This window comes from Patella vulgata, chromosome 7 (assembly GCF_932274485.2).
Source record: "Patella vulgata chromosome 7, xgPatVulg1.2, whole genome shotgun sequence".
Taxonomy (NCBI): Eukaryota; Metazoa; Mollusca; class Gastropoda; family Patellidae; genus Patella; species Patella vulgata.
In genome coordinates this window covers 24,181,050-24,240,805 of record NC_065885.2, presented here as the reverse complement: position 1 = coordinate 24,240,805, position 59,756 = coordinate 24,181,050, and the positions used below count along the sequence as shown (strand labels likewise).

At 36.2% G+C, this 59,756-nt stretch overlaps 1 protein-coding gene and 2 long non-coding RNA genes across 3 annotated transcripts; 2 read left to right on the top strand and 1 right to left on the bottom strand.

Moving 5' to 3' along the window:
* Window positions 1–3,715: 3,715 nt before the first annotated feature.
* Window positions 3,716–7,594, top strand: LOC126830090 (uncharacterized). Its single transcript, XR_007683706.2, has 3 exons — window positions 3,716–3,808; window positions 4,266–4,334; window positions 5,635–7,594. It is a non-coding gene; the product is annotated as an uncharacterized LOC126830090 (long non-coding RNA).
* Window positions 7,595–12,836: 5,242 nt separating this feature from the next.
* On the bottom strand, window positions 12,837–43,374 carry LOC126827198 (protocadherin Fat 4). The gene is made up of 20 exons (XM_056102264.1): window positions 43,338–43,374; window positions 41,148–41,372; window positions 37,045–37,172; window positions 36,242–36,359; window positions 33,851–33,996; window positions 32,950–33,187; window positions 27,400–27,619; window positions 24,850–25,065; window positions 23,099–23,193; window positions 22,889–23,011; window positions 20,171–22,796; window positions 19,776–20,052; window positions 18,441–19,389; window positions 17,965–18,295; window positions 17,438–17,589; window positions 17,012–17,189; window positions 16,430–16,515; window positions 15,666–15,748; window positions 14,962–15,244; window positions 12,837–14,185 (listed from the first exon to the last, which is right to left on the bottom strand). Exons 1-20 carry the CDS (start codon window positions 43,372–43,374, stop codon window positions 14,091–14,093), a joined length of 6,606 nt encoding a protein of 2,201 aa, XP_055958239.1. The 3' UTR covers window positions 12,837–14,090.
* An 11,029-nt stretch (window positions 43,375–54,403) lies between these two features.
* Window positions 54,404–55,722, top strand: LOC126827201 (uncharacterized). The gene is made up of 3 exons (XR_007682604.2): window positions 54,404–55,130; window positions 55,260–55,421; window positions 55,541–55,722. It is a non-coding gene; the product is annotated as an uncharacterized LOC126827201 (long non-coding RNA).
* Window positions 55,723–59,756: the final 4,034 nt, after the last annotated feature.

The following is a 59,756-nucleotide window of genomic DNA, read 5'->3' as shown; positions in this document are numbered from 1 at the left end:
ATGGATTAAGATTAAGCCATAAAATAAAACGTAAATTTGTTACATTTTGTTTCAAACAAAAACCTACAATGTTTTAATATATCTGCTGTACTGGTGATTGGTGCTATAGTCTTGAACATAGAAAAATGTGACGTTAAACCCTATTTCATTCATTCATTTATTTTAATTAATTTGTTGAAATTTGATTGGATTAAACCAAATTATTGTAGTAGTCGTTTGATTGAGTACGCGCTGGTCTGTCACTATAGTGTGTTCAAGTCCCAATCTGATAATAAGCTTCTTTGTTGTCTAAAATATCAACAGAGGCAGATAAAACCTTGATTGGTGATTGACAAAATTCCTAATTACAATAATGTTCAAATATAGTTTTTCTTTCTATAATAATATTGTTTCCACGTGCATTCGATTAGATTTTTTCTTAAACCCAATTAATGTCCCTTGCCAGTGGTGCAGGCAAGGGACAACGTATAGTCGTCGTTCGGATGAGACGAAAAACCGAGTTCCATTGTACACATTGGTGTGTACGTAAAAGACCCCTCGGCGGTTCGAATTCGATATAAGAGTAGGCCGTAGTCAGAGCAGAACAATAGGACGTTAAACCCAATTTCATTCATTCCTTATTCTCTAATGAATATTCCTTTTAATTTTTTAAAGATTGCAAAGTGGTCTCTTTCCTGTAGTGTGTTCACAAGCGTTTAAAGCTAAATGTAAACGGAAATACAGTCGAAAAATTTTGAAAGTATATATGATCACTTCTTGAATAATTTCCATCTGTTCGTTTTCGCATTAAATATGTATATGTAATGGTGATTATTCTGAAATTTCAATTGGCAGAGCGCCGGTTTTTTTCGTTATACACCGCACCCTGTCCTTCGGTCCATCGGTCAATAATTGGCATGTGAACAAGATAGACACAACAGTTTTTGCCGATTCTTTCAAATTCAGTGTGAAGCATTGCAAATATGGTGGGAAGCATTGGGATCAAGAGAGAACGAAACCTATCGGTAATCAACGTTTCGCGAACTTCCGTTCCAGAATTAACACAAATATACTATAAATAACAGAAAATGAATGCATAATCATATTATTAATCATATCATTTGTGAAGCATTGGGCTCATGAGATACCCACCTATTCCCAAAACCCTTTGAACACGATATAGGTTTCTGTGTGTTACATGTTTTCTTTCAAATTTAATGTGAAGCATTGGGTTCGTGAGAGGACGAACCATAGTGATATTCAGCCTTCTGCAATCTTCGTTACGAAGTTACCTCCACCCTATCCTTTGTCGAAAACCTTGTAAACACGATAGGGGCTATAGATTTTTTAACGTGACCGCGTCTTTTCCGGAGGTACCTCTCCCCTTTGCCGAAACCCTTACGAACGCGGCGAAAGAGTCCATAGTTTCTAACAGATCTTCAAATTGGGGAAGCGGGTGTATGTGTGTGTGTGTGGGGGGGGGGGTGCGGCCATGCGAAAAAACCCTTATCTATATTCATCGTTCGGCGACCTTCTTTTGTGACATACATGTCGGCCATAGTCTTTTTTTGGGTTATGAGAGGACGAATTTATCGATATCCAGCGTTCCGTAATTATTACCCCCCCCCCCCGCCCCACCCCCATCGATAGAGACTGCAATATTTAACATTTTTTTTTATAAAAAAATTGGTGTGAAGCATTATGGTCAATGAGCGGACGAACATTATGAATATTCAACGATCCGCGAACTTGAACGTATAATCATATTGTTAATCATGTCATCGCCTTTGATTTTCGGATTTATGAATACATGTATCATTCTTAATCTTGCACAAAAACATCTTTAAACGTTTCCAGAATTATAATCAAATAAGGTACATGTATCATTAAACGAAGAAATTGTCAAAATCTCCAATCAAAAAGCATTTAGATAGGTCTGCTTACGTCAGAAAATGAGTTCAAGGTAAATCTTTTCTAGTAAGTAAAACTAACTATTTATATTGGCACGGTAAGAGTGCTTAATGAAGTCTGTTTCTAGTGTTTGACGGGTCAAACAAGAGTCATCGTGATGCCAAACAGATGTGTATTATATAATGTTAATTAGCAGTCATATTACTCTATGTTCGTCTTTATTAGATTTTCTACAAACGTACAAATGACCAGTAATACTATTACAATTAACGAAAGAGATACACCGCATAATGGCACACGCTTCTATAATGGCGTTATCGTTTCATGTGACTCTATTGAATTTAGTTTAAAATCTATAACAGTACTATCATGCGTTGATCAAAGAGAAAGTTTTCAAAATTTCCCGTGTATGAATAAAGTAAACACCATGAAATCATATTAAATAATCAACAGAAAGGAAGTAATAATCCAATTACCTTTTAAAAAGTATAATAAATGGTTATACTTTTCAAGAAAAAGTTAAACAAAATATAATAAAAAAAAACAGAAAAAAATGTAATAATAACCGCGGCAAATTTTAATAAAAAAGGAAACATGTAATAACTACCGAGACAAAGTAATAACTACCGAGACAAAGTAATAATCACCGAGAAAATGTAATAACTACCGAGACAAAGTAATAATCACCGAGAAATTTTAAACTCCTAGACAAAATAATAATCACCGAGAAATATTAAACTCCTAGACAAAATAATAATCACCGAGAAATATTAAACTCCTAGACAAAGTAATAATTACTGGGAAATATTAAACTCCTAGACAAGGTAATAATCACGTACTAGAAAAATGTATTCAGCTTAACGATAGGTATAATGCAATCTAAGGAAAATAAAAGTGAGGTAAGTCTGAACAATGCAGTAGAGGGAGAACTCAACATTCTAAAGGAAGTATTTGTTGAGCTTTCGAAATACAGTAGAATCTGTATTAACCTGCCACTGACGGGAATTTGCATGACTGGCCGCTTAACGAGAGTGACAAATTGAATCGTTTTCTCGAGATCCTAAATACTTTGAGACAAATGTGTTTTTGGTGCTTACAAAAATATAAAATGATAAAATGAATCGCACGAGATACATCACGCGACACATATATATTTTAAAATCTAAGTATTTAAAAAGAAATGAAATTGTCATTATGTCATTAGGGGAGGTAATTGTGTTGTTATTTCCTGTGTCATAGATTTTTAAGGTTGGGAAATAATGCCCATGATCGTATAATAGTGATTTGATAAAAGACATAGAAATAATTATGTTTTGACTTTCTTAGAAAATTTGAAATTCTCGCTTTAAGAATAAGATTCAAATAAATCAACAAAATTAGAATTTATTGAATGAAATCATGATCAGTTTTATTTGTAAAAAATTGCAATAAAAAGATATTGACATGAGCTTCAGATCTGTTGAGCGGTCAGATTTTTTAAAAGGATACACAAATTTCTGAATTCTAGCAAGTTAATTAGAAAATTTAGTTAATTAAGAACATTTTAAGAACTGGTATTATATATTCTAAAGATATATTCGACTGATCTCCAGACTATTTGTCTTTAATTACTTACTAGCATTAAGAACCTTGGACAGTATACACTGTAAGCCTTTTCTGTAATTTTTACAGACTTGTTTCTGTAAAACGCCTACAGCGCAGGTCTGTTATCCTGATTACAGACACGAGTCTGTTAATATTTAAGAAATACAGAATTTCGTCCGTAAATATGACATACGGGTGTTTAAATTAAAGTGACGTCATCGGTCTTCCTGGGCGCCATTATTGCGAAGACCGTTAGTTAGCGGCAAAGAGGAATCCCTCAACATCGAGCACAATAGTTGAACACTACAGTCAATACCAAACATTGCAGTTTTAGGTAAGTATACAGTAGGGACACATCTTTGTTTGACATAGATTGATTCTTAGCATTCGTAAAAATGTACGGTAACTGATTTATGAAATAGTAGGAATAGATCGACTCTTCTACTTCTAGACAAATGGACATACATGATACTCACATACACTGTCACAGTGTTAGTGTTAGCACAGAGTAAAAATACACTCTGGTGTTAGTGCTAGGCCTAATATTTTTTCGCATTGTTTTTGGAGGCTTCAGTTCTAGTTGAGGCTACTCGGATGACATAATAATAACATTGATATAGAAAAAAAATATATGAACTATGAAGGGCTAACATTTCTGGGCTTCATTAAGTTCATAGTCTCAGGTCTGTAGGCTAGGCCTACCACTGAAAACCATTATTAAGAATTTATTGAATTGTCAATGCATTGTCTGGATAATGATCTTTAATTTTTTATTTTACTAATTTTTTTAGGCACAGCTTATTGCATCCTTGAGTGTCATTCCTGTCATCTATAGAGTGGGCTACCCAGCCTTTCTCTGGGTTAGTAAAATTTTTTCAAAGGTAGGCCCTACCGGTAAAGAAAAATTATAAGATTGAACTTACTGAAGATAATAATTTTGGGAGTTGAGCGCATTGTTAATGAAAACCAACACTTCCTGCCCACTGCTTGGACCTTGAAATTTGAGGGGTGGTTGGACGAATGGTCTAACCATGGAGCTTATATAAGATCCATGGTCTAACATGGGCCTTAGTTAGGTCAGAATGAAGCCTATGTCTTTGAGTCAAGTGGCGTTGAAAGGAGTAAGATTGCCTGACTAACCGTGTTCATTTTTTCTGGGTCGTTCGTTTTCCTCCCACTGTTTATAAAAGACCTACGGTTAAAGCGATTATTGAAATAAAATTCTATGTTTATTAGTCCAAAAATGACCTAGTTCGTGTTGTGTGTGGATGTTAAATCCCATTTCTCTCTCCCAGCTTGAACCTTGGGGTAGGTCTTATTAGCAACAGGTGAATCCTATTTTAGTCTGCTTTTAGATTTACCTGTCATAGGTGCAGAGTCGCCACTGGTTAGTCCAAAAATCTGATCAGAAACCCAAGATGCGGTAACGATATAGAAGAAAGCATGGGTTTTAACCCGGAAAGCAATGGGTGTTACGTTAGTTACAGCTACTACCAATATGAATCATGATCAGAAAAGTTCAACCTAACTTAAAGGAGCTAAATCTGTATTCTTTGGCCCCGAGAAATGAACACAATGGGTCGCAACGATAATAATCTATTATGAATGTCTATAAACTGATTTACATTCAGTCGTTTCTGTTTTTAGTGTAATTTGTAATCAGTTATGCTCGGCGAAATATGTCCAAATTGAATGGCAGTCTGGTTATTCCAGTATACACTGATAGTATTTGTGATATGTTTAGTCTGCTGGGGGGGTTGGATGGCTGAATGGTTAGCACGTGCGCGCTGTACCATAAAGTCTGTCATTGAGTCAACTGGCATGGTTTCGAATCCCCGGTTGTACGTGGCAAGGAGTAGGGTCGCCTGTCCAACCTCGTGGGTTTTTCTCCGGGTCCTCCGGTTTCCTCCCACTGCTAAAGACCCCTACGCGCAAGCGAATTATTGAAATAAAATTAAAACCATAGGTTAGTCCTGAAATGACCTAGTTTGTGTCGAGTGGACGTTAAACCCCATTTCTCTCTCTCTCTCTTTAGTCTCCTGTTTGTGGACATGAAACTTCATTTTCTCGCACATTTAGCTCCCTTTTCCTTAATTAAAATGTGTTCTTTTGAAATGGATGTCATAAGAAACAACCTGATTGAGAATATTTGTTTTGCAGGTGCATTTTTGAAATTAACCCAGATAACGCACAGAAATCATGAAAAAGAGGAAGACTCGAGTGTGCCAAAAAGTGGTATAACTAATCACTAAACTGTCAAACTTTAAATGGACGAAGTACAGTTACAACAATAGCAACAATATACCGGTACTGTGAGAAGGTATACGACGGTATAGATGCCACATTTTGGTTCAAGGTGCTTTAAATTCTGGACCACGGTTTGGTTAACATGGTACAGATATTTTAACTGTCCATTTTCATCCGATGCAGAATACTCCCCTGTAGTTCATGTGACAAGAAGGAGAAAAGATGGCTTTCGGCAATGAAACATGTGTCCCGCTGAAAGTACATTCCCCTCCGGCGAACCACAAATCACGGATATAGGAACATTTTGAATCAAAAACGTCAGATGGAAAAGCAGTGGCTAGGGAGCTGGAAACACGTCCAAGAAGAAATACTGTGATATGTATCGTTGCAACCTATGATGCAATAATGTTCATGCATGCAAACTTTAGGGATAGGCCTATTGAGTTTATGGTTAGTTTTTATACACCAGCACATAGTGTGTATAAAATAGGTGATAAGGGACCGAGCCACAACCCTTTTATGAGTGATACTTTGTAAATGAGACTTTAAACGCACTGCAAGAAATCTTTTTAATGAATCTTCTTAATTAAACTTGATCTTCTTATTGTACTTTTGATAAGATGTCCGTTTACTTTAATGGAAAAATCTTTTGGTCATTTAATTTGTCCATCAACAATTTGGTACATTTGTAAAATTATCCTCAGTTCATTTTGTCTCTAAATATGCGGCCGTGTTGCATAAACATTAAAATTGTGTAACTCTCATCTACACATTTCATTTTGGGACTGGTTCATTAACTTTGTCAGTAGTCGAGTTCCATCTAAATTTTTATCTACGAGACTGAATCAATTTATGCCATTCTCACTAAGGAATGTACATGCTTAGGCAGAGTTATTGTGGAAAATTTAATGATATACATTTTCAAACAGAGATTAAGCTAATCATTGAAACAAGCTGTACATTTAAGGTGGAATAATAGGAATTCTGCATTGATGCTGTTCTTGTTTTAAAGTCATGATACTTTTGGGGTTCAATAATTGTTAGATTTTAAATTGTTCATTTAAACATTTAGAATGCAAATTCATTAATTCCCAAAATTTGAATGATTTCATTATTTCATTAGATCATGTTTTACTGTTATAATTTACTTTCATGTTGTTGATGTTTTAAATAATAGATTTGAGGTAAATATTACAACACCTTGGTTAAGATTTTAGAAAAAGATTTGAGGATAATTCTATTGTAACACACTGATTATATATTTGTAGAATAGATTCAGAATGTTGTTGTTCTACTATAAAAAAAATTCATTTGAATATTATAATGTAAATGTTACATGTACAAGAATTTGAATGGATAATTTCATTATTGTTAAATTTATATTTTGTTGCTACCCATTATTTGATACATCCATGTCAATTTTCACATACATTTTTTAATTGCTGGGAATTTTTGTTTGCTTGTCTTGTGAGAACTTGATAAATATTTTGGAGAGTTATTTCCCTTGTTAATAGGGCAACAAATTCTCTTTTTTTTTTTAAAGTCGTCACTATTCCATGTACAAATGTTCATTATTATTAATGAAGAATTATGAAAGGAGCTTTGTTTTTGTTGAAGTATACCACCAAATTGCTTGACAGCCAAAGAATATGTTAGATCTCTAAACATTCTCCATATTGTAATATCAAATCTGCTCTTGATCAAATGTGTTAAAAATATGAATTTGTGGTTGACAGGTTTTTTTTTTTTTAAGGCAGTTGTTAGCTTTACTTACTGACAGTAATCTCCAATTTCCAGTATTTTCAGGTCTTTTATTATATCTTAAACTATCATGTAAAAGCATTTTTGAGGAATTAATTGTATCTTAAATTGTTTTGAATAATTAAATTCTGTTTTAAATCTTAAGTAAATGTCTTTTTGATGCTTATCATACCATAAGTTTTTTACAGCTGTAAAACATTTTCCGTAAAATTTACGAACAAATGGCTGGCAGCTAGGTTGCCAATCTTTGGACGTAATTTTTACGACATGTTCGTAAAAATATATTTACGGTGTGTCGTAATTTTTACGTACATTGGTTGGCAACCTAGCTGCCAGCCATTTGTCCGTAAATTTTACGGAAAAAGTTTTACAGTGTAGATATGGTAGTATACACGTATAGTTAACGTTTAACAGAACAATACTCTGTCTTATATAAATAACTTTCGTGTTAAAATTAAATTATCTGCCACCAAAACCCCGCTCGTATTCTGAGTGACTTCAAATTAATTTACTCTATTTTCAGATCGTTAAAAGGTTTTCAAATTTGACAGTTAAACATTCTTTCTGTAATTTTAATAGTTAAATTTACGTTCTGTAGTTTGAATAGTTAGATTATAGGTTCTGTCTCTAATTTTAATTAGGGGTTCTTTGTTTACTTTTAATAGGGAAAGAATCTTTCTGTAATTATGACAGGGAATATTTTTTTCTGTAATTTTTAATAGAGAGTTATTTTATCTAATTTTAATAGAGAGTTTTTTTCTCAAATATTAATGGAGAGTTCCTATCTTTAATTTGAATAGTGAAATGTTCTTTCTGTAATTTAAACAGTGAAGGGTTATTTCTGTCATTAACAGTGAAATGTCCTTTCTGTCATTTTTATACTGAAATGTACTTCTCCAAATTTAACATTGGAAGTTTGATTTTAAAAGTGAAAGGTTATTTCTCTAATTATAACAGTGAAAGGTTATTTTTTCTAATTTTAATAGTGAAATGCGTTTCTTTAATTTTAATAGTGAAAGGTTACTTCTCTAATTTTAACAGTGAAATATTATTTCTCTAATTTTAACAGTGTTATTTCTCTAATTTTAACAGTGAAAGGTTATTTCTTTATCTTTAATAGTGAAATGTTATTTCTCTAATTTTAATAATGAAAGGTCCCTTCTGTAACTTTAATAGCGAAAGGATCTTTCTCTATTTTTAATAGTTAGAGGTTATGTCTTTAATTTTTATTGTGAAAGTTTTTTTGTCTCTAGTTTTAGTAGCTAGAGGTTCTGTCTTTAAAGTGAAATATTGTTTCTGTAATTATTTCTGTGAAAGATCCTTTCTGTAATTTTAATAGTGAAGTTTCTGTGATTAGAACAGTGGAAAGTTCTTTCTCTAATTTTAATAGTAAAATGGCCTTTCTCTAATTTTTACAGGGAAAGAAATGAAGGAAATGAAAATAATGGAGTTTACTGTTTTGTACCGACTGGGATAATGAAGACGCGCATATGCCATACAGTGTGCTATAAGGGAATTCTGCGTTGACAGCGGCGCTATTCGGCCTACTCATATATAGAGATCCAACTTTCAGGGATCCTTTACGTTCTCGTCAATGTGTACACGTGACCTCGGTTTTTCGTCCCATCCGAACCACTATACGCTGTCCTGCAACACTGACAAAGACGGACCACGTCGGACAATTCTGTTAAACTTTCTCGGCCAACGCAGGGTCGAACACGTGACCTGCAGGTTAGCGAGCCACATCTTTCTCGTTGAGCCACCGTGGCTCCTAACTGTTAAAAGTTCTTTCTCTAATTTTAACAGTGGAAAATCCCCCCCCCCTTTCTCTGTTATTAATAGTTAGAGGCTCGTTCTTTAATTTTAATAGCGAAATGTCCTTTCTCTAAGTTTAGCAGTAAAAGGTTCTTTCTCTAATTTTAACAATGAAATTATGTTCACTTTCTAATTTTAAATAGAAAATGGTTATTTTGTTTTAATAGTTTTTTTTTTCTCTGATCTTAATAGAGAAAAATTCTTTCCTTAATTTTAATATATTTTCTTTCCATAATTAATTTTGTTCAATTTTATTGACATATCTCCGTTCATTTTTATTTAAATTGCATTATACCATTTTATCATTACGTTATAAAATAAGCAATGCAGAAATATTGTAATGTAGTTATTAAGTTTACCGCTGTGAACTACTTTATGAATATTATTAATAATATCATATTAGCTATCAATAACAACACGTGGTAAAGATATAGATAAAACGCCCCACATACACACCCACACACACACACTGTATATGTTATCTACCTTTTTAAGGGAGTACACCGTCTTTTAAAAAGATCAGTCAATATTTTGCTACGGTGAAGATTATATTTTTCAGCTAAAACGTTTAGATCACAACTAATGAATTATAAGCCCGAACTAATTGCACACTTAATTGATGTAATTCGATTGTTTTTACCAAGCGAAAGAGTCGCCAAACTCAGAGTGCCAAAGTTAAAGGCACATCAAGCCATGGGGTTCACATATATTCGAGAAGTCAAAAACTATGCACTGTACAATGCCAATGTAAAGACTTCACGTTTTTGTTATATAATTAAAAGAGCCAAACCATAATATTCGAAATTAAAAACACGAATTAGAATTCAATAATGATGTATAATGAATAAAGAAAAACATATCCTAGAGGACACTGCGGAAGGAATTAGTAATGGCTGATTCACAAACGACAAAATAATCATAATAATAAAAAAAAACGTGTAGAAGTACGGATGAAGCAGGCGTAAACGACTGTCGTTCAATTTGGGCTGTTCACGTATTTCACCGAACATAATTGATTAAAAATTGCAATAATTCTTTTAAAATGGAATATAAAGCAGTTTATATACATTCATATTACATTAACATGAGCGTTTACATTAATTTTCGTCTCTATTTGAATGTTCCAAAGAATAGAACCATACGACCTTTAAGCGTCCCAGAGGATACAAGAAGCCTTCATGATGAATAGACTGGTTGGTATGAAAATAAAACAGAATTATTATTACAAATATTATTTGTCCAAGACACATAACTCCGGCGCCATGAAAGTTAAGATTGACCGATTTAAATACATATTTGGACCAGAATTTCTTAAAATAAAAGTTCTTTGGATTGCGTATATTATCATAATCCGGAGATTTTATTTTTTATTCTTGCGTTCAAGTGCCATAGCCGTACAGCTTCGATAGTCGTTTTGTTGGCTCTTTTAAATCTGACTGTTTATGGTTCTTATGATATTAATTAATATAACATAATATAGTGAAAATAAACGATATCGGGCAATTTTTATTCAAATAATTCCATGCAAATATTTTTCTGTCCTTCCAGTCATTAAAAATGATACTTATTTGTTAGTTAAAGTCCCTGGACGTGATTTGAGCGGTATATGAATCCCTCACAAACTATAATATTGTAAAAATTGAATCTTTCATGGGAGTATCAGTCCAAACATTTTTCAATACAGTTTAGTATTTACAAAGATATGATGAACTGAAAAATCCATCGATCTATGTAAACAAGCCTACCACCATCTTTATGTTTTTCCAAATCTAATTGATGGGCCTGTTTTTAATCCGACTGAGAGCTTTGATATTTCGATTTTGTTTTTTTAATTAAATAATAAATTTGGGTGTATGTTAGCATAGATTATTTCGTGAGAAATTAAATTGATATTTTCCGAAAAATGCATGTCACCCACAGTTACTTTAAACTAAACTTTGTGATGGTCTAAGTTTTCTTAAACAAGACTGTGGGTGGCTTCTGTAAGGGAAACAATAGGGTTTTTTGTAGGTTAGAAATGTTAATCGCACAATAATCGATATTATTACAAATCATTTTGATAGTCTGCCAAATCTCTTGTTTGTCTTAAGCCTCGATAAATAATTCATTATTTCCACGGCTATTGCCCTTTTGTTGTCCAGTATATAAAAATAAGAAGTGACCATATTTTTAACAATAGATCCAAGTATAATTGACATTTCATGAAAGTTCATCGACAAGCCATTAGCCATGTTTACATGCGTCATGATTTTGCAGGTGTGAGTGACGTATGTATCACAAACCAGTGATGGAGCCGTGCCAATCTCCTAATGAGAACAATCACTGACAAAGCGAACAGCCATCAATCATTACATCATATAGCATAGAAAATTTATACGGCGTAGAAACATCGATTCAAAATTATTCAAGGTTTACTAAGAATTTGAAGAAATACCGAATCTCATCATTAAATTCACGGCGGTGTCCTGGCGCGGATTTAACGAACAACGGTGTAACGAACAACGTCTATTCGTTCGGATGAGACAAAACATACAGGACCCGACCCGTGTACACATTGGTCTGGAAGCAAACGAACCCGTTGCAGTTGAAAACACCGTTATTTGGGCAAAACTTTCCTCATAGAACATTCCATAGCATATATCAGTCTTCATTATCCAGCACATAAGGACGTTAAAACCCTTTTCATTTTAGTATGGGAGCTACAAAGGCTCAGCGAATAAGACGTCGGCTCGCTAAACTGGAGGTCCCGTGTTCGGTTACGGTGTTTGCCGAGAAAGTTCATCGGGGTGTAAATACTTGCATGCACGTAAAAGAACCCTTGACATTTGGAATTCAAAATAAGAGTAGGCCGTAGTCCCGCAGTCCGGGCATTATTTCTCTCATAGCAGAACAATAGGAATTTCCATGCATTTCATTTCATATTAGTTCATTACGATTACCCCACCAGTATTGCCTATATTCAAATCTTTGACTACTGAGTATTAGATAATTTGTATTAGAATCATAATGAAAGAAGCAGAACAGTAGGACGCTAAACCCCATTTCAGTTCATTTCATAATAAAAGGAATATACGCTAGGTATATCTTACCCCACGCACCGAATTAAATTACCTCTGCAGTAAACCAGACTTATAGCAAGTCATGGTTATAAAATAAAATTGGACAGATTTTAAAATCGCTACAAAATCTTAGTTAACCCTGCAGAGATGAGAGAGTTATTTACAGGTTTGATTACCTGTTGAGAAAGGTGATAATTAGAGGATAATTAGAGATTTCGCTACATAATTAACACATCATCTCATGTCAGTATCTCGTTACCTTTGAACCCTGATGAAAAGTAAACTTATACTGTGAGATTTTGAATAATTTCAGCTTATCCACCATTTGCATTCAGTAGATTTATTACCCCACACACGTATACTTAATGCATCATGAAACAACGGAGATAATAATATGGATTTGTATGATTTGACATTCGTAAAATAAAAAGCAACTGGGTATTTTGCATTAGTAAATTCCAGGCAAAACCCAACAACGTATCACCTTTAAAAGAAGTTTATTTTGTAAAACATATATCTGTCTATAAATAAAAAATGTGTATCACAGAAACAGCAGTTAAACCCCTGATTATTGTATGAACCAAATACGAACAACTACATACCAAAAGACAGAGCGGGGGGGGGGGGGTAAGTTTGGATATTTCTCGGTGAGGAGTGATAAAAACTGTCCAGCAACCGCTGAAACTGATCTGAAATATTGAATATTTAATTTTTCTACAGTTAATAAGTTTTGTCCTCTACATATCTTGAAAGTGAAAGGGCAACGTCGAAAAAATAACCAAAAGATGGTACGTCATTTACAACGATAAAACTATAAGAATATTTAAATGTGAATAAACTATTGGACGGATATATTTCACAAACAACATAAATCAGACACTAAAATTATTTGGCACGTTTAAATGAAATAATATAATAGATAGAATCAATTATCAATAGGTATCGGAATCAGCAAAGGAATGGAAAAAAATCTTTAAAAAAGTAAACTTGTTAAAACTCAACAGGCTGATATCTCTTGCATAGTTAATAGTTTACCACCAAAGAACTTGACATGACGTATTATTTTAATACCAATAGACTTATGTTCATGGTTTACTTTCTCTGAAGTTATATACTTTATTTAATATAAAACCAATGATAGTAAGGGTATTATGCAGGAGGCAGGGTTGCCAGCAGACTTTGTTCAGCGTTTGTATTGTAGAATCAAGTTGAAAAATCTGTACCAAAATTGTTGAGGATTTTAGAATATTTGATTTCTAAATCATCAAATCTTAAAAACGATCATTGAATATTAAGAAATAACGGAACCGAGGAATTAAAACTCAAGCTAAATTAAAGTTACATTCAGTACAAATTCTACACCACACCCTTTCCACAGGAGAACTTTTTTGTAGAGTTTGACACATCTTGATTTCATAATTAGATATTAAAATAAAGTATCTGGGAAGAAATCCACTGGACGTCTTGAAATGTGGATTATAAGACCGATACGAATTTTTAGAATTTATGTGTAGAACAAGGGCCTTATTCATGAATACTGAAACTAAAATATTTGAAGAATTCAACATTTTCATTGGCTAAGAATTAAAACTCTATTGCAAATTCTAACTTTTAGCATTCTTAAAATATTTTAATTTTTGATTTCGTGGCTATTGTCCTAGGTCTATCTCGGACCAGTAACTTTACATTGACATTGTTCTACTTTTTGCAATAAATTTTCAGAATCATTTAATTTTAAACCATATCCACTTTGATATCATGTCCATCTGGTGTTGATATCCATCTTCGCTCATTAGTCTTTGTATTATACTGATATACATTTCCTGTAGCTGAAAGATAGAATTTAATAAAAATATATTTTAATAACTCAACATTTACACAATTTACCCAACTGGTGTACATTTATATGTATTAATTACAATTGCGCTTTCCCTTATGGTCATGGAAAGCATCATTAATGTTGATGGAGGGGAGGGGTTGATTAGGGAGGTGTGGTCTAACGTGTGCGCCGTGTATCACATCAACTGACACGCCCCCCATCTCCCCAAACACCCCATTCTCACAGACCTCACGCGTAAGCGAACTATTGAAATATAAATATAATATATATGTTTCAGTTCCGAATTATAAGCAAAGCCTAAAGAAGTAAACAGATAGTATTTAAAAATAAACATCTTAATGGGACAGAACCTTTCCCACTCCAGTTTACCCACCTTTCCAGTGTATTCATTGTACACGGTACAATATTAATTTCCCCGTTAATGTTAATTCTCTTCCCTCTGACTTTTTCCAAATGTGACAGATGGAGCAACATGTGACAACCACTACTTCAAAAGCATGTATGATGTTCACCATGGAAATCTCAAAATACAGGTCAAAGGGAGAGACAGACTATTAATAACTTTTGCACTATATTCCTTCGGGTAATCAGCGTAGGAATTTATGGTGTCCTGTCACTCCTGTGTCCAATTCAAATGTCCCGGAAACCACCCAAATATATCGATGAATCCCAATGGAGCCGAATAAGTCCATACGACGTAAGGGAGACAACTCCCATTTTAGTCGTTTTAAAATTAATTGCCGACTTAAGCATGTACTAACTTACCTGGATCTACAGCTCTGCCATCAAATTCTCGGATGACAGTGGGAAAGCTTTTATCGACTTGTTCTTTTGGCTCAATTATAATATTTCTTGGTACACGTTCAGAGTTACCTCCGCCACTTCCAGGTGGTTTAGCAGGTTGTCTCACAGAAGAAGAGCTCCTTGGCGTCCTGGGATTTGAATCTGAGGTTCGAGGTGATCTGCTGACTCGCGGAGTTCTTACGGGTATTTTAGTATCGTCTGGTGCTCCCCACACCTGTTCCCTGAATGGCTTCTTTTCGTATGTCTGTAAAAAATTTGAGTAGAACATTTAATACTACCCATTCATATGATTAACAGTTTTAAGACCCCTTTGTCCAAAATAATCCGAATTCATACCGGTTTTGGTTTCGCTATGCTTAAAACTCTAGAAAAATGCACCAGTTACGTGTCTTTTTGGTTAGCCATTTTCATGTGGCAGACTACCTACTTTATAACCACAGAGACTTGATTTAACGCACTGCCTCATTTTTCCAACAACATTGATTGTTGATCTGGGGCTGTATTTGTTATTTATTTCTATTTTTTTTGTGCATCATTAGAAGACCGACTGATTAACGTGTCTTTATGTTACATGTATATTATTGCTGCTCTATTATTTTAGTTTAATATTGATCAGATGTAAGCTAATAATAAAGAGAATGTAACAAAATAATTATAAAACTCACACCAACTACAGTAGGCATTGGTAAAGCCAAAACTGCTGGTAATGGATGTTTCTTCTCATTTAAATTTAAATCAGGAATATTATCTGTTAAAAAGAGTATTTGTATTACAAAATAATAGAGAAAGTAACCTAACTGTTATTTTGATCTTTCCTTCGTTCTGTATTTTTAGTTGAACAAAGAAAAAGAGAATAATTTTCTGATGGCCAATATTACACAGACACCAAAACCGTAGTCGTTCAATATATATTCGATCAATCATGTTGGCATTTTTTTGAAGATTTAACAAGATCGACCAGGTATGTGTGATTAAGGTTGATCACAAATTTTGTTGACGACTAATGTCCCGTCTTTAATAGCCCAGACTATGGAGAACAGTAAGACGTTAAACCCCATTCCATTTAATTTCGAGTAATGTCTCTTTATGTATGGAGTACGTCCTTTATACGCCGCGCTGATGTTGATTTTTTAGTTTCTGGACTTTAATTTTAAAGAGAACAGAGCTGATGTTAGATTTGCACCAATCGTATTTAGCTAATGACGTCTGTTTATAGACAGATGGTACAACATTAGGAAAGTTTTATAAATAAATTATCAAAGGATAATGGGTGGTAAGCAGGTCCCAAACATACAAGTCTACCATTTCTCTTGTTTTAAAAAAAACAATAATGCTATTGGTACAATTTTATTCTGGTCTATGCGTATGGGTATTTTGGATAGGATTACATCTTTTAATTTATACCCATTAGAAAGGATCATGTTCTTACTTCGTTTTGAAACAAATACAGGGGCAGCTTTCTCTAAGACTTCTCGATTCTTCTGCATGGACTGTGGTTTAACGGGAGTAATTGGACTGAAATTATAAAATTTATCTTTTAAAGAATCAGATCGAACTAAGTGTAGTACATTCAATTTTACAATGTCGGGAATTTAAGAAACAGCAGAAATATAGATACATTTTATTGCAACAAAACGACGATGTCAATACAATAGACAATGAAAAGCTAAAATTATTATGTAGCTAAACACCGGTGTCAGTAAATTAGGTAATGTAAAGCTAAAAAAAATGATGCAGCTAAACATATGTGTCCCATGTGTCAGTAGGCCTAACATAGGGAATGTAAAGGTACAATTTGTTATGCAGCTAAAACCCGTGTTAGTAATACAGGGAATGCAAAGTTCAAATTTGTTATGTAACATAGGGAAACCCTAAATGACCGACCGCAGAGTCTTGAAAAGCATAGTTCATATTATTAAAATAGCGAACAAAGTCCGTAATATTAATGACATCGAGTAGTCCATCTTAAAAACAAACGAGGAGGTGACATTTGCCCAAAAGTTGATCTTACCGTTTTTTCTTTCTGTGTCTTCTGCAACATAGAAATATTAGAAGACCAATCAAAAACAAAGCCACAAGACAACATAAAACAATAATTGCTATTCCTACAGGTGTCTGCTCCCATGCCGTTGTTTCTTCCACGTAAGCTGTCACCTTTTCAACAGAGTAATAGTTCCACCCAGCCGAACCTTTAATTAGAAATTAAAGAGGTTGTTATTCACCACATAATTTAACTTAAAAGAGATTGTATTATGTGCAAGAAAACCAATATTTTCCATACTGACCGTGGTCAGGAATAAATTTTAAATAATAGGTTATTCCATCAAAGGTTAATATTTGTCAACATATTTTTTATTTTGGTTATTACTATTAGTACGTCTTAAATGATGTTACAATTGACTACAGGGTCGGGGAATAAACAGATTTTAATTCTGACCTGAGATAGAGTTGGATGGAGTTCCTGTCGCAGCGTCTGACGTTGTCACTGATAATATTTGATCATAGGTTAAAAACGTCTTTCCTTGGTTTAAATTAGCTTGATTATCTGTAATATCATCTGCAACTACGTAGGTGTGAACATTTACTGGGCTGGAGCATAAAAAAGAAATGGATATAGATCAAGATACGGAGTAAAGCAAACTAGATTCTCACTGATCGGTGTTCATACAGATCTTTTTTACAACGTAACCAAGGCTTACACCTGATCCTATTCCACGGGGGGGGGGGGGGGGGGGGTTGAGTCGACTGCCGTGGTCTCGAAGCCCTGGTTGTAGGGTCGCCTGTCCAACCTCGTGGGTTTTCTCCGGGTCCTCCGGTTTCCTCCCACTGCTAAAGACCCCTATGCGCAAGAGAATTATTGAAATAAAATTAAACCATATGTTAGTCCCGAAATGACCTAGTTGTGTCGAGTGGACGTTAAACCCCTCTGCTTTGAACTTGAATTTTTTGTATCCATTTACTTACCTTGTAGCCAACAAGCGTCTTCTAGCCGGTGGTGATATAGATGTTCCTTCCCGTTCTTCTACACACCAAACAACAACACGACTGGTAGGATACTTAGTCACTAGCAACGCTTTAAGCTCGATTATAAATTGGGCCCTGCGAGCCTCGAAGTCAGCTTTACTTATCGATAGTTGGAATGTAACTGCTACCGTGTTTGGGATAAATGTGTCGATTCTTATCTGTGCTGTTGTTACTGCAGTCAAAACCGGAGAGCCGTTATCGCTTACACCAATGTCCAGGGTGTATTTGGCGTTGGTATTTGCAGACTGTGATGTAACAAGACTGACAGTTCCTATTAAAATTTAATTCAAATATAATTATTGCAGAAGTATCAGTCAAACGTTAAGCTTTAATCATTGCCAAATAATACCACAGATTGAAGTGTGATATGTCTTTTTCTACAAAGCAATTAAAAATGCACTGTTCTAGTCACTCACCTGAAGTACCATCAATTGTGAACAGACTACTTTGTTGTGCCAGGAAAAATCCCAACTGTGCGTTGATAGCTTCATCTGCATCTGTAGCTGTTACTGTAGTAATAACTCTTGAACACTGCCCAGCATGAGAAACCTCGCTGTTGTAAAATACCGGGTTAAATATAGGGCTGTTATCATTTACATCACTAACTATTAATGTTACTGTCGCTGTGGAGGTTAAGCTAGGCGTTCCCCCATCAACAGCTAATAGTTGGAAGGAAAAGTTGTTGTTGGATTCCCTATCAATATTCGTTTTAACAGATAGTATTCCGTTAGCCGAGTCTATTGCCAGGAATGTATCAGCAGTTGTTCCTTGTGCCGTCGATGTGTCTATTGAAAGCGTTACTGCTTTATTGACACCGATGTCGGCATCCGTAACAGTCACTTGGAGGATACTTGTTCCGAATGCCGAGTTCTCGATGGTCGTAGAGGCATATGTAGTTGAGTCAAAAACTGGTGTATTATCATTAAGATCTTGTATCGTAATTGTTACGTTTACGTCCGCAGATCGTATTGGGGATCCCTTGTCTTGTACTCGGCATCGAATGACGTAAGTGTCGCTAGTTTCTCTATCCAGTGCACCGGATGTCGTTATAGCACCCGTTGAAGCATCAATTAGAAAATGAGTAGGGTTTCCCTGCCAGAAATTAACGAAGTCATAAACCAGTGCTGCATTTAAACCGACATCTTGGTCCGTAGCAGCTACCGTATTTACGGGTGAAGCGTTAGGCACATTCTCGGCTATAGTGAACGTGTAAGGTGGTCCAGTGAAAACTGGATCATTGTCATTTACATCGTCAATTGTAATGACCACACTGATGATATCAGACTTTGGAACCGCTCCGTTATCAGAGACAGTTATCTGTAATGTATAACTTTGAGTTGTTTCCCTATCTAACTGTTTATTTATCTGGAAGTGGAAAGAAGTAATCAAGTCATGATGCTATGATTAAAGCTAAAATACAAAATATGCACAGTCCAACAATTATCGAAGCCTGCGAAATTATATTGTCAAATAGACAGAGCAGGGATACTGACGACCAAAACAGCGCCCCCCCCCCCCCTCGCCCCAACAAAACAGCAAATACAAACAGTGGGTGACAATCTGCAAACACTAGGGATATAGTGGTTAGAAGAGTTCAGTGGTAAGTGATATTAGCTGCTCTAGTAATCACACGCCCTCGATAACTGTGACAGCATCACTGCCCTGACGAAATGTAGAACACGTGGTTACTGAATCGGATCAAAGCATGGTAAAGTATGCATTTAATGCAGAAGTTGTAAAGATATTGTTACCTGGAGAACACCAGCATTGGCGTCCAATTTGAAATCTGTGTTTGTGTTGCCATTAGTGATGGTGTATGTCAATCTACCGTTATTGCCAGAGTCCGCATCAGTTGCTGCTACCGTAAACATAAGTGTCCCAATAGCTTTGTCTTCAGCTACATTTGTATCGTAAGTACCAGTTATAATGGGGGTATTGTCGTTGATATCATCTAAGAGAACGGTGACAGTAGCTGTTCCCGTCATCGCAGGGGTTCCTTGGTCGGTTGCTTGTAAAGTTAGTATGTGGCTAAAAAAAATAGAAACCAATAAAAATCAATATGACTACAACGTGCATTGACTAATAAAAATAACATTCTCAGATTTAACAACTTGCATTAAAGAGCGTGTCATAAAATGGACCTTACCTTGCAATAGTTTCCCTGTCAAGTGCTGCCGTAACCATTATTTCACCAGTATTGGCATCCACAGAAAAATAAGCATCCGTAAGTGAATAAGTAAAAATATTGTTACTGTTAGCTGTGGAATCCGCATCTTTAGCATTAACTGTTGTGACAGACGTTCCCACGGGGACATCTTCAAGTATATTAACTGTAAAATCCATTGGCGAAAATATAGGTGGATTATCATTGATATCGTTGATAGATACTTTAACTAAGGAAGAAGACGTTAATGCCGGAGTTCCACCATCCACAGCTTGTACAACCAGGTAATATAAAGTTTTAACTTCATAATCTAATAATATTTGAGTATTGATAACGCCAGTTGCTGGCATAATGCCAAAACTTGCCTGTCCATCTCCTGATACTATTGAATATGTGACTTGTCCATTTACACCAGAATCAGCATCACTGGCTACAGCCTGGGTTACAGATGTTCCTATAGCTTCTCCTTCATTTATAGCTGCGTTATATGTATTTTGGGTAAATAACGGAGTGTGATCATTTACATCCGTTAATGTTATTGTCAGTGTTAGAGAATCCGACATCCCTCCGGCATCTCGAGCCTCTATCCCCAACATGTAAGTCTGCGGTGGAGTGTCGAAATCTAACTGAGACCAAACCATTAAATCACCAAGAGTATCATCAATAAGGAAAGCGGAATTTGTATTTCCACTGACAATAAAATATGTGATTTTGCCATCTGTACCAGCATCATTATCAGAAGCAGTTGCTTTATAAAGTGTTGTTCCTATTGACGTGTCTTCTGATATAGTCGCAGTTGAGCTTGTGTCTGTTAGGACTGGTGGATCTTCATTTACTGGTTGTACTGCTATGCTTATTACTGTTGTGTCTGTTAAAGCTGGAATTCCTTGATCAACGACCTGAACTACTAGGTTATAGTTTGTTACCGTTTCAAAATCCAGCGTTTTTGCGAGAACTAATTCATTATTTACAAAATTAAAGTCACCGTTAGCATTCCCACTTGTTATTGAATATACCGCATTTTTGTTAACGCCACTGTCGTCATCCGTTGACGTTACAGCAAGTATCGTTGCTCCAACAGTAGCTGACTCAATAACACTCGCTGAGTAAGAGTCTGGGTTGAATTTAGGACTGTTGTCGTTTATATCTGTGACAGTTATTGTGAGAGTTGTATCAACTGACCTTTCAGAACCCGATCCCGCAAAGTCGTCCGTTGCTCTAACAGTCAATGTATGTGTAGGGGCCGTTTCAAAATCCAAGGATTTGGCAACCTGGATGTCACCAGAGGTAATACCTATTGTAAAGAACCCACCCGAGTCGCCGCCTACTATGCTGTACCTAACTATCCCATGTTGTAATCCCTGGTCATTATCAGTAGCAGCTAATGTTACTATTGTTGTTCCTTGAGCAACATCTTCCGGTTGAGTAGTAGTGTAGGGTGCTCCAGTAAACACGGGATTGTGTTCATTTATCGGTGTTACTGCTACTTGAACAGTTGCAGTGAATAAACCAGGTGTCGTACCTTGATCCGACACCAATATTTCCAATGTAAACGCCTGTTTTGTTTCATAGTCGAATGCAACTGTTGTCAGGGAGATTTTACCTGTTGCAGAATCCAAAGCAAATTCACCCCCAGCATTCCCGTTTAATATCGAATAAACAAGACTAGGTGTTGGTATGTCGGCATCTGTGCATGTTAAAGTCGTGACTACTGTTCCAGCTATCGAGCCTTCGGGTATAGCCTGGAAAACAGTTGCTGGATTGCAAACGGGTTTGTTGTCATTAATACCAGTAAGCGTAACGGTTATGGCAGATGTTGAGGTAAGAGTTCCTGGTCCCGCACCATCAGCCACCTCAATAGAAAGAGAATAACTAGGAGTAGTGTCAGCGTCCACAGAATTTTGTAAAATAATTACACCCGTTGATGAGTCGATTTTAAATTTATTGTCTGCATTACCACCCGTGATGTAGTAAATAAACGGACCAGCAGTGGGGTCGGCGTCGGTAGCATCTAGATCAATGACTGTGAATCCTAAAGCCGTGTCCTCCGGAAGGTTTACTGTGTAGGGCCCTGGTGGGTTAAATTGAGGAGCCTGTTGATTAACATCAGTCACTGTTATTTGTGCAAAGGCGGAAGTTGATAACACACCATCCGTTGCCGTAACTGTTATTGAGTAGAGTGAAGTAACTTGGGCATTTAAAGCCGAATTGGTTTTTATTTCTCCGGTATTAATATCAATGCTAAAATGGGCACTTGGATCACCGGCTGTAATTGAGTACTGTACGACATTGTTAGGTGCTAGATCTTTATTGTCTGGACAGCTAACCGTTAACACTGATGTGCCTGTAACAACATCTTCTTGAATTGAACCGCTGTAAGCCAATGGATTGCAGACTGGGGGTTCGTCATTCAAGTCCGCAACTGTTATTGTAATTGATGATGCAGCGACCGATGCTGGTGTTCCTTTGTCTGCTGCTTGTACTCCAATGGTGTATGAATCAGTTGTTTCTCTGTCCAAAGAACTTTTAAGAATTAACGCCCCGGTTATAGTGTCCAATATAAATTTTCCATCCGCATTTCCACTAATAATAGAATATTCTATTTCACCTGGAATAAGAAAAGTTATATAGAAAATATAAAACGCGAATGTGGTTGTTATGAAAATTGAGACAATTCTAATTGAAAGTTACCAAACTTACCAAAGGCTCCCATGTCAGCATCCGAAGCCGTGATGGTAACTATAGTTGAGCCAATAGCTTGGTTTTCCGGTGGGCTATTGGTATAGGAAGCTGGAGTAAATACTGGAGAATTATCATTCACATCTGAAAACAATTAGTTTTAACTTGTAAAATATATACAATACTTCAAAACTTATTTCAAATCCGCATTAAGGGAGTGCATGTACTCACCTGTTATGACTATATAAACATCAGTAGTGATGGCGTTGGGAGTGGTGCCTTGATCTGCTACTGTAACGCTGTATTGGTAGTTGTCCAGAGTCTCCCTATCAAACACAGCCCCAGCACTAACTGTCACTAATCCTGATGTGCTAACCTGGAACAGATTACCAGGATCACTAGCCGCGTTTTCAGTATACGTTAAAACATTATTCAAAGAAGCTGGATCTTGATCAAGATCTGAACAGACCAGCTGTGCTATAGAAGCAGCCGGTGCTGTGTTTTCCGGAATAGCTGTAGTATAAAGAGATTGGGTACAGGATGGCGTGTTGTCGTTTACATCATCTATATTTACTGTTAGAGCATAAGTCCCTGTCATAGCAGCCGGATTAGTACCACCATCAGTTGCACGTATCATGATGGAGTATGTTTGCGTTAATTCTCTATCTAAACTTCCGATCACAGATACAATACCGGTATTTAAATCAATGCCAAATTTACCCGATGCACCTGATATTATCGAATATGTAATAGTTCCATCTGCACCGTTGTCAGCGTCAGTTGCTGCCAAAGTTAGTATCACAGAACCTAATGCAGAATTTTCAGGAATGTTTTGTGTAGAAGTTGCTGGCGTAAATACAGGTGCTACTTCATTGATTGGAGTAACGGAAATTGTGACCGGAACAGCAGTGGCCTTTCCGCCACCGTCTGTGGCCGCGATTGTTAACGAATATGACGTAATTGATTCGTAATCCAAGAAGGTTTGGTCATTGATCGTTATATCAGCTTCTGCGGGGTTAGCCCCGACAGCAATAGCAAATACGTTGTTTGTATTTCCACCCATAATTGAGAAAACAATAGTTCCAAATGCACCAGTGTCTGCATCCGTGGCTGTTACTGTAAGAATATTGAAGCCGTTTATAGCATTTTCATTGACGGTGGCTGTATATGCTGCTGGGTTGAATACTGGTGAATTGTCATTGGAATCGGTAATTGTGACTGTCATGGTTTCACACGTTTGCTTTACTGCATCTATGGTATTGGAATCTGTAGCACACACATTGACAGTGTAAGGACTAATGGCAGAGGTCATGGCACTGTTTAAAGTTATCAGTCCTGCACTAGAGTCTATAATAAAGTACGTTGTGGACGATAGCGTGTAGGTCAACTTATCACCAGAATCTGCATCACTTGCAGCAACTGTTAATACAGATTTACCCGCAACATCTGTTTCTGCTACGGTAGCTGTAAATGGCGTTGCCGCAAAGACGGGCGGGGTCTCATTTACATCTGTTACAGTGATACTTACAATAGCAGAAGTTGTCAACAGGGGAGTTCCCCCATCCGATATGACAACAACAATGTTATGTGAAGTAGCAGTTTCGTAATTTAATGTTCCCGTAAGGCTTACAACACCTGTACCCCCAACAGAAAATATACCGTTTCCCGGTACACTATCTACGCTTTCTATTACATAAGATAAAGTCGGGCTGTCGGCGTCATTACAATTGAGAGTAGTCATCGGTCCACTCGCATCCTCTCTCTGTGTAACCACAACCAAGGTCGGTGCACATACTGGTGACGCGTCATTGATATTTGTTAAAACGACATTGATTGTTGCTGTTGCACTACGTTGAGGTGCGGTGCCGCGATCATATGACACAACTTCAAATGAATGATTTGGTAAAGTGTCATAGTCCAGGGCAGATTTTATATTTATTTCTCCAGAGGCAGTATTAAGAAAAAAGTATGTATTAGCTAACATTGAGTAGTAAACAGACCCATCATCTCCTGCGTCAGCATCAGTAGCAACTACTTGTCCTACAGAAGTTCCAAGAGCAGAATTTTCTGGTGTATTGAAGGTATATGTTGTTTGTGAAAATACTGGATCCAGTTCATTGAGGCTGGTAACTATAACGGTCACAATGGCCGTGGAAGATTTTGAAGAAGCATCCCCATTTCTGTCGACCGCCCGAATGCTTAAAATATGGGAGGTTGCCGTTTCATAATCCAGTGTATTAGTATTTGTTATGGCACCAGTCGTTGCATCTATTGTGAAGTCTCCGGTTCCACCTGTAATTAGAATGAAAAGGATTATATATATAATATTTTGTGTCAAGGATTGGGAACTGTCATTCAAAAATTTAGTTTTTCGATATTTCTTATCAGTGATTCAAATACCTATCGTGTTTTATTATATTTAGGTCGTCTCGGTGATGGCTTCTATTGTTTTAATCCCTATATATTTTAGGGGAATATATACCTATTGAGTAGTGCGAAAATTAGAGTTTGAAATTAATTCCATCCAAATCGTATATTATTGTGTCATTTACTTTGACCGTGTTTGTTAGTTTTCGTGCATCGTTTATTAAAATTACTTTGTATCTACCTACCTATGATAGAAAATCGTATCTGGCCATTAATCGTAGCTCCATTGTCGGCATCAGTCGCTGTTACGGTTGCAATATTGGTATTGACTGGGTCGCCTTCTGATATAGTGGCACTAGAAATGGATGTTTATAATAAAGCATGTAATCTTAAAGAAACATTATGTAAGATTTAGATAAAGAGCTGGCAGTTCTTGCTATAATAGCTCAAAATAGATAATGTAAAATGAAAATATTAAAAATTGCATTCAGATTACTTCATTCTGAGCCAAGTTATCATTGTTTGTAGTTTTGACAAGATGTGTGCATTGTGATAACCAGGGGACTGGTATATTCGAGGCTAAGCCTCGCTTTCCCATTTTTAAATGGCGAACCGTTCCAATCTAGTTAAAATCTAGAATATCCGATGCCACCGGGAGTTGATTATGGTCGTGTTTTGTTAATAAAACGTCTAATTAATAGTTTATATAATATTTCAAGCCTAAAGAAAGCCCTGCAATAGGCAGATTTAGCTCTTGCATAATGCCTGTTTAATTATTATGTCCCCAAATTACTGATAATGTACATAAAGTGGTTGCCCCCCTCTGATTTTGTTTGTAAGGACCAAGACCTTATAAAATGAGGATATTCTGATATCCTTCATAAACTGAAAATAAAACAACTCGTACGATGGGGATACTTGTACGCTGTTGCATATCAAGGGAAAATTAACTATGGAGTAACTATAGTCGTCATGCTTGTCATATATATATCGAATAATTACTTTTCGTTTACAGGCAAATCCAATCAGGATGAGCGACTTTCATGCTCAGTGTCTAGAAGCATAATTAATGACGTCTACTAAACAACCAATAAACTTGGAAACACTGTTTAGTTACAAACCGCTACCAGTATAAATATTTGAAATAATATACACATATACCATGGGAATTATTTAGTGACAAAAAAATCAGCAATATAAATAAATATATGAAAATATTTACCTATATACCATGGGACTGAAGATAGGTGTATTATCATTTACATCTCCAACAGTTAACGTCAATGTAGTTGCCACGTTATTTGTACCATCAGATGCTTGTATGTTGAGTACATGGGAAGGCGCAGTTTCATAGTCCAGGCTAGTCAACAAAATAACATCACCAGTATTGGCATTGATGTTAAACTGTGGGTTGGGTATTGTGAATGAGTACACAACTTTCCCGTCACTTGTATCCGCTGAATCTGCGTCTGTCGCAACAACTGTTTGGATTACTGTAGATATTGCTGTAGTTTCCGTAAAAGTCACAACATAAGGAGCTTAAAATAAAAAATAAATTGAACCATTAAAAATGTTTGAATACGGAGTTATATGGACCTGTGTGTGTTATCGGTATAAATACCGATTCTATCAAATTCGGCAGAATCGAGTAACACGTGAATTCGCTACATGAGAAAATCCTCAAATCAAGTAGTTATTTAATGGAAGCATGCCGTGTCTTGTGCCCGGCTGGTGTGTATTAAATGTTAGTGAAGAACCTACCTCCAACAAATACTGGGGCTGCTTCATTGACAGCTCCAACATTTACTGTCCCCTCAATAGCCAAAGTATTGATGCCATCTGATACTGTTATAATCAGGTCATATTTTCGTGTACCAGCATCAAAATCTATAACTTGCTTCAAGCTAAGATCAGCACCAGTCATTTCAAATTTGGTCGTATCACCAGAAGTAATAGTATATGTCAAAGTACCAGTGGTATCTGTATCTGTACAACCAATATTCAAAACAATAAAACTCGGAGCCTTATCTTCCGTTACCGTTACTGCAAAATTAGATTGGCCACACACTGGAACGACGTCATTGACATCTGACACCGTCACAGCCAACGTGACAGTTGCCGTGTTAGCCCCACTTTTTTCTTTCGCATGAACAACTATATTATACAATGGAGTCGTTTCCCTGTCTAAAACAGCTTTGGTAAAAACTCGACCTGTGCTCGAATCAATGAAGAATTGGTTAGAAGGATCTCCGTTGATAATTGAATATTCAAGAATTCCAAAATCGCTATTTGTGTCAGGATCGTTAGCAACAACATCTGCTACGGACGTTCCGATTACTGCTGCTTCTGATATTGTTGATGCGAACGGTCCGGTAAATACTGGTCCTGCCTCATTTATATTGACAACGTTGACATTAACTGTTACAGATATGGAATTGCTTCCCGTGTCAGTAACACTAATAGTTAGTGTGTGAGACGTGGCTATTTCGTAGTCCAATGCACCTATAATAGAAGAAACAATTAAAAAATTTAAAAAAAAACCAACAAAAAACAAAACAATGTCAGTTATGAGTAGAAAACAAATCTATTAATATCAGTTTTATTCAAACACAAAACAATAGATTACCACGACAACGGATTATAAATAACATCAAGTTAAAGTACAACTAAAGGCTTTTTAGTATACAATACAACGTAGGACATTTCTTACTCCGTCTTATGGATACAATACAAAAGATCAAATGAGTGTCTATATATATTTTTGTGACTTTCGTTTGTCTGTTTGTGTCTTCGATAATGGCGGCTACACTAGGATTGACCCTAGGCTGAAACTTGGGGTATAAGGGCAGTTCTAATCGGGGAGCTGTGAAGTAGTTTGGTGGCGTTGCGCTACCATTTCTGGTTTCGAAGTTATACTACTTTCGGTTCTGGGTTAAGTTTGGGTTAGCGAAGCTGAAATTTGAGATGTCAGAACGGTTCGAGACGGGGAGTGACATAGTCCTTGTGGCGCGGCACTGCAATTTCCGGTTTTAGATTTATACTACTTCCGGTTCAGGGATCCACTTTATATTAACTTACTTGTTAATGAAATGTCTCCAGTTGTTGAAATAGCGAAGAGACTTCCAGGAGTTTGAACCAAATTGTATGTTAATGTTGTTCCATCTTCTGCATCAGTACAACCAAGGCTTACAGCAGCATATGGTGTTCCTGTGAATGCAATATATACATTGTTTAAAGTTACGGGTATACTTTGTCTGATCCAGGAATGTAATTTCATGTAAAATATCAGCTAATTTCAACCTACCTTCATTTTCGTTGATGTTCACAGTCCAGCTAGACTGTGCACAGGATGGCGAATTATCATTTATGTCAGTGACACTAACAGTTACTGTTCCCGTCCCCTGGAAAATATGTGGTCATATAATGTATTATAAGTAAAAAGCATCGTTCGTATATAAACTCTATACCTTATATAAACTCTGCATCATGCTTACCGTTAAAGCACCACCATCAATGGCTTCTACTGTAACCAAGTAAAATTTTGTTGCTGTTGGTAGAACATCGTAGTCAAGGTTGCCAATAAGCAGTATTCGTCCATCAGATGCATCAATACTAAACAGTGATGTCCCAGATTGACTAACTGAGGAAATGTAAAGACAATTGAATTATTTTCAGAATGTATTATAGTCATTACCTACTATCCATTTACCATACATATTGAAGCCCATGTAAATTATTTTCTGCCAACTTCTTTTTCCGCCATTTAATTGCAGAGTCGTCTGTTACACCACTCAATGTTCCCAAAACCGCCTAACCAGTTGATCACGAAACAACAAGCTGACAGACTATAAGCCGTCGGGTTGCCAGTTAGTGATACCCTGACATATTTGCCCAGTGCTTGCCCCATGGGTGTTATTTGGATAATCCAGTATTTTTCTAGTACGCTTGGGCGTCCTGTCCATACTTTCAATATTTCCAAATTTGCCATACTTTTATTGGAAATAACCACCCGATAAATATTTTCGTGAGAATGTAGGCTATCATTACACTAACCTGATGTTATTTTATATTGTGTAATATCATGTGGACTGTAGTCAGTATCTGTAGCTGTATATGTCAGTAAAACTCCAGGACTTGTATTCTCTGCTCTGGTTATAGTAGGATTACTGACGAAAGAAGGTGTAGCATCATTTACTGGTCCCAGATTAACTATTACATAAACTTTGACTGGATTTGTACCGTCTGTGACAGTTATTTCTAAATTATATGATTGAACGGCTGAATCATAATCCACAGCTGTAAATGAAAAAAAGGTCTTTAAGAGAAAATAAATGTTTAAGTACTAAGTATATAAATACTAATGTGGGTCCCGTATTTCTCTCAGTCTAATTAAAATAGAGATCTATATTTCGTTTCGTTTTTTATACTTTCGATGGCCTACACTACATGAAGATCTGAACAGTTGTTTTGGGGTGGCGCGTCAGAGGTTATACGAGCGGCTTTTGGCCCTATGGCGTCAGACATTTGATTAACAAATCAGCATTGATGTGTCAAGTGGATTACCCACAGTTCCGTGCACCTCACGTCAAGAGCTCGCCGTAACAGACGGTTTTATTGGCTAATCCCTCACATCATCCAGAACACGTCAATGATAACAACTCTTCCAGATCCTAGTGGAGTGAAGACAAGTAAAACGAAATTTTGAACTATGAAAAATGAAACGAAATAGGATCTGTGTTTTAATCAATTGTATTTATGGTTCGGTTATTTGAACTTATATAAAACAACAATTTGTTAATTACAGAAATAAAATGGTTAAAGTCGTGTATGCTTTTCCAAGAATACCCGATTCCCATCCTCACTGAAGGAGTTTACATTGTAAACACATTTAGTGTTGAATGTTAACGGATTGTCAAACTAAGCAGTCTATATTACCTTTGAGTAGAGTAATTGCTCCAGCGGCAGAAATAGTAAAAGTGCTAGATGGATCACCACTTGTGATAGAATATACCAAAACATCGCCTGTATCACTGTCCGTGCATGTTAAACTTGTTACCTATTAATATAAATATAACAAAAACATCTCCTGTTTCACTGTCAGTATTTGTTAAACTTGTTATCCAATTTTATGAATATAAATATAACTAAAACGTCTTCCAATATATAATGATCAGTATCCCTTGTAACATAACTGAATGTGTTGAAGTTCTTTTGTTCGTTCTTGGAGTTTTACGTCCACTTCCACCAAGGGTGATATCGTAGACAAGTGTATTGAACGTGTTGCCTCTTTTATATAAGGGAGCCACGGTGGCTAATTGGATAAGACGCTCGCCAGTCTGTAGGTGGCGAGGTGTCTCCCGGTGTTGGCTGAGAGGGTTCATCGGGAATTCGATATAAGAGTAGGCCGTAGCGCCGCTGTCCGGGCAAAATTTCCCTCATAGCACACTGTATGGCGTATATCTATCTTCATTAGCCCAGTCTGAGCAGAATTGTAGGACGTTAAACCTCATTTCATTTTATTTTCATTTACATCAGTATAACATATAGCTTAACCATGGCTTGCATTAGTGCATTTTACAAAACTGACATAAACTATGACTAACCCGTGTGTTCCAGCATTTAATGAACTTACCGGATCGGATACAGCTGCAGTTTCTAGAAGATTCACCAAAATAGAATATGATGTACACGATGGCGTGTTATCATTAACATTTGTAACAGACACGGTAACTGTTGACGTCATCGATCTTGGTGTCGTTCCACTATCGGTGGCTGTTACTTCCAGATTAGTTAGCGGTTGGGTGTCAAAATCCAGATTTTTATTTGTAGTTATTTTACCTAAAACTGTATCTATGGTGAAAAATCCGCCAGCATCACCACCTTTAGAAAGAAATAAGGATAAACTGGTATTGTGTTAAATATATTAATATAACCTCCGCTTCATCAAGTAAAGTGATATTGCAGATAGCAGGGACTTGTGTTATTCAAACACTCATATTTAATCGGAAGATTTCAAATTCAACATTCGCGAGGGCAATATTGTACTTGCTGTTAAACTTTATGCGAGGGAGGTCAAACATATTACTGTTGACCATTGGGTGGGTAGCATTTGTCTTATGTCTAGGTTTAATACTCTGATCATAAGAAAAGCAAAGAGAATTTGGCCATCAAGTCAATAAATCGATTCACTGGAGATTAACATATTTGGCATAATGATCATTTTTACCTACCTGTTATAGAATACCTAACAACCCCGTCTACACCAAAATCATTGTCCGTGGCTACAACTGTTGCAACTAATGTACCAACTGCAGCATTTTCAGGATACTGAAATGCATATTATTGAACAATGCTCAAATACTGGTATCTTAAATACCTATCGTAATGGGATAGACAACTAACTTGTAAAGGTCTCTAATACTTACAATTCATTCACATCTGAGTGAAATCATACTGGCCACGGGTTTTAGAATGAAATTCAAAGTCTTTGTTACACAAATTTTGCGCCATGTGATGATTCATGAGGAGTTATAGAATATCTACATTTGGCGTCATGAACGATTGATAACAGAGTAATTGCCCTTATTACGCAATTATCGCTATTTCACAGTTAAGATCTAGAGCCGTAGAAAACGCAAGGGTACATCCTATTCACTATCACCACCCTCCCCCTCACGCAGCAAAATACTGTCGTGACCATGAGTATTTGTTGCCTATGATAACCTTTATTTTAAATTCTTATATCTTACCGTTACTGTAGCAAATGGCGTGGTGGTACCAAACACTGGATCATGTTGATTAACAGCAGTAATACTAACGGTGACAGAAGCTGTTCCTCTTAGTTCAGGAATTCCGCCATCTTTAACAATGACACTTAAAATATAATAGTTGGCATCATTTGTTGGATTGTCTAAATCAATTACTGACTTTAACTGTAGTTGGCCAATGGTAGTTGTGCTAAATTCAAATTTAGCAGTATCCCCAACTTCTATTTCATAAAACAAGGTTGACGATTGGTCAGCATCTGTGGCAGCTACTAAAATGAGACTAGTTGTGGCTGTACTAGATTCTGATACTGTGGTGATTGGATAACTTGCTTGTGTAAATGCTGGAGCATTGTCATTGGCATCATCAATGTTTACTCTAATTGTTTCATCAACAAAAAGAGGCGTGGCATTGCCATCACTTGCTCTAACTGTTATGTCATAAAATGATATTCCACCATCACGATCTAAAGTTGTCATGGTAGATAAAACACCGGTACTAGAATCTATCCGGAAAATGTTGCTTACAGTATTTGATGAACCTTTAGAGAAACACAAAATGAAAATGAATATATTGGCATTTATGACATTCAGTATCAATGTTTATTCAAATTGCTGCTGTATCAGAGTTTTGAAATTATATTTAAAATTACCGCTGTCCCTTTTACCCATTTGTTTTATGACATTTCTATCCAAACAAATCCCGAATACCGCTATGCTATGTTGCATTTATATGCACGATAGAATATTAAGGCTGCATCAGAACAGTCATTACTATGTCGACCAAGAATTCCATCATCATCAATGTCAACCGTGGATTTATATGACATAACTCTCTCGACCTATTTTTGAATATATACTACATCAGCTCAAACTGACTTTCATCTTACATTTTACACGCAGTACTTATTATCAACAGTATCTTATATGATGTTTTAACGATATACTTACTGTCAACAGTAGATGTTATCTGATATGATATTGTCCCATCAGTACCACTATCGCCATCAGTAGCTGCTATAGTATCCACTACTGTTCCAATAGATACATCTTCTCTTATAGTGTAAGGTGAAGCAGTTGCTGCAATTACTGGAGTATTTTCATTTACAGGTAGAACTTGTACAATTACTGTTGCTGTACTTGTTAGAGACGGCGTCCCTGAATCTACTACATCAACCAGCAGAGTATACTGATAAGACACTCCACCAAGACTTTCATAATCTATAGCATTAGCACTGGTCTGTATCGATGTACCCACAACCTCGAATTTATTTAATGGGTCATCACCACCAACTACTGCGTAGGTGACACTCGATCCATCCAAATCTGAACATGCAAGGGTTTGGACATTCGCACCTGTACCTGAAATACATAATAAAACAGCAACAAATGTGAAGTATTCTGTATTATCATTTATTTCCAAAGATTAAAAACACAATAATGTTATTTTGCTATATCTCGTAGCTTTGAATTGGTTTTGAAACTTTTGTGTCTGTCACTTACCCTGGTTTTCGTTGATGCTTATACTGTAGCTTGATGGGATACATGTTGGTGCATTATCATTTACATCAGTTACACTAACAGTTACTGTTCCCGTTCCCTGAAACAGACAAAACATTTACACTAACAGTTACTATTCACTGAAACAAACAAAACATTCACATAAGTTACACTAGCAGTTGCTATTCCTGTTCCGTGCAAACAGAAACCAAAAATCATTCATTGTGGTTTGCATTACATTTACATTCAAATCAGTTATGGACCACTTGATAATAACCCTATCATTAGTATTAGATTCAGATCCTGTCAGGTCTAGCAGAATCTTCTAGAAATTTAGTATCTACAAAGTTACCGTTAAAGCACCGCCATCAATAGCTTCGACTGTAATCAAATAAAATTTGGCTGCTGTTGGTAGAATTTCGTAGTCAAGGTTACCAATAAGCAGTAATCTTCCATCAGATGCATCAATACTAAACAATGATGTCCCAGATTGAGTGACTGAAAATGATGACAGTTTAATAATGAGAGTCTATATTGTAGTGTTTAGATATTGAACACTAGGTTGTTTAATATTAGATACCGTGTTAAAATATTAAAACTAACCTGAAGTTATTTTATATTGTGTAATATCATGTGGACTGTAGTCAGTATCTGTAGCTGTATATGTCAGTAAAACTCCAGGACTGGTATTCTCTGCTCTGGTTATAGTAGGATTACTGGCGAAAGAAGGTGTGAGCTCATTTACTGGATCAATGATTACTGTAACAGCGACCTTGACTAGATTTATACCATCTGTGACACTTATTTCTAAGTTATATGATTGAATGGCAGAATCATAATCCACAACTGTAAAAGAAACAGAGAACATAGAATTGAATTTATCATATCAATCTGCATCGAAACATTTAAACAAAATTGACGTTAACCCTACCTTTGCTTGTTGAGATCGTCCCTGCTGCAGAAATGGCAAAGGTGCTAGATGGATCACCATTTGAGATGGAATAAGCCAAAACATCTCCCGTATCACTGTCTGTGCACGTTAAAGTTGTCACCTGTTAATATAAACATAAAACATTTGTTATCTATTGATATAAATACATCAAATGTATCCTTTATCCCTGTCTCCACCAGAAGACCTACTTACAGAAACAACATAAATGGCGCTACCCATAGAAGAAAAATGGTTTTACTTTTCATTCTAAATATCAAGAATGGGCTAGAAATATTTCGTGTGTGTCTATTTTGTTCTTTATGACGCGAATCCTCTATTAACGAATTACCTGTTGTACTGAAGAAGTCATGTCTGTCTATAAAAGTATCACATTCTGAAACGTGGGTCTTTATTCAGATTAATCCCTCGAGGATATCATTATATGATTGCTTTGTAAACTTGTGGCAACATATGAACTAACATATATATTCCATAAAGAACTCACCGGATCAGATACAGCTGCAGTTTCTAGAAGGTTCGCCAGAATAGAATATGATGTACATGATGGCGTGTTATCATTAACATTTGTAACTGACACAGTAACTGTTGACGTCATCGATCTTGGTATAGTACCACTATCAGTGGTTGTAACTTCCAGATTAGTTAGCGGTTGGGTATCAAAATTAAGATTTTTACTTGTTGTTATTTTACCTAAAACTGTATCTATGGTGAAAAATCCCCCAGCATCACCACCTACAAAAAGTACAAATATATAGTGCCAATAAAACAAGACACATATAGTATGGTATTTGTGGCCAAATACTTCATTTTGCTGACAAAGGGACAACATGAATAACACCGGTCTTGCGAATATACAAATTTATTTCACCCATTCAACCGTTGAATTTATAAACATGAACCTATTTCAGCTGATTATAAAGCATAAAGCTATGTTAAATTGTAAATCATGGGATCGTGGCCATATTATTTACCTGTTAAAGAATACGTTACAACTCCGTCTGAGCCAAAATCATTGTCGGTGGCTACAACTGTGGCCACTAATGTCCCCACTCCTGTACTTTCCGGAAACTGAAACAAAAGAATACACTCTAATATGCTAGTCTTGACCAATGACAAAGCTGCTAGGATACTTCACATCGTCTGCAGCGATATATCCTTGTACTATGCTATATGACAGGATCACAGGAACCTATTAAACAAAAGGCAGATGAGAATGTACTTAACGCTATAGTTTGTTCATGGTGGGGGGGTCGGATTGCCGAATGGTTAGCACGTGCGTGCTTTATCATAAAGCCTGTCATTGAGTCAACTGGCGTCATTTCGAATCCCCGGTTGTACGTGACAAGGAGTAGGGTCGCCTGTCCAACCTCGTGGGTTTTCTCCGGGTCCTCCGGTTTCCTGCCACTGCTAAAGATCCCTACGCGCAAGCGAATTATTGAAATAAAATTAAACCATATGTTAGTCCCGAAATGATATAGTTTGTGTCGAGTGGACGTTAAACTCTCTCTCTCTCTCTCTCTCTCTCTCTCTCTCACTCTCTCTCTCTCTCTCTTTGTTCATGGTCCGTGATCACTACATTGATTTCTTCATTGTTACTTGTTAGACGCTTTAAGTTTGTTAAACTTTTACTTTGGACGACTGAGCTTCATGGCCACCCAAATAATCGTTCAAAACGCATTTTCGCAAATAGTGTGCCGTGGATCAAACGGAACAATAAATAACTTACCGTTGCCGTAGCAGATGGAAGAGTAGCTCCAAACACCGGATCATGTTGATTAACAGCCGTAATACTAACAGTGACGGAAACTGTGCCCGTTAGTTCAGGCGTTCCACCATCTTTAACAATAACTCCTAGTTGATAATAGTTGGCATCATTTGTTGGGTTATCTAAATCAATTACTGACTTTAACTGTAGTTGACCAATGGTAGTTGCGCTAAATTCAAATTTAGCAGTATCCCCAACTTCTATTTCATAAGACAAGGTTGACGATTGGTCAACATCTGTGGCAGCTACTAAAATGAGACTGGTTCCGACTGTACTAGATTCTGATACTGTGGTGATTGGATAACTTGCTTGCGTAAATGCTGGAGCATTGTCATTAACATCATCAATGTTTACTCTAATTGTTTCATCAACAAAAAGAGGCGTGGCATTACCATCACTTGCTCTAACTGTTACGTCATAAAATGATATTCCACCATCACGATCTAAAGTTGTCATGGTAGATAAAACACCGGTACCGGAACCTATCCGGAAAATGTTGCTAACGGTATTTGATGAACCTTTAGTGGGAAGAAAATGATTAAAGTAATTATAATGGTTTAATCGCAGAATTGAAAAAACGGTATTATCCAACTCTACTAAGTGGTTCCTTTTGTGACAAAACTCTTTGTCATAGATTAATTAAACATATCATCCATTTGTAACATGTATTTTACTAGAGAGTAAATGCCTCAGTAGTCATATTTCTCATGTTATCCTATATTTCATACTTACTATCAACAGTAGATGTTATCTGATATGATATTTTCCCATCAGTACCACTATCGCCATCAGTAGCTGCTATAGTATCCACTACTGTTCCAATAGATACATCTTCTCTTATAGTGTAAGGTGAAGCAGTTGCTGCAAATACTGGAGTATTTTCATTCACAGGTAGAACTTGTACAATTACTGTTGCTGTGCTTGTTAGAGACGGTGTCCCTGAATCTACTACATCAACTAGTAGAGTATACTGATAAGATTGTCCACCAAGGCTCTCATAATCAATAGCATTAGCACTGGTTTGTATTGCCAAACCGCTAATCTGGAATTTATTTGTTGCGTCATCACCACTTACAATAGCAAGGGTAGGAATGGGACCATCCTGGTCTGTACAAGTAAGTGTTTGAACATTAACACTCATACCTGCAATGTAAACGACATAAATAACATGCATGTATTTGATTACTTCGAACATGTATAAAACGTACATGGTTTGTGTCCTTGTAATGCTCGTGACACGAAGAAACGTCACAAACCTATGGCATTGCTTTTGTTATGGAGTCGCCGCGGGCCAGTGAGTAAGGCACTGGTTGGCTAACCCGGGTTCGATCCCGGTGCTGGCTGTGAAAGTACATCGAGATTTTCAGTGTGACCCCCCCCCCCCCGCCCTTGTCAGTGGTGCAGGACGGGGGAATTCGAAATAGGAAAAGACCGCTGTCCGAGCAGAAGTTCCCTCATAAAACACTGTTTGGCATTTGCCCGTTTCAGTTGCCCAGTCGGTGCCAAACAGTAGGACGTTAAACCCCGTGTTATTTTATTTGCTACCCTGGTTTAATGTTCCCATAATAAAAGTATGTAATGGCCATCTTTAGACCAACGTTAATTAAATCTTCGTCCTAGTCCCCCCTTCCAAAGCAGTTGTAGGTGTCGTACAACACCCGATACTACTTTGGCACTAGAATGACTATCGTTCCAGTAGTAAAATCCACATACTGTTGCCCAGATTTATCATTTTGTTTCTATGAACTTTGATATTGGAACGTCCGCCGACATACTAATATTCTGATTTGTCATTTATGGACTTTGTAGTTCACTTTAGGATGGATTATACGATACCTTGGTTTTCATCGAAGTCCACTGTATAAGTAGGTTGTGTACATGTTGGTGTATTATCATTTACATCTGTTACACTAACGGTTACAGTTCCAGTTCCCTGAAACAAACATTTACATCAGTTACACTAATAGTCAGTATTCCCTGAAAGAAACAAAACATTTATATCAGTTAAACTAACAGTTACAGTTCCAATTCCCTAAAAGAAACAAAACATCCACACTGACAGTTCCGGTTCTCTGAAACAAAAACAAACCACAACAGTTACCGTTCCAGATCTCTGAAACAAACAAAACATTGAATTATAATCATACTATCTCACACAGAACTCTTACCGTTAAAGCACCCCCATCAATAGCTTCGACTGTAATCAAGTAAAATTTGGTTGCTGTTGGTAGAATATCGTAGTCAAGATTACCAACAAGTAACAATCTTCCATCCGATGAGTCAATACTAAACAATGATGTTCCAGATTGAGTCACTGAATACAGAAATAGTTCGGGAATAAACGATTAGGAGTATGAAACAGATTGACTGATATATGTCATTTAATGCCGCTTTGAATAAAGAGTATAAACAGAGCATATGTCGATTTATCTGAGGGCATTTGTATAGTTTGTTTGATACGATGTTAAAATATTTGATCTAACTTAACTTTTAGCCGAAAGTATTTGATTTTGAAGCATATTTGATACTGTGTGAAACATTTGAAGTTTTAACTGAAAGTATTTGAAAAATCCGATATCTAATACTGGGCTATTTTGCATATCATGTGTTGTTACAAATTGACTAATCCGATACCGTGTTAAAACATTGAAACTAACCTGAAGTTATTTTATATTGTGTAATATCATGTGGACTGTAGTCAGTATCTGTAGCTGTATATGTCAGTAAAACTCCAGGGCTGGTATTCTCTGCTCTGGTTATAGTAGGATTACTGACGAAAGAAGGTGTGACGTCATTTACTGGTCCTAGATTAACTATTACAAAAACTGTGACTGGATTTGTACCGTCTGTGACAGTTATTTCTAAATTATATGATTGGACGGCTGAATCATAATCCACAACTGTAACATAAATATAATAAATCAGCCATTTGGGCTTGTTTGTCAAAAGCATAGCAAAATGGCATTTTAATGGTTAGTTCAGAAAATGTTGCTTTATCTATCATTTAGCGAAAACAAACGTTCTGTAAGGTACCTTTATTCAGGGTTATTGCGCCAGCTGTGGATATAACAAAGTCTGTTGAAGGATCGCCGTTGGAAATAGAATATGTTAATATGTCTGCAGTATCACTATCTGTACATGCCAAAGTTGTAACCTGATGAGATAAGAAAAATGGTTTAATTCCAAATCATTAAAAGATACATAGATCTACATTTCCATCTTACAAGTTTTCTATCAGATATCAGTAAGTACCTACCGGATCAGATACAGCTGCAGTCTCTAGAAGATTCACCAAAATAGAATATGATGAACATGATGGCGTGTTATCATTAACATTTGTAACTGACACAGTAACTGTTGACGTCATCGATCTTGGTGTGGTTCCACTATCGGTGGCTGTTACTTCCAGATTAGTCACAGGTTGGGAGTCAAAATCCAGATTTTTAGTTGTAGTTATTTTACCCAGGACTGTATCTATGGTGAAAAATCCTCCAGCATCACCACCTTAAGATAAATACAAAAAAAAGGTTTTTTAAAATCTCAGACCAGAAAGATAAACAAAACGAAAGATGATTAGTTTTTTGGGTTCTCTTCTAGATGAGTAATCTAAGGGTATTGCTAGGTCTTTTTCAACTCGGATCACTGAATTGGTGTTTATGAATAATTATGAATGCGGCGTAGCATATGTTCGATTATTTTAAAACAATTTAATAAAATGATTGTATATTGTGCCCAAACGCCAGTAACTAGTGATGTAGACGTAGACTGGGTGGCCAATTACCTGTTATAGAATACCTGACAACACCGTCTATTCCATAATCATTGTCTGTGGTTACAACTGTTGCTATCAGTGTTCCTACTGCAGCATTTTCTGCAAGCTGAAATAAATATCAATTCTATTGTTTGAACTCAGACCGTAAAACGTTTGTTAATGTCGGATCTTGGCTTATTAACACATAAAATGATGTGCACATTCAAATTGGAACTCACAAAAATGAAAATTAAGACGATCAAGGCCAAAGTACATTTCTGTCATTGCATTATGGGAAACAGTGACACCAACAGATCGTTTTGAAACAAAAATGAATAACTTACGCTGGCTGTAGCAGACGGAACTGTGGCACCAAACACTGGATCATGTTGATTAACAGCAGTAATACTAACAGTGACCGAAACTGTTCCTGTGAGTTCGGGAATTCCGCCATCTTTAACAATGACTCTTAAAGGGTAATAGTTGGCATCATTTGTTGGGTTATCTAAATCAATTACTGACTTTAACTGCAGTTGGCCAATGGTAGTTGTGCTAAATTCAAATTTAGAAGTATCCCCGTCTTCAACATCATAAGACAAGGTTGCTGATGAGTCGGCATCCGTAGCAGTTAACAAAATGACACTGGTTAAGATAGGACTAGATTCTAACACTGTGATGATTGGATAGCTTGCAAGGGTAAACTTAGGAGCATTGTCGTTATAATCATTAATATTTATTCGGATTACCGTATCGACAAATAATGGAGTGATATTACCATCACTTGCTCTGACGGTTACGTCATAAAATGATATTCCACCATCACGATCTAACGTTGTCATGGTAGATAAAACACCGGTACTAGAATCTATTCGAAAAATGTTGTTTACAGTATTTGATGAACCTTTAAAGAATAAAAGAAAACAAGCCTAAGTGCTCCAATAAATCACTTGACATATGAAATGAATGTATACAATAATAAAAGTAAACACGCTTTTAGGACAACAATATATGTTATCCCATATCTAAACCATCGATTTAGTTAGCTATAGTGTCGTCCACGGGACGGGCTTGATTATTGTTTCTAAAACAATTAGTTAGACTAAGTTAGATATACTACTTCACATAGCTAACACAGTTTTTATGTCTATATCCTGACTGTCAACAATAGATAAAATACTTACTGTCAACAGTCGATGTTATCTGATATGATATTGTCCCATCAGAACCACTATCGCCGTCAGAAGCTGCGATAGTATCCACTACTGTTCCAATAGATTCATCTTCTCTTATAGTGTAAGGTGTAGCAATTGCTGCAAATACTGGCGTATTTTCATTTACAGGTAGAACTTGTACAATTACTGTTGCTGTACTAGTTAGAGACGGTGTCCCTGAATCTACTACATCAACTAGTAGAGTATACTGATAAGACACTCCACCAAGACTCTCATAATCAATAGCATTAGCACTGGTTTGTATTGTTGAACCGGTTATTTGAAACTTATTGGCTGTATCATCACCGCTAGTTATTGTATAGGTAAGCACGTTGTTAGCTGCAGTTATATCAGCATCTGAGCAGGTGAGAGCCTGTATATTGACACCTGTAACAAAGTATATACTATATACTTAGATGTGAACAGGTCACGTGATATGAAAACAAGCAATTTGAAAACGAATATAGGCTGTTTGAAATTGAACACAATTCAGAAATAATAGGACTGAATGATTCAGATGATTTTCATACAATTAAATGGTAAAAAATAGAACATCCACCTCCCATTCCCATTACGTTTACTGATGGATGCTTATTTAATCAATAGGTTTATTTAATCAGTACGTTTACTGATGGATGTTTATTTAATCAATACGTTTACTGATGGATAATCTCTTAAATCAATAAGTTTATTTAAATGACTGCGTTTAATAATGGTTGTTTATTTTTAATTAATTCGTTCACTGGTGGTTGTCTATTTAAATCAGTACGCTTACTGATGGTTGTTTATTTTTATCAACACGTTTACTGATAGATGTTTGTTTTAATAAATACATCCACTGGTGGTGGCTTTAAAGATGAGTGCTCGATAACAATTTTACCTGAGGGTTCTTCTTCATCAACACTAGTATAATATACAGCTGGAGAACAGACAGGGGTGTTGTCATTAATGTCATTTATGTTCACCGTTAATGTTTCAGTAACTGAAGCTGATGCTGCATCGGTAACAACTAAATCAAATGAATAGCTATTTTTGTTTTCATAATCCAAACCTTTAGCAACCGTTATCTGCCCAGATACTCCCGTATCTATTTGGAAATATGACGAATCAGTCCCTGAAAATAAAGTTACCAAAATTACCGGAAGGAATACAGACCAAACTCTATACTTAAACATACATTATGCAAGCGCTAAATCTGCCTATTTCAGATATCTCTTTAGGCCTGAAATGTTATCTAAATTATTAATTAGACACTAATTAACTTATCCAGACCATAATCAAATCTCGATGCCATCGCTAGCCTGTGATATTTAGCGGATTGGAATACAATTTGTGAAGGATGATTAAACATAAAAATGAATAATCGAGACTTAGTTTTTATCGCACCGACTTTAGTAATGATAATCGAGGCTAACCTAAAATTCAAAAGCTAATATCTCGGTTCAGAGTGGAGCAATTTGACTGAAATTATTAGCCTAAACTATTTACGTTATCTATTATTTTTTAACTATTATAGCGAGAAGTGTCAACTCTTTACCTCCCATAATGCCCATTTAAGCTATATTTTGTTTTGCTAGGGCATTAAAGTAACAATGCACTATTTGCATTTTCGGTTAAATATCACATTTCTTACGGGTTAATCCATGATAATGTGTACTCCGATTGATCATATAATGTTTGATTAAGAAAACAAAATCAAAATATCAACACTTGATAATCTCCTGGTCTGGTTTCAGTCGAATTTAAAACGGGCCTATTAAATCTTTTCTGACTTCCTTTTGTAATCTTGACCAGACATATCCGGATATACAGTTGTTTTGTCGGTTATTCCATGTGATGGTATATATAAGTCAAAGGACAATCCAGTTGTTTTTGTTTGTTATTAGGGTTATTACTTTGAAAATGGCAATTTTGTTCTCATCAATCACGTTGTGTTTCTACATGTATATAGTGCAACTAATACTTATTGTGAATCCTTCATTTCGCTTAATTACGACATTTTAGAATAGTTTTAAGAATCATGATTAAAATCTCCATAGACTCTATATGTTTTCTTATTACCAGGGTTTCAACGCCAAGCCCCGCAAGGTGCTTAGCCCCTTTTGTGTATATGAGTGAAAGGGTAATCCAGTAGGTTTTTTTTGTTGGTTTGTTATATACCTGTGATAGTATATATAAGTGAAGCTGGTGTATCCATGGTATCTACATCATCCACTGTATAGGGAAGGGTTAAAACTGTACCAACAGCAACGTTTTCATTTAAAATTATGGGAGCATTGCCAGTCACTGTTGGTGGGTTATCGTTTAAATCCACTACATTTACTGTTAGTGTTTCTGTTGCCGTAGTACCGTCATCAGCCCTGTGTATGAAATAAAATAATTGAATATTAATCATATGTTTGGAATAGTTTGGAATAGTCATGTGTTTGGAATAGTCATTAATGTCTATTTGTTTGGAATAGACATATGGAATAGCTTTGCTGTGTTTGGAATAGACATATGGAATAGCTTTGGTGTGTAAAATATCAACTTTAAATTATTTGTGACACATTCGTTTTGGAAGTAATATTGCATAAGTTTAATTTCACTTTAGGCTTATACTGTCGACTATTGTTATTTCAACAATGGGCCATATTACGGATACATGTAGACAGATACCAAATTCGCAAAGCTCAGCAATACCCACATTTGATTAAATCAACACCTTGAAAGATGCATTATGTAAGATTTAGATATAGAGATGGTTTTCCTTGCTTTATAATATAAGTTCAAAAATAGTTACTTTATTCTAAGCGAAGTTATGAATGTTTGAAGTTATTGTATAATGCATCTTTAATCCTATGTTTTTATGCTGTATTTGACATTTTTATCTACAAACACTTACTCTATAGTCAATGTGTATGACTGTTGAGATTCATAATCTAAAACAACTAAATTTGTAACATCTCCATTAGCTGCTATAGCGAATTCAGTAGAGGGAGGGTTGATAGTGTAGGTGTTGCCTGCTGGAGTGGACCCTACTGTAAACACAAGCGTACCAGCTGGGTCGTTTTCATTAATTAATGTGGATGCAGCCAAGTTAGTGAATGTAGGCAAGGTGGAAGCTGAAAATTAAACAATCATTTAAGGGAAGAAGTCATGCCTTTGTCGTGATTCTATGAATGGCCTCTTACAGCAACATTATCGCGATTGTGCCTTTAAAAAGAGAGAGAGAGAGAGAGAGAGAGAGAGAGAGAGGGGGGTAACGTCCACTCGACACAAACTAGGTCATTTCGAGACTAACACATGGTTCAATTTTATTTCAATAATTCACTTGCGCGTAGGGGTCTTTAGCAGTGGGAGGAAACCGGAGGACCCGATTGTGCCTTTAATCAAGAAAATGGAGGAAGTAAAATCTTTATCTTCCTATATCTACAGCCTATGCTAGGAAACACTTGTCTGCGATATCGCCATCAGTGGAAGCGGATATTACACCCCACGAACGATTGAACGAACGAACGGACGAATAAACGAAAGGAAGACGTCATTTAACCTGTCTGGAATCCGGAAATCATGTTTCTAACGGGCAATCTTACGAAATGTTTAATGTTCAAGTATTTCTAATGAACGCTACTACCTCGTCATGAATGAACACTACTGTGATGGACCAATTGGATTTTAAAATCTACTGTTCTACCAGTTTGACAACTTGCGAGAACAATTTGTTATCTACGCGAAGTCCTTAAGATAGAAGTAATTCTAGCTAAATGTGAAATCGTGAACTTTAGAAAATAACTTCTTATATTAATATTGCTTGACTGAATAACACACATCTATTAATGTAGCCCCTGGCCTGCACTTTAACATATATACTGGGTCAGAATTACAAAAGTGCTAGAAAAACAAAGTTCATCAACTTGATCTATATCCTTTTGGATTGTAAAACATAAAATACAATACCATTATGGATTATGAATGTCAACAGCAGTACTGGAAGGTGTTGGAAATGTCCTTCCATATCACAATCTCGTTATTGGCAATATGTCACAATTTCTGAAACATAAAAATGACCATAAATAAATAATGATATATTTGTAAAGAGCTTAAGAATTCCAATACGGTAGTCTATTATTATCTGTGCCATGCCAAAGATTAAGTACCAATTCTGATAATCAAACAAAAATAGTTCCACGTCCTGTCATGTGAAAATCATGCTGTGTATTTATAGCCATGGTCCATTCTAACGAATTCACACAAATCTGATTTAATTTAATGTGAATCACGTTGTTCCCTGTGCATGTAATTAAAATCAAACTCTGTGCTCTTACGTATCTAATTGGCTCATTGTTTTCATTGTAGAGCCTATTTAATTTTATAATTTATCACTTAATTTCAATTGTTTTTAACTATCTTTATTAAACACACTGCTAGAGAGCTTTTAAAAAATCCAAATGTTTATCATTAGTATAAATCTTGGTACTGCATTTATTATCCAGGTACGAACCTTTTATTTTTTAATCATTATATCTATTTAAATCTTTTGATTACTGTATTAAAAGTTATGTTTTTTTTAAACTGGTGTTTTAATCAAATAGAAATCTTGTGCTCGATGTAGCAAATTTCATTAAAAACAGTAACAAGAATTTCCTTTTTGGCAAATACGACTATGTTATTTCAGTTGGCTTGTTTCTAAAATTAAACAATCATAGCTAGTTATGGTGATATATTCACGTGTTTGAATGTAAATATTAGATATAGATTTAGTAATACAAATAAACTCTTCAGTGTAGTTAAACATCAAATTTTAATTCGCCTTATTTTCTGACTGTTCTAAATAACTGCCATACGTGCGAATTATAAAATATATTATACTGAATATAATACCAATACAATTGATAGTGTATCAAAACTTAGTTAACAAAAATTGTCACGGACGATAATGTTATATAGACTCAAATTACGCCTATTCAAATTACTTGTCAGTTGAATCGCATGGAGAAGCAGCGTTTAAAAAGGACGCATTGAAATTCTACATTTTAGCTTTAATTAAAAAATATTATATTGTACATTTCCGTCCGCTTTTATACACCCACATTTTTTTATTATTACACCTAGACATTTTTGTTTACTACTTAAACGGGGAATTAATAGTTATATGCATAAATTGTCTGCATTTTTTGTACGTGGATTTGTATGAAAAAATCTCATGTTTATACGTTTCATACTGAATAATTTGTTAGAATTATGATATTGTAAGCGGGAGTGGGGGTGGCCGGGACAGACTACTGATTGCTCATTGTATTGATACAAACGCCAGTCAAACATGGAAACCCCATTAAGACGGGTTTTGAATGTGCATAAAACAATCAATATTAGATATATGAACTGAAGAGCACCATGCACAATACTTCAGTAAACAAATTTTTTAAACTATACTGGAATATAGTTGAATTTCCATCGAACCTGAAATGGCAACCAGCAAAGCCCCGGAAATATAAAAAACGTAACATGGAAAGTTCTAATTTCGGATGCTATCCTGGTAGAGGATAACCTCTAGTGGGAGCACCGACCATTCCATTGCCACGTGCACGCCAACGTGTACACTAGACCTCGGGTTTCGTCCCACCCTTTACTATCAAAGCTCCCTGAAAAAGAGGAACAAGGAACTTTCTCGGCCAACAACAGGATCGAACCTGTGACCTCTTGTTCAGTGTGCCATCGTTGCTTTCGATTACATATTATTATTATTATTATTATTATTGTTACAGCATATTTATAGTGCGCCCTTTCATATAACATGTTCAGGAGCACTTTACAAAGTGACAATGTAATCATATATAAACAACAAAATTATGGACATGTTAACGATTGTGTACAGAGTCAGTTAAAAGCCTAATTAAATAAATGTGTTTTAAGTTGTTTTTAAAAGAATATAGAGATGTACAACATCTTAAACAAAATGGTAGATTATTCCATAAAACAGGTGCTTGATAACTAAGAGAGCGCTGAACATAAGAGACTAGTTGAACAGTTTTGGGCTTTAAATGTTCGACCAGGTGTATAAACTTCTAAATAATCTGAGAGGTAAACAGGAGCTAAATTATTTAAACATTTAAAAGTAAGTAAAATCATAAAATCAATCCGATATTTAATAGGTAAACAGTGTAAATTGTATATATAGGTGCAATAAATATTGCTAGAAGTACACGATCGAGAATTGGTATTATACATTCTAGAAATAGTAAACACACTCCTCCATGTCAACTAGCCAAGACGGACCATATCTCCGAAGTCGAAACTATACAGTGATGCTGGGTTGCTAATGTATCTTAAGCGCAGAAGTGCAACTGTAATATTAGGTGTCACAACCCGCCGATTTAGTATGTGAGTACATTTTGTTTCTACCAAGAAATAAGCAATCAAAATATTAATGAAAGGGTCGAAATATTATTTATCTGGATTGTTAGAAACGACGAGTGTTGACATTAATAATGATAGGATAAGATCAAAAGCAATATCTGTTTTTAATATATTATTACTAGCAGGATACCCGGCTTCGCTCGGGGGTCATAACTCCGAAACCGGAAGTGGTAGACTAACGCCACCTGGCCTATGTTACTCCCGGTCCGAGCTACCCCTATACCCCAAATTTCAGACTCGGGGCCAACCCCGAACAGACCGGCTTCGCTCGGGGGTCATAACTCCGAAACCGGAAGTGGTAGACTAACGCCACCTGGCCTATGTTACTCCCCGGTCCGAGCTACCCCTATACCCCAAATTTCAGACTCGGGGCAGACCTAGTGTAGCCGCCAACCCCGAACAGACAGACTTCGCTCGGGGGTCATAACTCCGAAACCGGAAGTGGTAGACTAACGCCACCTAGCCTATGTTACTCCCCGGTCCGAGCTACCCCTATACCCCAAATTTCAGACTCGGGGCAGACCTAGTGTAGCCGCCAACCTCGAACAGACCGGCTTCGCTCGGGGGTCATAACTCCGAAACCAGAAGAGGTAGACTAACGCCACCTGGCCTATGTTACTCCCCGGTCCGAGCTACCCCTATACCCCAAATTTCAGACTCGGGGCAGACCTACTGTAGCCGCCAACCCCGAACAGACAGACAGATACCCGGCTTCGCTCGGGGGTCATAACTCCGAAACCGGAAGTGGTAGACTAACGCCACCTGGCCTATGTTAATCCCCGGTCCGTGCTACCCCTATACCCCAAATTTCAGACTCGGGGCAGACCTAGTGTAGCCGCCATCCCCGAACAGACCGGCTTCGCTCGGGGGTCATAACTCCGAAACCGGAAGAGGTAGACTAACGCCACCTGGCCTATGTTACTCCCCGGTCCGATCTACCCCTATACCCCAAATTTCAGACTCGGGGCAGATGTAGCCGCCAACCCCGAACAGACAGACTTCGCTCGTGGGTCATAACTCCGAAACCGGAAGTGGTAGACTAACGCCACCTGGCCTATGCTACTCCCCGGACCGAGCTACCCCTATACCCCAAATTTCAGACTCGGGGCAGACCTAGTGTAGCCGCCAACCCCGAACAGTCCGGCTTCGCTCGGGGGTCATAACTCCGAAACCGGAAGTGGTAGACTAACGCCACCTGGCCTATATTACTCCCCGGTCCGAGCTAACCCTATACCCCAAATTTCAGACTCGGGGCAGACCTAGTGTAGCCGCCAACCCCGAACAGACCGGCTTCGCTCGGGGGTCATAACTCCGAAACCAGAAGAGGTAGACTAACGCCACCTGGCCTATGTTACTCCCCGGTCCGAGCTACCCCTATACCCCAAATTTCAGACTCGGGGCAGACCTAGTGTAGCCGCCAACCCCGAACAGACGGACAGACAGACAGACAAACGACAGTCACAAATATATATATAGATAGATAGATAAATATCTTGCAGAATTAATATGACGTATATCCTTATAAAGGCGACATAATTTTAATATAAGCCTACCACACATCAAAATGATGAAAAAGTATATATTACCGTACTACATGTGTCAGCCCACTTGGAAAAATGTATTATTAAAGCGTTTATAACACATTTCAATAAAATACAGAAACCACGAAATTCCAAGATATTGTGATCCCAAAAACGAAAAGAGAATCCATTATTAATACGACTAGTACCTTTTACACACACCGCGAAATTTCATCTACACAGAAATCATAATAACTCTTTGTCAATCTCCATAACTTTATCTTCCAAATCATATGATAATTTATAATCCTTTATATAAAGAAATCTGAATAATCGTTGTAGTAGGTCCTGTATATATTTGTCTGTAATATACCCACACCTAATAAACAATGACCGCCCTGGAGAGCCCTCTTGAATATATAAACCTGTATCAGAGTTTCATAATTCTACAAAGATTTATAATGAATTGTACTCTATCATAACTTAGTCTACACCTTGGTATATATGGGTGTTTTTCACAAAATGGAGTCAAAACAGTCAACACAATTTTTTGTCACATTTAATGATCTGATGGTAATAAATCTTACACAGAATATGTGAAATATAGTTAGGTTTGGAGGGCACACGCACTATTTTCATTCTACAACCAATATATGATTTACTTCGGTGTTATAAACAGCACTAAATGTCCCTACCGACATGGCAAAATTTTTATATAGGGAGAGAAAAAACATCTTTTCAATATTAAATATGACATTCAAATCAACAAATATTTAAATGGTTTAAAACATACAGCACAGAGCTTTAATATTAAACACACAATATGTCAAGTTTAACCAAAGGTAAATTTTTATGCGACATCAAACTTTGAACGTAAAATTTGAAATTCACTATGTCTTTCCATATAGAGGGCGCTTTTTTTAACTTCAAAGTGCTAGTATGTTTTGAGTGTCCTTCTGGCATAAAGCCTTAGCCAGAAGATGTGATAAAATGACAGAACATGAAATTTTAAGTTCTGAAAGCTAAATGTCGCACTTTTGGAGAGTCTTTACCAACATTACAATAACCGTCAAAGTTTGTCATTAATAAGCATAAATTATTGAGAATATACAGCAAATATCTCTCACTAAACCCAGGGCTTAGACCATTCAATTGTGGACTTATAATTATGACATCCAAGCACTAAACTATGTCTTTACCGCCATAACATTCTGTCTTTACGGTCTACAGGTTGGCATTTCGGTAAAGACTTGTCTTTGAAGAATGACAGATTTAAGTGTAAATTTAGACTTATTGTTGATGTTATTTGTGGTTATATGACACATATAATAACTAAAAGGTCTTACTGAATGAATTAGTTACCAATATTAATCATGTAATCGCAACATTTAAGGCTAATAGTCCATGTCTGGTAGCACTCATACAGCCCATGCTATTGTCTTGAATAAAAGAAGTTGGTGACAAAGTGTATCGGGACTGTCAGTAGTGAGTCCAGGCATGGTCCTTCTGCTATGGGCTCGTTTAGATCCAGTATTAAAAATTATGAAATGTCAAAATGTTTACGAAATTAATCTGAGTATAAAATATAATCTGTTAATCAATAAATGAAAAGTAATAGTGGAAATAAAACAAAATCAAACTACAGTGTTTAAGGAATAAATCTTAAATAAGTTAGCATTTTAACATGTGTAAATATAGTCAGTTTTCTATATGTAAGAATATATGCATTGCTAGGTTAAAAGTTAAAAATTATGTCATGCATTCCGCACCATATTTGCTTCGATGCAAGTTTATACATTGAAAACATTGAAAGAGAAATGTGAATTATTCACAATTTATTTTTTAAGTCGAATCTTTGCTTTTTAAATGTTTTATCTGTCAGTTATTTGAATTCTTAATTGACTACTTTAAATTTTAATTGTTTAATATATATTGTCAAATGATTTTTAATATTTAGACTGACATTATATGGACATTTCAATTATTGATAAATTTTAGTAGTTTGATTTTTTTTCCTGACATCAACTATAGTTTTATTTCATGTATGAGGATTACTTGCAGATGATTTCAGATCATTTGCTCTACGGTTATTCAAAAACTTATTACCTTAAGTAGCCTTGGCAAAGAATGCGCAAACAGTTCTTGGGAGTAACTTTTTAAGTGGAGAGCATACAAGCTTACATGTAGATATATATACATGTATTATGAAAAATGTGCAGTGAATAAGGTGCTGGCTCACCCAGGGTCGGAGTAGGCTTGCATAGGGCCATGTCTTAAGATGTCACTAGGGCCCTTAACGTCAGTCTGTCCCCCTGGTTGCCTTACCATAGCTGTGAAAGGTTTATGTTGCACTTGTTAAACTCTGCTGTAACTTACATGTATGACATTTATTTATGTTACAAAATTTATTTTAAAACTAATTTGGAGGCACTTACCAGGAAATTAAATGAAACCAGGATTAACGTCTTACTTTTCTGCACCAACCGGGATAATTAAGATAGACATGCACATGTATTCCATGCAGTAGTCTATGAGGACTATTTTGCCCGAACTGCTGTTCAACAACATACTCTTATTACGAATTCTGTCACGGTTCTTTTACATGCATGCCAACATGTACACAGAACCTATATATAGTAGACTCTTAAAACCTTTAGCCAAATTTTTAGCCAAATCAAAATTTTATTAGCCAATTCAGAAAGTTTTAGCCAAATGTAATGTAAGCAACGCTGTGCCACACAAAAGGGACGGAACTGTGTTTGATAGTTTTAATGCGTAACATTGACTGATTTGCGACTTGTAAGATTGAGTAATTAATGTACTAAAAATAGACACTCCAACGAGTTGATCGAAAGAAGCGTTGAATGAGACGAGTTCAAGTTTAATATTAGCAGATTCACGAAATAACACTCTCTAAAATTCATTCGCCAAAATTTTCGCTAGTATCATCATTTTATTCGCCAATAAAAAGAATCGTCACCATTGCCGAATGTTTAGCACGGTCACTGACCCTGTCCTGCACCAATAACAAGAGACAATCATGCTAAAAGATCTGAAGGCACATTCTCGGCCAACGCTGGAAATGAATCAGAGATCCCCTGGTTAGTGAGCATGCGTCTTGATCAATGAGTCACAGCGGCTTCCCACACACCATGAGGTCCGACGTTCGATCCAGGTGTTGACCCCCCCCCCCCCTTTGTTGTCAGTAGAGCAGGACAAGGATAATCAAGTCCATATGTGCATGTAAAACAAGAACCTCTGGCAGTTGGAATTTGACGAAGAGTAGGTGCGCGATGCATGCCCGTCTTCATTAGCCTGGTCGGTTCACAAAAGTAAAACATTAAGCCCTATTTTATTTCATTATGAGAAATCTTTGTGAATCTGCCATTTGTAATTTATTCCATGTAGTCATTGTGTTCTTGAATGTCTTTACCGTAAGGTCTTTACCGTAATGTGGATTACGGTAAAGACTAATTAGGATTTATGTAAAATGGATTTATTCATTAACATTTTGACTTCTTGCATTCAAAATTGAAATACAAAATCTACATTGGACAGAGCTTCATTTAAGACCAAAGAAACTAAAATCATTTCAATTTTTTTTAGCATTTCGTCTTTACCGTAATTTCATCTTTCTGTGAAAAATGCCCATATAATAAATTTATTTCTACGTGAGCGTTTGTTTGGTGTGTAAGCAGGTTAATTGAAACACCTTTGCGGCGATCTGCGGGGGGGGGGAATTATATCTAGTTGTATTTTGTATGAGGACCGTTTAGGAATGGATAATTAGTTTAATTGTCCAAAAAGAAATATATTCTTTTTTTCTTAATTAATAGTTTATCTAATGGACGTGTTTACGGCTAAACGAGGCTTAGGCCAATATTGTAGGCCCTACTGTCACATGACCAGTGTCATGTTGCAGTAATTTCCTATAAATTTGGGGGCTGATGCGCACTAAAATTAAACTCATCCAAGAACTAGTGACACTCTTTTTAAGTTTCATCCAAATCGGGTGAAAATGGTTGCCTCTAGACGGACTACAACCTTGGTATTATGTGCTTTTACACAATTTGCATACAGGGAATCAGCCATTAGATGGGAAGTTTCGGTCCGATTTTTAGGAAATTCGGACTCACCCATACGTATGGTGTAACGGTTATATATTTGAACAGATTTTTAAAAAAATGTGACATCAAGAGGGTACAATCAGGGGCCTTAATTTAGAAAGTTACGGTCCATTACGCGCCAATATGGAAAGGAACCCAGATGTTTGCTAAACATATTTTTTTTTAAGTTACATCAAAATCATTAGCCAGAAATCGCCCAGAAAGCATCTCCGAAGATTTAGACCCCCAGGAGATTCAGGGGCCTAGGCGGCCCAGGACCCTCGCCTAAAATTCTTAGGATGGTAGCCCCCCCAAAAAATTTTTTTTAAAAAATCAAAAAAATCATGTGTTGCTTACGCCGGCCCTGGACAGATGTTTATGAATGCAGGAAGTCAGTATAATGGTTTAGAGAAACTGGAATGTCAAGTCCAGTCTTTAAACATAAGATCTACGTTTTTCTGTGGTGTGTCTTTGCAAACTCATCTATATTGTCGTTGTTAGCCTATACAAGCATACACTGAAAAAAAACTTGTGTTGGATCTCAACACAAGTACTTGTGTGAAAATTATTCTACACAAGTTATGTGTTGTTTTGCATTGCATTAACACAAACTTGTGTTCCTTTTAATGCATTAACACAAATCTTGTGTTTTTTCCATATAATTAACACAAGTAATGTGTACCGTCAACAAATTTTTTTTTTTTTAAATTTGAACTCCATACAAAGTCTTAATCCGGGGTCTACAAGTAAGAGAAAGGTATTTTTTACTCAGACAATATAGCCAGACAGACTTGAATGCTAATTGGTGTTAAGATGTCTGTAGTTAAAATAAAGTTGGGCCCAATAAACTGGTAGATCAAAGGCCTGTTGAGCGCTCATGCCCGGTGTGATTTTAACAATTGACTCCAAATGCGTTGACAAGAAAATAAGTAAAACTGTTATTGAATGTGATTGGTTGATAAAATCAACGTACTATAGGCTACATTTTGTCTGCGATATCATCTCGGTGGAAGCGGACATTAAATGACGTGATTTCACACAATTAATTTAACATTTAACAACGTGCTGAAATGATTTTGGAGCAGTGATATGTTTGACAAATGTAAGCTAATGGTCACATAGAATAATAGACCGCAGGTTTGTGAATATTTATATAAAAAAAATAATACCATGTATGTAATTTAGCATCGATATTGTTTCTCTGTATAATGTTAGTATTTCGTTTCCTTAAAAAAAACTCCAACAATTTAAACCGGAAGTTCATGTTTATAATATGGCGCGGTCAGGAAAAAAATTTCGGCATGTTATTATCAAATCTGTTCAATTTTTCTGAAATCATGCTTAATTAACATTAGTTGTTCGGCGCTACGATGTTGTTCAAATACTTACATTACAGAATCACATTATGATTAAAGCAGAAACGGCTCGACTTGAACCAGCAGGTAAGAATCTGTTTTGAAATTATATCTTGGGAGGTTGGATTGGCGTTGGAGACCCGATTGGCGGCCATTTTGATTCTTGTTTCATGATTTTTTTTATATTATAACGATTTTGCCAAGAGTAGACATAAACGCGGGCACAGACTAGAAAAAAATCTTTTTACACTTTTGTGTTAGTTGAATTGTAATCTAATTTATGTTTAAAAAAACAACCTTTAATCTAATAAGCAGACAGAAGATATGGACGAACAAGAAGAAGAAGTTATGGAGGTCCCAACAACTGAACCTATGGAAGTAGAAGAATCGTTTACAGCCGAAACCCGATACGATGTGCCAGTTCCGGTCATGGAGTCCTCCATCTCAGACGATGCCGACGTTAGTGTCTTCTGCGACGAAGAACCCGTAGTGGTGTATACGCAGGTAGAAGCTGGTTCCTCCCGTGGCAAGTCCAAGTTGTTTGACAACCAAGGGTTTAGTTATACAATTAAGGTAGGGTGATTTATTTTACCTAGTTAACTACCTGGTATAGAAATGTATTTCAGCTACAAAATGTAAAGATAATTAACTCTAGTTAACCTAGTTAACTCTATAATAATAAATGAATTCTATATATTTTAGACAGAGAAGAAAACTACGATTTGGAGGTGTTCCAAAAGAAGCGGACCAACACGATGTCCGGCAACAGTAATCCAAGATGGTGATACATACCAACCAGGCTTAAAGAACCATCTTCACCCAGCAGAACCCGGTATACAAACGGCTACCAAGATAAAAGTTACAGTAGGTTTAAAAATTATATATCAATTAAATTAAAAATTTATATATGTGTGTAAATAAATAAAATATAAATAAACCAATAATATATTTGTAGTTTAATATGTTTTATCTTATCATTACAGGCAAAGCATGAAGCCAAAGGAAATGTTTTTACCAAGTCATGTTCCTCAATAGCGGAGAGAGTTTTATCCAGTGTCGGTTCTGCAGAAGAACCCATTCATAGCAGACCACCCATGGCAGCACTTGTAAGGTCGCTACAAAGAACCCGACAGACTCTGCGACCAAAAGATCCCACTGACGTGTCGTCAAGGTAAGTATTCATGCAATTAAATACCCATGTATATAAGAATTTATTAACATGTAATTAAATGTACAATTTTATTTATTTATTAACATGTAATTAAATGTACTTTTTTATTTATTTTTTGTTTTAGCTTGACGAAGATTTCATCGATCATAGTGCACCGGGATTTTATCAAAAAAGAGTAAAAGTTGGGGAAAGGCGCCATCACATTTTTTGTACTGATAGACAGATGCAACTACTCGCACGCGCAAAAACTTGGTATATGGATGCAACTTTTCGGGTGGTGAACAAGCCATGGTCTCAGCTGTTTTCCATCCACGCCTTCATTAAGACTGGAGAGACCACCCGACAGTTACCATTGGTGTTTTGTGTAATGTCGGGTAAAAGCCAAGACGACTATTATAAGGTAAATAGCACTTACTGATTGAATTACTATTAATAGTAAAAAAGGACTATTATTTGGGACCTTGAAATTGTCACAAATGGGTCGCACTAACAGCGACATTTGTTTCAGGCATATTTGTTTCATCGGTGACACGTCTGGTGTCATGTGAATGCAACGACAACAGCCTGGTTGATTGATTTGTTGATTGGAGTTCAGATGTCTACATTAAAATCGACCACTTTCGGGTTGCCGTATTCACGGCCAGGCAAGACCGACTTGAAATTTCTAGAAATTTTTCTGGGGGAGACAGGCCCCAACAAATCCCCCGACGGTGCGTTTCGCGACTTTGGCGCAAGACGGTGACCTTGAAGAGACGTCGAAAACCATTTAATAGACATAGTAAAAGTCATATCTTACGAGATTATCGCTGGTCTTGTCAGAAAATGCTATTTTATATATGACCAGTTTGTGTTTGAAAAATTTAAAAAGAAATTATTTATTCTCCCACCATTAAAGCACACTAATTACGAAATATCGCTCTCAGAAACTTCATGGTTTCTTTTGCAATTTGTTTGGGGTAAGACGTTATATTAATAATATCAATCTGTCTACCACACAAATTTAACAGATACAAATGCATGTTATTCCACAGGTAGACAGACAGGGCCTCCTTTGAAGGGACTCAGTAAAGGGAACGCGGTTGGTTTAGAGTTTGTCTGACCCCTTTGAATATTTGCGTCTCATCTCCAATGAAAACATTCATGTTGCTCTCATGCTGTTCTCAACCAGAATCAAACATATATATCGTACCCGAGATTTGTTAGCATGTTCCACACAACCCAACATTTATCGGCACCGGGATTAAGGGTGTATATCTTTGTTTCTAACGCTTATTGGGAATACGCCACGGAAACTACAATAAAAACTTATTTACAAAAACATTCTAAAGAGTGAAAACTGACATATTTCAAGCTTTACTGTATTTAAAGAAATAATTTAAATCAGCCGGCTGAAACCCCGTCTCCGCTATTTGTTCAGTCATTCTTTAGGTATAGTGCCAGTTTCCACCGACAATGATATTGCAAACAAGTGTCCAATCTATAAAAGCATACATTCCTACAAAATGTTCTTTTAGTCAAGTGAAACAATAAATTCATAACTATGCGAGGGTGTGGTGAGTAAATTCGTGGTAACAAGTCTGAAAAGGCTAATGTGACATAGAACAAGGTCACATTGATGTTGACAAATACGTAAGACGATATGAACATCAACTAAAAAGATATGTAATGTGATTCAGCTGTAAGGTGATATATGCATATATGCAGCATAGATAATTAAAACTTCTATTCAAGTTAAACCAACTGTATCTATTTATTTTAGTCTTACGTCGAGCTGAATACATTTTATGATTTATTGTCATCTATTGGTGGTTAACAGTGTGTAACTAAAAACTAAAATTGGATCTTATTATTGCCAATGATATAATGTACATGTAATAGCAAGTGTATATATATTTTTTGTTCAGTCTGTACACAGTAACATATCTGAGAACCATATTATTATCATTTCTGCCCAAGGCTCCCTGTGCCTTATAGTTAGCAGTGATACAAGGCAATTACCAATTTTCCATGTTCTTGGCCTGAAGAAATAAAATAATAAAAGTCAAGTTTTTATTATTATGCAAGTGGAAAAATACAATTATTCATAGTATGATTTGAATAAATACAACTGATTTGAAGTTGGAATTATTATTTGTCTAAGATGACTGGGCATTTACAAATTGAAATAGCTACTCTTCATCAAGAAAATACATGAATATTTTTCCCAATTCACCTGGATTTATTGTAGGTCTTTGTACGTGAAATAGCTTTATTTAACGTCCGCTACCACCGAAGTGATATTGCAGAAAATTAACAAATCCGGATTCCCTTTTAAAGGAAATTGACTGCACTATCGCTGGATTGTATTATATAGGTCATGTCAGTTTTTTTCAAAATGGCGCCCAGAACACAAAACAAACATTGCAATTCAAGGCGGACTGGTGTCGAGGCTGTATCCTAAGAATGATTTTTTGAATATTTAATCACACAGAAACACAAGTATGCACATGCAGTTATGATATAATATTAAATTAGCTTACCTCAAATACCTCGAAATATACTGTTTGGTCAGTTTGTCCGCCCGCCATATTTCTATTAGTCACACATCCTTCGGCCAATTAAAATGGACGTATATTTTGTTTTAACCGAAACGAAAAATTTGCGTTATAAATAGTAAACGAGCTTGATTGACCGACCACTGCTAATGTTTTTTCGTGAAACGGTATAACTGCAATCAACACACGGCCGCCATTCTCGATGATTGACAACTCACGTTTTTCCTCATCCACCAAAAAACCGTTAGGTTTCTTTGAACATACTGTAATAACATTGGGATTATCAGTTAATCAGCTTTAATTATCCCGCTTTGTTCGTTGCCATTTCTTATATTTTCCACAAAAAAACTTTGCCTTGTACGCACTAATTTATCAATTGGTATTGCCATCTACGACAAGCATGTCAACGTGCAGCTCACGGATTATCGTTAACAATTTCTAGGGGCTTGTAAAAAACGATTGCATGTCGTGTAAATATTTATTTTGTTTTTTGTGTAGGTCATTTTCAAATAAATTCATCAGCATATTATTCGTTTTAAATAAATATAAAACTTTTATGAGAAACGATGATTATCAAAGAACCGTAAGTGCAACTAATGTTTTATCGTTTGGTTGAGCCTTTTACTAACCACGTGTTTCATGTTAATAAATATTTTCTTTCGTGTTTTGAATTGGCCTATTTCTAATAAATTATCTCGAGTCCCAAACGTCGTTAACCCGAGTCCCAAACGACGTATACCAAAGTCCCAAACGTCGTATACCCGAGTCCCAAATGTCGTGGTCATATTTTTTTGAGTCCCAAATGACGCGAGTCCCAAATGACATGTAATCCGTTGTTCAACCTCTGTGAGTCTGTGTAATATTTAATATTAGGCCCCATTTTTCCCTGATTCAGTCACAGTTAATAAATAATGGAACTAGAATCAGCCTGTGGAAGTTTCTCTATAGTTTTATTATTTTTTCCAGTCAATGATGATATGTGACTCTTTCCACCTTCCAGCAATAATTATTGAGAATTTACCAAGGACTCCATTGGCATTGAATGAAAGAAAAACAGGTAAAAATTTCTATTAATTTTTATATTTTCTAATTGTTTTTTACCAATGTCCTACAATGATTAGTGTATGTGAACATACAATCCAAAATAAAGTATTTATATGGCACTTACGTGCAACATAGAGAGAGAGAGAGAAATGACATAAACAAGGCCTTACATGTACTTGTATTTGAAGAATCAAGTAGTCCATGCTGTGCCTATATGCATACTGGTAATCAACTACGACGAGAATTAGCCTACTTCCGTTTCCACCCTTTCCCTGCACACTGTCTCATTCTACTTGTATTAAAAATTGGTATGTTACTGTAATATTAATTATGCACGAACCTACGTGTAGAGTTGTTGCAAGATGGGTCCTTATATCTACTTAGCCTACAGACGCTAGGTCGTTTCGGGAAAAAGGACAGGTAAGGTTAAATTTAATATGAATAATTCGC

Excerpts from the sequence above, each read along its gene's own strand:
- LOC126827198 (XM_056102264.1), bottom strand. The coding sequence starts at position 43,374 with ATGGATACACCAGCTTCACTTATATATACTATCACAG. Across the intron at positions 41,373-43,337 it reads ACTTATATATACTATCACAG|TTGATGTAGTAGATTCAGGG; the intron begins GTATATAACAAA and ends ATACTCTACTAG. Across the intron at positions 19,390-19,775 it reads CCAATGCTGGTGTTCTCCAG|ATAAATAAACAGTTAGATAG; the intron begins GTAACAATATCT and ends TTCCACTTCCAG.